Source organism: Narcine bancroftii, chromosome 3 (assembly GCF_036971445.1).
Source record: "Narcine bancroftii isolate sNarBan1 chromosome 3, sNarBan1.hap1, whole genome shotgun sequence".
Lineage (NCBI taxonomy): Eukaryota > Metazoa > Chordata > Chondrichthyes > Torpediniformes > Narcinidae > Narcine > Narcine bancroftii.
In genome coordinates this window covers 281717774-281789862 of record NC_091471.1, presented here as the reverse complement: position 1 = coordinate 281789862, position 72089 = coordinate 281717774, and the positions used below count along the sequence as shown (strand labels likewise).

Below are 72089 nucleotides of genomic sequence, written 5' to 3'. Positions count from 1 at the left end.
GAAAAGATTCACAAAACCTTTTACAGGACTGGAGGGTTTGAATTGTGAGTATCTCTTCCCCGATGGGACAGGTTAGGCTTTTTCACTCTGGAGAGTAGGAGGCTGGGGGGGGGGGGGGGGGGGGGGTGGTCTTATGGAGGTTTATAAAATAACGCCGGGCATACATAAGACACACTCTTTTCTTTCCCCAGGGGTGAGAGGGGAAAAGTTTGAGGAGTACTTGGCAGTGGGCATTTGGAACGAGCTGCCAAAGGAAGTAGTAGAACTGGGCACAATTGTGTTTAAAAGGCAGGTTTGTGAATAGGAAAGGTTTGGAGGGATATGGGTTGGACACAGGCAAATGGGATCATCTTGGGTTAAGAACTTGGTCAGCATGGAACATTGAGCCAAAGAATCTGTGCTGCAAAAGTCAATGACTCGAAGAAGAGATTCACTCCCCATCACCTACCTTGTCAACGACACCAGCAGCCACAAACAAACCAGTCCGATTATCCCCTTTGTTCCAGGAAGCTCTTTGACTTCCTCGGGGATCGCACCGGAACACGATCCCCTTGCGAGCATCCAGGCCAACATCCAACAAGCTGCTGCTGGGTTCCCTCTCTCAAAGCTCTACTAACTCACCCAGAGGGAATGCAACAACAGAGCCACATGCCCATTCGGCTGAACTTCAATTCCATTACAGGATGCGGGTATTGCCGGCAAGGCCCACATTTGGGGCCTATCCTTACTTACCCTTGAAACAATAGTGGTGAGCACCCTTCTTGAATGACTGGAGTCCTTCTAGCTGAGTAATTCTTGTATTTTACTTCAGCAGTGATGTAAGATCAGTGGATATCTTTCTGAATTTGGATGGTGTCCATCTGCAGGTGGTGGAGCTGCTGTGCCCCTTGTGTCCTTGACCTTGGGTTTAAACATTGAGGGTTTGAGAAGTGGTGTTGTGGCAGCATGGGCAAGTTACTGCAGTCCATTTTGTAGATGACCCACACTGCTACCACTGGAGGTGGAGGAAATTAATGTTTCAGGTCAAGTCAAGTTTATTGTCACCTGATTGTACAAGTATCACCCGATGAAACAGCGTTCTCCGGTCAAAACATGCAGACACACGACCGAACATAACACGTACATGGCAAAGAATACATATGCAGGACAAGTATTATAGCTATAAAAAATAAATAAATAAATACTGCTTTGTACAAATGAGAGTCTCGGATGGTCAGTGGGAGCAGTTCCTTTGATCGTTCAGCGTTCTCACTGCCCATGGGAAGAAGCTGTTCCTCAGCCTGGTGGTTCTGGCTCTGATCCTCCAGTATCTCTTCCCCGATGGGAGCAGCTGAAAGATGCTGTGGGCAGGGTGGAAGGGATCCTCAATGATTTTGCACACCCTCTTCAGACAATGATCCCAGTGGATCACATCGATGGGGGAGAGGGAGACTCCAGTGATCCTCTCTGCCACTCTTACGGGTCCTGTGCATTGACCTCTGATCTATTTCTCTGCGGCAACATTACTACACCCGTGATGCTCTCAAGAGAGAGCTCCTGTAGAAGCTCCTATGTCATAACGGTGGCCGGTAGCTTCTCCCACTTCAGTCTTCTCAGCAAGTGCAGTCGCCGTTGCACCTTCCTGACAAGTGAGAAGATGTTGAGCATCCACGACAGGTCACTAGTTAAGTGAACAAGGAACTTCATGCCCTCCACTCTCTCTACTACAGAGATGCTGATGCGTAATGGAGGGTGGTCGTTCCTGGTGATTGATGGGACATCAGTCAATCAGGTGGAGAAGGTTATTTCCTGGGAGTCCCTATTTCAGAAGAGCTATTCTGAATCCAGAACATTGGAGCAACCGTGAAGAAGGCACACCATTGTCTCTCTTTCTAAAGGAGACTGAAGAGATTTGACATGTTGTTGATAACTCTTTCAAATTTCTATAGATGTACCATGGAAAGTATACTGACTGGATGAATCACAGCCCGGTTTGGTCTGAGGAAGGGAGCAGAAAACAGCAAACATTGCCAGGTCCATCAATGGCCCTCATCTCTATGCGACCTCAAGAAGGCAGCCAACATCATAAAGGACAATTATCACCCTGATCACAACCTCTTCTCATTGCTACCTTTGGCCAGATGGTACTGAAGCAGGGGGGCAGGGCTGCTGGGGCTCACCGGAGTGCGGCTCCCACACCTCACCAGGCCACTTCGGAACCGCTATGGAAGCGCTCTGACACATCGCAGCGCCCCCCCCCCCCCCCCACTTCTCAGCAGCACCCCCCACAGTAGTTAGCAGGCGTTCTTGGCACGTTCTTGGCAGTCCCCTTCCTCCACCCCCCCCCATAATCGGCAGGTCTCCCACCCCCCATTCTCGGCAGCACCCCCCCTCTCCTCCCCTCCCATTCTCATGTCAAAAAAACCTCTGTCATTGTTTCGATGAGCTCCATCACCTAAAAATTTACCACCGCACCCCTGCACTGAAGCCCGTGCCTTGAGGTTCAGGAACACTTCCTTTCCAACAGCTATCAGGCTCTTGAAACTCCCCTTACTAGGCTTATCTTAACATATTCCAACACCACAAAGAGAACTGTCTGCAATACTGTTACACCATTTTTTTCTTGCAGTGTGATAGCTGTGAATATTTATCCAGCTATTTTTGTATTTCTTTCTCATTGAATTTCATGTACAGTTAGTAGTTTTTATGAAGTCCCTGCTCAGCTGCAACAGGCAAGAATTTCAGACCATAAGTATATGTACAATGTGTATGACAATCAACTCAACCTCATTACTCATTACCCCCAGATATTCAGGGTTGGAGCTTCTGGACTGGAAATACACAAATATTCCAGCCTTGTTCAAAACAAAAGTTCTTGCAGTCAACCTATAAATCAGTTGGATTAACTCGATGTCGGGGAATGTTCTAGAAATAATCATCAGGCTCTGAATTAGAAGTTTAAATGTGAATTGTTAAAGAAAACTTTGGCACTCAACGGAAAATTTTGTATATAATTAATAATTAATTTGTGATTGATTACTGAGTTTGAATTTGAAAATTTATAAAATATTCAAAAATAAAAGGAAAACTTTGGCAAGTCTGACCACCTGGCTGTACTTCTACTCCTGGTGAACAAACAGAGCCTGAAGACCACAGCACCAGTGGTGAAGGTGTGGTCGAGGGAAGCGGAGGAGCTTCTGCAGGGCTGCTTTGAATCGGTGGACTGGAACATATTCAAGAATTCATCCATGGACTTGAACGAATATGCAACAGGTATCACTGACTTCATCAAGACGTGTGTGGATGAATGTGTGCCCACGCACACATACCGGATGTTCCCCAACCACAAGCCCTGGGTGAATTAGAGAACCAGCAACCTGCTGAGGGTGAGAACAAGGGCGTTTAAGGCCGGGGATCGAGATCTTTACAAGAAGTCCAGGAATGACCTGTGGAAGGCCATCTTAGAAGTAGAGTGCCAATTCTGGAGGAGGCTAGAGACAGATACACTCCAGCTATGGCAGGGAGTGCAGGCCATTACAGCCTACAAAGTGAAGGTGAACTGTAGCAGTATAAATGGCTGTGATGCTTCACTACCCGATGAGCTGAACACCTGCTATACCCACCTTGAGAAGAAGAGCCAAACAATGCCCACTAGAATCCCTGAAAAGGTTGAGGACACTGTGATATTTGTCTCTGAGGGTGATGTCAGAACATCATTCAAGAGGGTGAACCCTCGCTAGGTGGCAGACCTTGATGGTGTACTGAAAATCACTGCCAACCAACTAGCCGGAATGTTCACAGACATTTTCAACCTCTCATTGTGTCAGTCAGAGGGTCCCAACAGTTTCAAAGGGCATCAATCATCCCGGTACCCTAGAAGAGTGGTGTGGGATGCTTCAATGGCTACCACCCAGTAGCACTAACTTCTACTGTGATGAAATGCTTCAATAGGCTGGTCAAGGCCAGAAATAACACGTAAAGCTCTGGACCAACTGCAATTCACCTATCTTCACAATCGCTCCAGAGCAAATGTAATATCGCTGGCTTTCCACTCAGCTCTGGGTCACCTCGAAAACAGCATCTCATACATATGGCTGCTCTTCATTAACTACAGCTCGACCTTCAACACCATTATTACCTACAATCTCTAGGCTTCTGTACTCTCCCCCCCACCCCCCCCCCCCCCCACAAATGAATCCTTGACTTTCTCATCAGAAGACCACAGTCCATACAAATTGGAAACAACGTCTCCTCTTCATTGATCACTCACACAGGTGCACCCCAAGGATGCGTGCTTAGCTCACTGTTCTACTCATTATACACCCATGACTGTGTGCCCAGGCACAATTCCAAAACCATCTACAAGTTGGCCAATGACACCACAGCTGTCGGCAATGAGGAAGCATACAGGAAGGAGATAGATCAGCTCGTTGAATGGTGTAACGACAACAACTTAGTGCTTAACACCAGCAAAACAAAGAGATGATTGTGGACTTCAGGAGGAAGTCAAGGAGAACATGACCCAGTCCTCATCGAAGGTTCAGTATTGGAGAGGGTCATGAACTTCAAATTCCTGGATGTCAACATCTCTGAGGATCTGTCCTGGAGCCTCCCCATTGATGCAGTCACAAAGAAGGCTCATCCTGGTGGCTATACTTTGTGAGGTAACTCAGGAGATTCGCTTTGTCACTGAAGACTCTCGTAAACTTCTACAGATATACTGTGGAGAGCATTCTGGCTGGTTGCATCACTGCCTGGTACGGAAGTGCCAATTCTCAAGACAAGAATAAACTCCAGAGGGTTGTTAACCCGGCCTGCAACATCACAGGCACCAGATTTCACTCCATCAAGAACATCTACATGAAGTGGTGTCTTAAAAAAGCAGCCTCTGTCCTCAAAGACCCCCCACCACCCAGGCCACGCCCTCTTCACTCTGCTACCGTCGGGGAAAAGGTACAGGAGCCGAAAGATAAGCACCCAGCGGCACAAGGACAGCTTCTTCCCCACTGCCATCGGATTCCTGAATGATCATTGAACCGAAGACACTGCCTTACTTTTCATCCACTATTATTTTAATTTATGGTTGTAACATGGTTATAATATGAATGTTTACACTATGACGCTACCGCAAAACACTGAATTTCGTGACTTGTTCATGACAATAAATCCTGATTCTGATTCTGATTTATCACCTGTTGCAAAGCACAACCTCTCTGAACAAAACAACATCTGTTTAATATTGCCTCCTGATCCAATTCTCTTTATTTTTACCCCTCACCCCTGACATTGCAATTTTTGCTGCAGTAAACATCTATCCAATTCTCACCAACTATGTAAAAACATTAAAGAGCAATTAAAGTCTTAGTGCATAAAACCTGGCCTTTCACATCAGGTCTGTGCTGACCATCAAGGATCTGCTTTTACACTTATCTTAGCCTACACTGGCGTCACGAGGGAGGTGCGGGGGATGCGGACCACTCTGGGTGACACCCTCAGAGGGGGTGACACCAAAATGTCTGTCGATAAAATTTTTGTGCAGTGCTTCAACAGAAATTTATTATTTTCCTATAAAAATATCCCTGTAGCTAGGTATAACAACAAAAACATTTTTCGCAAGCCCAGCTGACCTGCATCAATGCACCTACAAGGCGAAAACTCGATGCTAATTTACTTTTTGAACCTTCTAATGCGCTCCGGTCAGACCTGTCATTATTAGCCAATGAAAATGGCACTTCGAATAACGTGGTTTCATCTGCACGCGCCTGTGATAGTACAGATCTATTACCAATGTATATAGTGTATATAGTTACAGTATCTAGACTGTGCTTACAGCGATTGGCTGAGAGCTAAGCCACGCCTATTGTCTGGGCCTTAAAGGGTTGTGTCCCTAGCCAGGTTGGATCATTCCGGACTGGTCGGCCACCTGTGAAGAGCTCCTGTCTTTTGCTAATAAAAGCCTTGGTTTGGATCAACAAGTCTTTGATTCTTTCGACGAGCTCTACACCGCCATAAACACGTACTGTTGTTTTCGTGGCTGCTGGTGTTTTTAGCGTCGCTGCTTTTGTCAGATTTGCCGGTGTTTCGGCTACAGTGTTGTGGCCATTAGTATTTGTGAACTGATATCAATAACATTTTTGAGAATGTAGTCGCATGATATTGTAATTGAAAGGTGTCATTTTAATTTTGTTTATCTCACTACGATCGCCGTTACATTCAGCGATCTTCAGGAAGTACGACTTACAGGTAACATTAGTACAATAAACATTACTAAGGATCGTGTATGGTCTGGAACGGGAGGAGGTCCATGGTGGGGGAGGGGGGTTGGGATGGTGACATCAAGAGTTACCGCACTGGGTGACACCAACCCAAGTGACGCCATTATCCCTGTGTTACTATCACCTCCCGTCAAGGAACACACTCGCATACACACAAAGGATTATTTACCCTAGCCAATTAACCTCCCATTCTGCATGTGCTTGGGAAATGGGACAAGTCAGAGCACTGGACAAACCTGAGGAAACCCATGCTGTCACGGGGAGGACCAACCAACCCACAGCACCTGAAGACGGGATCGAACCCAGGGTAACGGAGCAGGGCTGGGGATGGTCACAAAGGAGCCTCTTACATGAGTGGGTGACAAGGCATTACTGGACCACCATAGCACATGATTCTCACTCTCCAAGACTAGATCCCAATTTCTCTAGTCAATGCATGCGCTGCATTCCCCTGTGCTAATTTCTCAATGACAACTGGGCCCATGTCTGTGCCAAGGATGTTTCTTGATGTCACCATCAACTGTTAAGTCTTCATGTCAGTGAAGTGGAATCACAGCAGCTGTTGGGACACACTGTCATCTTGACAAATGACAATGTTGATGCCAGAGGATTAACTGTTGCAATAATAGTTCTTGCAGATTTTTTTCAGGAATAATTTGCAGTTAATTATGAAGCAAACTTCCGTGTCCTTTCAATGCAAACAGATGTAAAGTTTGCAATGCTGCCTTCTGTGTCACAAGACTCTGCAGACTCTTGGAGGAATCTAAATGTCCTTGGACATCTCCTCACTCTATATTTGCTGATATCTTAATTTAAAATAATGTATTGTTCAAATGCACCTTCCACATCATCCCCTTGGACCAGGTTTCAGCCGAATACAAATGGGTGAAAAGTGAACAAGATGGGGTTAGACAGGGGCAGGATGGGGTTAGAGGTGAATAAGGTAGGGTGAGAGGTTAAACAGGTGGGCTGAGAGGTGAACAGTGCAGGTGAGAGGTGAACAAGGTGGGGTTAGACGTGAACAGGTTGGGTTGGATGTGAATGGTGAGGCAAGAATGGAATAGAATGTGGTTAGAGGTGAACAGGCTGGGACGAGGGGTGTACAGTTTGGGGTTAAAGGTGAACAGGGTGGGGTGAGAGGTGAACATCAGGGTGGGGTGAGAGGTGAACAAGGTGGGCTGAGAGGTGAACAGTGCAGGTGAGAGGTGAACAGGGTGGGGTCAGAGGTGAACAGAGTGGGGTAAGAGGAGAACAAGGTGGGCTGAGAGGTGAACAGTGCAGGTGAGAGGTGAACAGAGTGGGGTTAGATGTGAACAGGGCGGGGTGATAGGTGAACAGAATGGGGTGAGAGGTGGACAGGGTGGGGTTAGTGGTGAAAAGTGTAGGTGAGAAGTGGACAGAGTGGGTTGAAAAGTGAACAGTGCGAGTGAGAGGTGAACATCAGGATGAGATGAGAGATGAACAGTGGGGATAGACGAATGAGTGAACAAGTGAGCGGTGATTGAAGGATGGGCTTAACTCTGAAAAGGAGCTGATCATGGAGATAATGACCACTGAGCTGACATCATACTTAGACCATGGCAAGTTTTCATTTGGAAAAGGAGGATCTTGCTGGGATGCAGAGAGAGAGGAGGTGTTATGCTCATTGTGGTGCCCTTCAAAGATACCGTGGTCTACTTGTGCTGCTTCTGGTTTCTGACATCTCCAGGTCAGAACACGTGTCCCCGTTGCCCAGGCTGGGTCCTCGGTGACTTCAGCCTTGAGCTACCAAATGTTCACTTGGCTCGATAACTCCAGATTAGTAAGATATGGTCCAAGATGCCACAGTAATTAATCTGGAGAAAATTATTACAGCGCGAAGCGTTTTCCTTTAGTTCGCTCCGGGCATTTTTTAAAATTTAAGATAATGTTGGAGGTCAAAAAAGTACTGGGGAGATTATGCCAGTTCTTCTTCGAAAGATTAAGCCTTGGTGCTAGAGTGATTCTCTCCAGGATTGATCTGACCAGAGATTGTTCTGAACAAGTGTGGTGGGTTTTAAACCAATTCAATGAAGTGGAGAAATGAGGGGTAAGTTTTTTACAGTGAGTCGTGGGTGCCTGGATTGCTTTGGCAAGGGCAGTGATGCAGGCTGGTACATGGGAACCTGTAAAAGACTCTTAGACAGGCACATGGATACAAGGTGGGTTAGGAGGTAGGGAAGGTTTCGATTTTTGAGTAGGTTTTTATAGGTCAGCACAACATTGTGGGCTGAAGGGACTGAACCATGCTGTAATGTTCTATGACTATGTGCTAGGTTCTATGAAGGGAAATAGTCCTGAGTTTCGTGTTTTCTTTTTGATGTTCACTGATCTGTTCTGCGGCTTTGACTGGGAAGGGAAGGGGGTGGGGGGGGGGGTGGCGGGTGGGTGCTGTTGAGCTGAGAATTTTTTGGGGTTGGTTGCATGCCAGAGTAGAGCTGCCAATAGAGCCATTGTCTCGCAGCTGGGACAATGCAAGTTCAGTCCCGAACTCAGGTGTTGACTGCGTGGAGTTTGCACATTCTACCTGCTACCAGGTGGGTTTCCCCCACCCGGATACCCATTTTCCTTCCACATCCTAAAGCCATCTTAATTGGCCAGTGTGAATTGTTCCTGGTGTGGGGATACTGCTGGTTTTGGTGGATATGTGTGTCGAACCACTCACATTCCAATATCACACAACTGCATCATAAGTCCAGGATGTGCTGAATGACATCTGTCCCTCTGCTCTGTCACTGCCTCTGCTTGGATATTCTGGGATTACCAAGTACTCCCTGTGCAACATTTCCCAGTCATACCAATGTTTTTATTTCTTTGCAAGCCTAAAAAGAAATTTGGCATCTCCCAATGTGTGCAACAAATCTACCGCACAAAGTAACCTGTTTGCATGTATCCCAGCTTCTCAGGTCACTCATCTGAGTGCTGCTGGTACCATGTAACCCAGTACTACCTGTCGCATGGTCGATCACTAAACCGGCTCCCCCACCAGGCTTACCTGGTGGGGGAGGGTGGGCTAGACACCCTGCAGGTTGAAAAACAAGACCTGTCAAAGGAGGGAACAAACCCTCCCGTGGGGTTAACGGCCATCTAGCAAACACGTGCCATGAAGCGCGGAAAGGGCATCCCTTGCATCGGTTTGGTCTGGCCATTCACTGCAACAGAACTTCCCCCAGCCATCATGCCACTGGATCTGGGAGGGGATGTCGAGAGGGTGGGTCTGGACCTGTGAAACCCTCTACTCACCTCAATCTATTCACATACACGTTGTTCCTTTCCAACCCTCTTTGCAGGATTTTGATTTTCATGAATGGTGTCAATTTGATAGAACGTCTCAAGGATCTTTTTTATTGATAACAGCTTTGGAACATTTCAACAGCTTTCTGGAAAGTTCAATCTACCAAATTCCTTTTTAGGTATTTGCAAATGAGGCATTTTCCTCAATCTCAGATACCTGATTTCACTCAGCCACCAGGTGCGAACATGTTGATGTAATTTTTAGATTACAACATCCTGGCAAAGTTTAATATCCACTGTTCATGATAAGTTGGTGGGTATGAGACATGCCCCTCTGGTTAAAATTTAAAATTCCTGCGAACAGGATTTAAATCTTCCTTTATCGGACAAAGTTTGGGATTTAATTTTTAAGCTGGTTAATACCACATACCTAAATGCACATCACAGCTTATTACAATTTAAAGTTGTACATAGAACTCTAAAGTCAAATTATCTCGTATCTATTCAGATGTAAATTCTTGTTGTAAGCGAGGAGAGGCTTCTCTAATTCACATGTCCTGGACGTGTCCTTGCCCTGAAAAATATTGGAGGGATGTGTTTCAAACTTTCTCTTTAATTCTTAATGTAAATCTAGAGCCCAATCCTTTGGTCACTCATTTTGGGACAACCAGAGAGGATGATGCTCTTTTAACTCCAGCTAAACGTTACTCTCTGTCCTTTGCCTCACTTTTGGTGAGACGTGCGATACTATTTAGCTGGGAGGATGCTGCCCGCCCACTCATCTCAGTGGCTGAGGGGCATTATAACCATATAACAATTACAGTAAGGAAACAGGCCATCTCGCCCCCTCTAGCCCGCACTGATTTAAGTGAGCTCCTCTAGTCCCACCTACCTGCTCCCTGCCCATAACCCTCCATTCCCCTCTGTGATGCACTATTGAGCATAAAAGCAGACATAAAACATAAAGTCTGTTCAACAGGCTTTATTCCACACAAACTTCCACAGAGCTGGCTGTGAGATTAGCTGTGCTGGCTCTGAGACTGACCTGGAGGGGCAGGATGTAGCTTATATCCCAGACGGAGGGTGATTGGCAGCTGACTGGGTGGGGCTTGGTCCATTCAGGTCGGGTGATTGACAGCCAGCCTGGTGTTGCCTTGACCTCCAGTGCTCTTCCTGCAGGTGCACAGGTTGCCCCCTGCAGTCGGCTAGTGGTGTGTCACCACACTCTCACATCCATGCACTCATCCAACCTTCTCTTAATTGACACTGAAAGCAGTGTGGCAGGTAAATAGGGTCATAGTGAGAGCTTCTGGCACATTGACCTTCATAAATCAAAATATTTATTGAGTACAGAAAATGGGATGTTATGGTAAAGTTTTATAAGGCATTGATGAGGCCAAATTTGGAGGATTGTGTGCAGTTTGGTCTCCTAACTCCAGGAAGGATATCAATAAGATTGAAAGAGTGTAGAGGAGATTTACAAAGATGTGGCCAGGACTTAAAGAACTGAGTTACAGGGAAAGTTTAAGCAGGTTCGGACTTTATTCCCTGGAGCATAGAAGAATGAAGGGAGATTAGATAAAGGTGAACAAAATCATGAGGGGTATAGATAGAAGTAAATGCAAGGAGGGTTTTTCCACTGAGGTTGGGTGAGATAAAAACTAGAGGACATGGGTTAAGGGTGACATGTGAGAAGTTTAAAGGGAACATTTGAGATAACTTCTTCACTCAGAGAGTGGTGGGAATATGGAACAAGCTGCCAGCTGAATTGGTAAATGTGGGCTCAATTTTAATATTTCAGAAAAATTTGGGCAGGTATGTGGATGGGAGGGGTATGGAGGGATATGGAATGGGTGCATGTCAGTAGGACTAGGCATAAAAATAGTTCAGTAGAGCCAAGAAGGGCAGAAGGGTCTGTTTCTGTGCTGTGCTGTTCTTTGGTTCTAAAGTATGGATCGACTTGCTTCGATAGCACACAAAACAAAGTTGATCTCTGAATCGTTTAATTCAGTTGACCCTGACGATGAGATGAGCGTGGGGACAATGAACCCTTCTAAAGATGGGCCAGGTGACGTTGGTGCCATAGGCAGACTGGCAGTGTGAGATCTGTTGCCTCCCTCGCACTGATTGCACAGGGGTTCCGGGTTTTCCCAGAGGACCTCTCTCCCACCCCTGTGCTCAACAACCCAAGGGGGAAGCCACTTGCCAAGTGAACAATTCCCATTCCGTAGGTACATGGAGGGGGAAGGGTTTGATCAGCCATTTCATTGTTATGCTTAGGAAAGATTATTTTAGGGAAGGATGGAATTTCATCATGAATGCGGTGAGCCTTCTCAGATAAGATTATAAGTTGTGGCACAAAATACAGGCAGTTTGAATCCCTCCTTAAACAAAACAATTTACTTTCCCCTTGGCTATCCAAAACCTGCAGCAAAGGCTTTGATTTGATTGATGGAGGAAGAGAGGTGCTCCCAGTCTAATTTCTCCCTCCAGCCTCACAATCTCGAGAAGGCATTTCCATTTGCCTTTTGCTCAACATAAATTATGACGCAGTGTTGATCTGCCTTAGCTATTCTGCAAGCTGTGCATCTGATAATTCACGGTGATCATTTACCCAGAGTAAAAACATTTCAGCTGTCATTAAAGCATCTGGAGCTGTTCGCTTTCCCAAAAGGATGCACTCATCAGTTTGCAGTGATGACTGCTTTGTACGTTGGGATTCACCAACTGGGTTGATTTTTACAGAAGCTCAATTTAATAAAGCTCTGCTATTAACATTGTTCTGGAAACCTGGACATTTAAAGAATGTAGATCAAGCAAAGGCAAGTCGATACAGTAAAACCAAAATGCTGGTAAAACTCAGGAGGTCAAACTGTGTCCTTTATACAGCAAAGGTAAAATGACATAACTGGCGTTTCTGGCTTGAGCCCTTCATCAAGGTATGGGAAAAATGTCACCAGGCGTCCGAATCAAAAGAATGAGGAGAAGGAATGGTTGGAAGAGTGTGCTGTTTAGTTGCACAACAGGTTCATCTGGATTAGAGGGTACGAGCTACAAGGTGAAGTTGGGCAAACTTGGGTTAATCCCTCCAGAGCGTTAGAGGCTGAGGGGAGACCTGATAGAAGTTTATAAAATGACGTGAGGCGTGGATAGGATTAGCAGTCAGAGTCTTTGTCCCATAGATAACATACCAGAGGACATGCGTTTAAGGCAGATGTGTGGGGCAAATCTTTTATACAGAGAGTTGTAGGTGCCTGGATAGGGTTGCCAGGAGTAGTGGCTAATTTAATTTGAGTTCTACTTTAATTTGGGCAACTGTTGTGTGTGGAGGAGGTGCGGCCTCCCTGCCTATTGCTGGTGGTCACGTGGCCTCCCTGTCTGAAACTCGTTCGGAAGTTACATTCACCTGTCAGTACGTAGTGACCTTTTTCTTCCACTCAGAGTTATAAAGTTATAGACAAAGTTACGGTTTGCAGGTGGAGTGTCAGTTAAGATTGGGCTCAGACCACTGGTCAGTGCACACCTTGCCATTGGCTGGTTCAAATCACCAAGCATCCTTATTGGCTAGAGCCCTGTATTTAGCACCAGCACAGAGGACACTCACTCTCTCTGCCTTGTGGTGATAGCCCCGGACACCACTCCATGACAGGTCGCTACTGCAGACCTCGCAATAGAAGGGTCGTGGGTAAGGAGCCCACTACACTGAAGCTGAGCTATGGTATTGCTATGGCTTAAATTGCTTGAGATCAATACTGGCAGCAGAGCCACCGCTCTCAACTGATCAGGGGTCTGAGAGCAAATGCATACCCCTGTGGGTACAGTGGTACCAGATCCACCTCCCCTTATTCAGGGGTCTGAGAGGGTGTGTATAACCCCTGCTTTTAGGGTGTGAATGACTGCATTGTATGAATTAATAATTGTGTACTGTTTAACATTCTCCCCTGTTTGTTTCCCATTACAATCTCTTCTCACCTTCCCTTATAAATTCTGTATGTTCCCACACTCTCTTATAAATTGTCTCTCTAATGTTATGTTAGTAAAGTTACGTTTGATTGCAAACCCTTGAGTCCAGACTTGTCTCTGAACCCATTGAACCTGAGACTTTCTCAACAAAACAGCGTCATGTTTACCGCGGACATTGTGGGTCGATGGGCCTATGCTGTTCACATTCTATCAATAAAGTGCCAAATCAAACCATTAAAAAATGCCTTCAAGTGGCATCTTAGAACAAATCATTAAATGATATCTCCACAGCCTGCATAATTACAAATCTCCCAATATCATTTCATCATTGATCTCACCCCCGTCCCATAGATGATCCAAGCCATGGTCCCATCAGGTAACCTCTTGGCCAAATCTCATTCCAATCCCAGCTGTTCCTATCCTCTTCAGCAAACTCAAGATTCAAGATTCCTTTATTGTTATGCCATAACATATATCACTCCAAATCATCTTCTGCCTGCCGTGAGGCAGACTCCTGTTCAATCCATCTGCAACCCGAGCTCCAGGTCCAAACCACTGAAACGATCAGGAAGCCTTCAGCACCCGGGAACCCTTCTTTCCCTCAGCACCTTCTTGAATCCCAGTTCTGTTGTCCGGTTCCCACAAGCCAGTCTCCAGCCTGTGCAGGTCCCTTAGCTGCTGAGCCCCTCGCTGGTCCACTGCCGTGGTCAGTGTGCTGTTGGGTCGCCTACTCGGCTCCTCCTTCTCAACGGAAAGTGTTCTCCTCATTTCTGGTGCCCTGCACCGGTCCACTACTCCCTTGGAGTCTGCAACCCCTCATGGCCGCTGCTGACCCCAGGCACCGGCACCTTGGGTACAGACTCTGTGGTTGCATGACTTTGGTTACAAACACCATTGGGGCCTTTAAACAATCTGTTTAAACCCTGTACAGAACCGCCAGCATTAGGATACCTACTTTGTGGATTGTCACCTTGTCGTGGTGAAGTTTGTGTGGTCTTGAGATCCTGAGAGTGATGCCGTCTGGACCTAAGCTCCTGGTAAGGTCGCCCATGATGGTAAGGTCAAGAGTGAGGTCCCTGTTGAAGAACAATCCAACCAAGTCCTCAATAGTGGAAAAGGCAGATGAGGTGACTCTGATGGCAGATGAAGGTTGCAACAAATCTATCAGCTCCAATCATCGTGGTTTTCATGCCATTGGAACTAGTTGGTTGATTTGTGAAGTATCATGTGCTTCTTGGTGTGCAACATCAAGTACACTTGAAACAAATAGACACACTGGCTTGGTGGGTCAATGGAACGAAGGCCACCATCCTCAACCACAAGGGGTGACCATGAGGATGATGACTCTGCGTGAGTGTGTGTGTGTGTGTGTGTGTGTGTGTGTGTGTGTGTGTGTGTGTGTGTGTGTGTGTGTGTGTGTGTGTGTGTGTGTGTGAGAGAGAGAGAGAGAGAGAGAGAGAGAGAGAGAGTACCTGTGTGTATCTATGTGATTCTTATGTGTTTTGGTTTGGAGAAATGCGGTTTTATCTGGCTGAATATGTACAGTCAGATGATAATGAACGAGCAGACAGTGTTGCTGTCCTCACCTTCTTGATGGTACAAGTGACAGCTTTGAGAGATGCAGTCAGCCTAGCTGAATCGCTGCAATGCAGTTAACAAATGATGCATCCTGCACCATGGTGCAGGGAATGACCATTCAGAGTGGCTAGCAAGTGAGCAGCTCCGTCCTGGATGTCACCGAGAGTCATCGGAGCCACACCCATCAAGTGGAGGGTGTCCCATTACACCCCTGGCCAGCAGATGATGGAAGGACATGTATGGAGTATTTGGTGGAGAAGGACAAATAGAACTCTACATTCATCACTCGTTCCTTATTGTAAGGGTGGGTGATCAAGGTGGTTTAGGTGAAATAATAATAAAATCAGGCACTCTTTTCAGTTTTGGGTTGCTTTGCTTGTGAGTTATTAAGTGAAGAGTCCAATTCCTCATTGCTAGTGTCAGCATAGATAAAATCACAATATGTTGGGAGAGGTAGATGCATTTGTTAGCATCTGAAGAACTCAGGATGGGAATAAAGCCACTCATGTTCCTGTACATGCTGCTGTGCTCTGGATCTGTGAGTAAGCACCATCTTCTTCCTTTCTCTGCATCCTGTTCCACAGAAAAGCGATTTCCCTTCAGGCCCAGCTTAATTTCTCCTGAGGTGTGCATGTTTACCCAACTTTGACTGTTACTGTACCAAGCAAACTTTGCAGTTGTAATTGGAGAACAAACCATTACCTGGAACATCATCCGCTCCCCTCTCCACATTGTTACCTCAGTGATGCCAGTCCATTGGTCCCATCTGTAGCCTGTCTCAACCCGCCAAATGCTACCAGAATTTTGGGAATGTGTGTCACCTCTCTCTCAATATCCAATTGCTGTCAACTGATTTGCAGTGTTAGGTTTCACCACTATGTGATCCAGGATTAACGCTAAATGGAGTAAGTGGCACCAGGGATCATTTACGAGGTGAAAGAAAGCCTTAATTGGAGGAGACTAGAATCCATGCTAATTTGCCAATCTTACTGACATCAATCATCATTCACATCTGAAACTTTCCTAATATAAAATGGAACTCCAGGTCCAGAAAACAAAGAAAGAATGCAATCATTGGGTTTATAGTTAAGTGCCATTTAAAAGTCTTCATGGATCACATTGAGGATAATTTCAGTGGAGATGCTCCTCCATCTGTCAAAGTATCCAGATCCTGCTCTAACTCATGGGGTGTCCAGCAGAGACCTTATCCGCTGGGGAACACATTTAATGGGTACCTCTTTGGTCTGCCTGACAATAAGGCAGTTCCTTTCCCCAAGCTCATGGAAGTTGAGCCAGTGGGGTCCTCCTATCCACGCAGCCGCTTCCATTCCTGTGGGTTCTACTTCAAAAGAGAAGATGAGAAAATAGCTTTCAATTGAATGTTGCGAGCTGACAAATGTACGGGAGGTAACTCTCTCTGGAGAAGGGAGTGGGTAGGAGGCAAGGAGGTGTAGCGACTCCCTTTGTAGGAGTCAGTGAACAAATGAACATCGAGTGCTTTAGCTATCTCCTTGACTCGGTCCCTGGCAACGTGGCAACACTTTTCCAATCATTTCTCCATTTAATGTGGTTCCACATTCACCTCCTTCACAGAACTTTGATCCTCCCACCACAAGACCGTAAGGCCAGAATTAGGCCAATCAACTCATTAAGTCTGCCCCATCATTCAAATCATGGCTGATGTATTTCTCAACCCATTTTCCTGCCTTCTCCCCATAACCTTTGACATCCTCGCTAATCAAGAACCAATCAACCTCCACTTTAAAATCTACCCAATGATATGGCCTCCACGGCCATCTGTGGCAAAGAATTCCATAGATCCTGGCTGAAGAATTTCTTCTCATCTATGTTCCAAAGTGACATCTGTTTATTCAGAGTCGCATCCTTTGGTCCCGGACTTTCCCACCACGTCCACTCTATCCAGCCCTTTCAATATTTGTAGGTTTCAATTATCCTCCTCCTAAACTCCACTAACTACACGCTCCTCGCGTGTTAACCCTCTCTATCCCTGTTACACCCTCTCTCTAGGCAGCATATTGATATTGATTCGTTATGTGTTGAGAATGCCTTTAAGGACTGGAACCCTTTTTTTGTTGCTGTGGTAGATTGGAGGTGTTCCAACAGAGACCTGACTTTTTGTTCCAACTCTCTTTGTCTTTGTTGTCTGAACTATTATGTGGCATTTTCTCAAATGTCTTTTGCAAATTACATTTTCCTCATCAACCTTTCTCTCACCTCATCAAAGAAATCTTCATTGGTGGATGTGATCTACATCAACCTTTTTCTTTTCACTCACATACCACTTTAAGTAATCCTTATGCCATAGGTGATTCGTAAGGGATTGCTTAAAGGTGGAATGTGAGTGTGTGGTGATACGACTGCAGGGGGTGATCTCTGTACCTTCAGGAAGACCACCTAAGGGGCTGACTCCACCTGGTCGACTCTCAATCAGCTGTCCCGAATATAGACCTGAGCCGGCCCCTCCTGAGCCAGTCACATGGGAGACACCAAGGCATGAACTGGTGTTCAGACTTTTACTGGTATAAAGCCTGTTGTACAGCCTTTTAAGTTTTGCGCTTGCTCGCTGCTACCTCATTGCACCACAGAGTGGAAAGAAAAAGTTTGTAAACCATCATTTTAAATATGCCTAATTGACTCATTATATGCACGGTTTCAGAACTCCAAAGGAAATGGGCCAATGACAATTTTTCTCAAGCAAAATATTTCAGTAACAATTGGATCTAGCACAGTAATTTTCAACATTCTTTCCACTCACATCCCACCTTAACAAATCCCTTACTAATCATAGAGCATCGAAGGAATAGGTATTACTTAAAGTGATAATGTGAGTGGAAAGAAAAAGGTTGAGAACCATTGATCTACATGAACCTTAGCAAGGCTCTTGACAAGGATCAGAGAAGATGTCACTTAGCTGGAAAGGGTGCAGAGAATGGGGACACAGGCTCGTGGGCTGTAAGTGCCAGTTATGTGCTATATGTCTAAATTTTATTTTACTGAGTCGGAGGGGGGGGGGGGGGCACTTGAATTTTAAGGAGAGGCTGGATCGGCTAAGACTTTTCTATCTGGAATGTAGAGGGCTGAGGGGGAACCTTGGAGAGTCTTATAACATCATGAGGGGCATAGATAAGATGAATAGCCTTTTTTCCCAGAGGAGGGGAATCTAAAACTCCAGGGCATAGATTTGTGATAGGGGAAAGATATAAAAGTGACTTATTGGGGACCTTCTTCACACAGAGGTGGAAGGTAGGTGGAATGAGTTACCAAAGGAAGGGGGTAAAGGCAGGGAGAAATGTAACAGGTACATGGGATAGATAGGAAAGGTTTCGTAGGATATGGGCCAAATGCAGGCAAATGGGATTAGGCATGACAAGTTTGGCTGAAGGGTCTGATTCCATACTGTAGAACTCAATGACTCAATGTGATTTCCTTTCAACAAATTCATGCTGGCTATACCTTATTAATCCACATTTGTCCAAGAAAGTTGGCTCAGAACTAAGCCAAACTGACTCATCAGTCATTGCTGGGTTTATCCATGTCCCCTTTTGAGTAAGTGTGCATTGTCCTCAAGCACCATCTCTATATTTGAAGAGGCAGGAAAGGTACTGGCAGTCTTCGCCATTGCACTCCTCAGCAATGAAGGATGCTTTCCATTCGCACCAGGTAAGCTATCGACTTCAGGTGCTTTCTGGAATCTCTATTCCTACCCCCTGTAGCATCTCAATTCTACCTTATTTTGCTCCTTTCCACTTCCAATTACCGTGCTGAATTGGTGTCTTGGTTAACCATCGCCTGCACTTGGGATAAAGATCATCGCTGGCCGCGAAGCAGTTTGTGACATCGTGGCATGTGAAGGTTGCCAAATGCAAACTAATTTTGTTCTAGAGAAACAAACTGGCACAGGCGAAGTGGGACATAGTAAAACTGGCCAATTTAATCTCCCAATCAAATTGCTTATGCGCGTCATTTAGGATTGTTCAAATCTTTTCAGTAATAGATAAATTAATTAAAAATGTTTAAAAGAAATTTGCAGGAAGAACTTCAGTTATTAACAGGCTCCCCATTGTCCCAAAACTCAATTAATCACATTCCATTCCATGTGACTCAGAAATCGTTCATTTAGTGGGGTTAATGCCACAGTAAAGAGGGAAAAACCTTAGACAAGCCTCATCCTGGGCTGTCAGTGAACTCAGAGACCTGTAGATGCAGAATCAGAGAAGTTGCATGCTCTTAACAGTCAGTTTTTAGTGTCAGATGGGAGGTGAAAGCATTACCAGCAAGCCCAGCATCTCTTCTCCTCTCCTCATTCCCTTTCAAACAGAGGCTGACTGTCTGGTGAAGGTCATTGAATCATAGGGTTACAATGCATGGAAGCAGGCTGTTTGGGCCAACTTGCTCACGCTGAAAGGTTGCCCCCCCCCCCTCACCTGCCTGCATTTGGGTACTGAAGTTAAACCCACTCTGCGCCAGGAGCTCAGTGGGTCACTCAGCATCAGTGTCCAATATTTTGGGTCAAATCCTTGTTCAAGAACCCAATTGTTACCCAGGAACGACCTGTAATGACAACGGTGAACTCCAAGGAAATGAACTAAAACTGGCATGTGGAAATGAGGTATCACTGAGTGTAGATTAAGACTCTTACATTTAAAGAGGATAAAAACCATTTCCAGGAACCTTTTGTTATTCACTGGAACCCAAGAGTTAGTTGCAAAGTGAAAGGAACATCACAGAACAATGTAAACTGTAAGAAATGGATAGGCAGTAGGAACAAAAGTTTTGTGTGAAGATTTGGTTTGCACTAAAAGGACCAGAAGACTTAGGAGCAAAATTCAACAATTCAGACCGAGTTTTTGCTCCACCATTCAAATCATGATTGACGTATTTTCCCTCTCGACCCCATTCTGCTGCCTTCTCCCTGTAACCTTTGATTCCCTTCCAAGCCAAGATCCTACCCACTACCCAAATCTACCCAATGGCTTGGCCTCAACGGATGTCCGCTACGAACGAATTCCGCAGATTCATCACCCTCTGTTGGAGGTCATTGGCGAACTTCTAAAAGGAGTTGGAGCAGTGTTTGGCCATGCAGAGTGACGGAAGCAGAGTAAAGAGTGAAGATGCTCAAGGAGACCATCTCCCAGTTGGCATCCAATCTCTCCGATGTGGAGGAGCCCACAACAGGAGCTCCGGATGCAGTAGGTGGCCCCTTCAAATTCACAAGGGAAGTGCAGCATTTCTTGCAGTTATGATAGGTACCAAGGGGGCGATTTGTGGGAAGTGATGAGTGGGCAAGGGAGTTCCGGAAGGCATCTTCGCTCTATCCACTACAATAACAGGGACTTCACTCTGGCCAACCAATTTCACACTGCACAAAGTAGTGTACAGCTGTATTATGAGATTCGAGCTTTTGTATCTAATCCTGCCCAGCGTGTCAATGGTTTCTTCACCACTTTCAAGGAACTATGGCCCTGCACCCTCCTCCTTCTCTTTTTTATAACACTGCCGAGGACCCCACCATTCATCGTGCAAGCCCTACACTGGTTGGACTTATCAAATTGCAACACCTCACACTTATCCGAATTAAATTAACTTTGCCACTCCTTGAACCACCTTCCCAACTGATCTCAATCTTCTTGTAATCCTTCTTCACTGTCCGCTATCAGCCATTCTTAGCGGGGATCCCACTGTGGGCCACGCCACATTAATTAAAAGCCATATTTTCTTTTAACCTCACATAACATGAATACTTTTAATTTTTTTTTATGTTGGAGAGAAGTACGGACGAAACCAAAACTTGACAGTTTCACAGGGAAGGAGTCGTAGGGGGAGCATAGTTGAAAAAAAGAATGGATGCTCTCTATCATCAATGTTAGTGTCATCTGCAAATTTACTGATCAAGTTAAACGCATGGCCATTCAAATCATTAATGTACTGCAGATGACAAACAGTAGTGGACTCAGTACTGAGCCCTGCTGCTCACCACTGGTCACAGGCCTCCAATCAGTAAAGTGCCCTTCCATTACGAAACCAGTGTTGAATCCAACGTGCCATCACCTTTGATCCCATGTGATGTAACCTTCCAGACTAATCTGCTAAGCAAGACCTTGTCAAAGTCCATACCCACAAGGTGGTGAACTGCTGATTACCTGGTTCTGCCCCGTTCTGAGACTGTACCTGTAACCCCTCCCTCTATGACCTTGAATAAAGCCTCTAACACCTTGACCGTTCCCCAGAAAGCCCGGGTCACAACACAGGACGGTCCCTGTCCGTTGTGAATAAAAGCCTGTAGATCAGTGACTCAGTCTCAGCCCCTCGAGTTATTTACTGCTCATCAATTTTATTCAAAATGGACAGGGACCTCATCCTGTGTCATGGCCCGGGGTTTCTGGGGAAGGGTCAAGGTGTTAAAGGGTTTATACAAGGTCATAGAGGGAGGGGCCACACGTACAGTCACAGAACCAGGTATCAGGAATACAGCAGGTCACCACATTCACCGCTTAATTTTTTTAATTGTCCAGCGGGGTGACAAGGGTTTCAAAGTCTTACAGGTTAAGTCAGTCCGGAGGTTAGATCTTCCGTACTGACCAGCGGAGCGCTGGATGTGGGTTGCAGCCAGGACCGCTGTCTCGTCCCGGACTTCCAGCACTGTGTCGACCTCCTGGGGGTGAGAAGGCTCGGCGAGAGTGACTGGGCCTGGGGGGAGGAGGGTGCAACGATATGTATTGCGTGTCTCTGGAAGGAGGAGGGTGTGCTGCTTGGTGGGTCTCTTCCTCGGGACCCCCCCCCCCCCCCCAGCATGCGCGAGGTCCCAGATGGAGACTGTTTCCTTGCACTCATCCGGGTAGGCCACATCTGCGTATTGGGGGTTTGCATGGAGGAGCTGAAACCTTTCAACCGGGGGGGTTGCCATCACCACACACTGGAGAGCTCAGGTAGTGGTGGTCAAGGGAGGGGGTAAACCCAGAAAGGTGATCGACTATAGTCAAACCATTAACTGCTACACGCAGCTGGATGCATACCCCCTCCCTTACATTGCAGATGTAGACAACCAAATCACCTAGTATTGTGTGTCCTCCACAAAAGACCTGAAATCCGCCTATCACCAACTCCCCATCTGCCCTGAGGATCGCTAGTACACAGTTTTTGAGGTGGATAGTCCCTTAGGGTCCCCTTCGGTGGCACCAGTGGTGTTTGCAGCATCCAACGGGAGATGGACCGGATGGTAGACCAAAACGACCTGCACGCCACCTTCCCATATCTGGATAACGTCATGATCTGTGGCCACGATCTGCAAGACCATGAATCTCCAGAAATTCCTCACCACCGCCAAACACCTGAATCTGACCTACGATAGGGATAAGTGTGTTTTCAGCACTGCCCGACTAGTGATCCCTGGCTGCGTCATGGAGAATGGGGTCATTGGCCCCTAGTGACCTCTTCTAGACTTTCCCCTTCCCCACAGCCTCAAGGCCCTGAAAAGATGCCTGGGGTTCTTTTCTTATTATGCTCAGTGGGTTCCAAATTATGCAGATAAAGCCCACTTCCTTATCAGGTCCTCCTCCTTCCCCATACAAATGAAGCACGGGTGACCTTCTGGTGCATAAAGGAGGAAATTGCAAAAGCCGCAACGTACGTGGTGGATGAATCTGCCCCTTTCCAGGTAGAGACCGATGCATCCGATTTCACCCTGACCACCATTCTTAATCAGGCAGGCTGTCCTGTTGCCTTTTTCTCCCGCACTCTCCAGGGCCCTGAAGTCCGACACCCCTCTATAGAGAAGGAAGCTCAAGCGATAATTGAGGCAGTGTGGCACTGGAGGCATTACCTGGCCGACAGACATTTTACCCTGCTCACAGATCAATGGGCCGTTCAACAATAAACAGCGGAGTAAAATAAAGAACGATGAATTTTGAGGTGGAGGATCGAGCAACTTCAACATCCTGTACCGGCCAGGGAAGCTCAACGAGCCCTCAGATGCCCTGTCATGAGGGACATATGCCAGCGCACAGAAGGATCGCCTCAAAGACCTCCACAATGACTTCTGCCATCCCATTGTCATGAGATTTTTTTCACTTTATCAAATCTCAGAATCCACTGGGGATGTCAGAGACATGACCTGGGACTGCAGGGTCTGTGCAGAGTGCAAGCCACACTTCTATCAACCGGACAGCGCGCACCTAATTAAAGCCACACGCCCCTTCGAGTGCCTGAGTGTGGATTTAAAGGGCCCCTTCTCTCCACCAACCGTAATCATACTTCCTCAAGATTATCAACAAGAATTTGCTGTTCCCCTTTGTCATCCTCTGCCCTTACATGACCACCATCACAGTCATTGGGGCCCTGCACAATGACTTTACTCTGTTGGGTACCCGTCGTACATCCACAGCAACTGGGGGGGGGGGGGTCTTCTTTTATGAGCAATGAGCTGCGCCAATTCATGCTGGCCAGGGGTATCACCACCAGCAGGACCATGAGTTATAACCCCTGGGGGGAATGATCAGGTAGAGAGAGAGAATGGCGCTGTGTGGAAGGCCACCCCTAAAGTCCAGGGGACTACCTGTCACTTACTGGCAGGAGGTCCTTTCAGAGATAGTCCACACCACTCAACTTCTGCTATGTGCTGCCACTAACGCTACCCCTCACAAAAGAATTTTCTCCTTCCCCAGGAAGTCTGCGTCGGGGACCGCCCTACCTTCCTGGCTGTCATCTCCAGGGCCAGTCCTGCTACGAAAATGCATGAGGGTCCATGCGAACCCCCAATACACGTACGTGGCTTACCCAAATAAATGCGAGGAAATGATCTGCGTTCGGATCCTTGCGCAGGTGGGGACCCCCGAGGAGCATTCCCACCAAGCAACACACCCCCCTCCTTCCACGGGCATGCAATACGCACTGTTGGACCCTCCCCCTACCCCAGTCACTCTGGCTAAGCCATCACGCCCCCTGCAGGTCAACATAGCGCTGGAGGTCCGGGATAAGACAGCGGCCCTGGCCGCAACCCACATCCGGAACTCCACTGGTCAGTACGGAAGATCAAGCACGGACTGGTTTAACCTGTAAGACTTTGTGCCCCACGTCACCCCACATCAATAAAAAAGAACAAGGGGTGAATGTGCTGTATTCCTTATTACCTGGTTCCGCCCCGTCTTGTGATTGTACCTGTGGCCTCTCCCTCTTTGACCCTAACACCTTGACCTTTCCCCAGAAAGCCCGGGTCATGGCACAGGACGAGGTCCCTGTCCATTGTGAATCAGCGACTCAGTCTCGAGTTATTTACTGTATCATACAATGTCCACTGCCCTGCCCTCATCAATCCTCTCGATCACCTCTTCAAAACACTCTGTCTGATTCACAGACACGATCTGCCACACACAAATCCACGTTAACTACCTCCAGTCAGTCCCTGGCTATTCAAATGCTGGTGAATACACATAGAGTTCAACTTGTAACATGGAGTGGTCAAGAGCATGGGAAGGACATCGTTGTGTGTCATTTAATCTTTTAAATTCAAATGAAGGTATTTTACTCAGGTATAAGTAATTGAGCCCTTTCATCATTTACTGAAATGTCTCGTCAGGAATTTTAAAAGGTGATGTTTCACTCCCAGCCCATGGGAAGTATAAATGGGGAGGTGAAGACCAAACCTGCCAAGGCTTCTTCCAACCATTCTTAGTATTAGTCTGCTTTCAAATTTCATCAGTTGTGTCTTCAGTGCCAAGGGTATGAAGACCAACACAAACATTCTGTGTCAATTCTCATCCCATTATCAGCAGTTGTGGAGGGCCAAACTCAATGCCAATCACTCAACCAGTTTGCATTGCCTGAACGTCAGGACATTCCTAAGCCCTTTATAGTCAATGAAGTGTCTTTGAAGGACAGTTAATGTTGTCACATAGGAAACAGAGCAGCCAATGGAGACACAGCACGATCCCACAAGTGATGATCTCAGCATTACCATTCCATATTGAAACATCAATATATTGAGCAAAGAATAATTTTATTCCCATCATTATTAAATAAGGTCACCCATTAGCCGAAGTACAAGAGCAGAGATGCCTTGCTTCCATTACACAGGGCCGTGATCAGATAACCCTGTAAACATTGCACATTGCTTACATTTCTCACTTTTTCATACCTATCTTTTCGTGAGTACAGTTTTTTTGTACTACTGCTAAGTATAAATTCTGCCTGGTCTACAGGAAAAAGAAGCTCAGGGTTGTAGGTGATGACAATAGGTACTCGGATTTCAAACTCTGTTTCAGTCTCCCAACCGAAAACATAGATATATATAAATACAGGCAGTCCCCGGGGTTAAAAACGTCCGGCTTATGAACAACTCGTACTGACGAACCAACAAGCCGGCTGGAAGGAGAACGCCGTTAACTTCCGGTTCGAGCGTGGTTGAGTCAGAATCGCGAGAGAGTAGCGTACTGCAAGAGCGGGAACAGATTTGAAATCGACACAGCCCCTGCATCCTCTTCTTTCGTCTTTTTTGCAAGTGACTCGTGAACCAACAGTCTGGTGACTCTTTACTGCCTCCCTGGGTTAAAGGCAGCTGGAAATGAACTTCTTTACAGCTGATTCCACCTCCAAAATTCACATGGAAAAAAATCCTAATACACCTGTACTGTATTGGTACTGTATCAAATCTACCAGGGGAAAAGCCCTGAAACTACTGAACTGGACATACCTCCAAAGCATAAACCCAATGCAAGTGCTGGTGACCCCCCCCCCCCTCTCCAGCAGTGGAATCAAACTCAGACTTTCCAGCACCAGGTGCATCCTCTCCAACCAACATCTCTCCATCATCTTCTCCTCCATCATCCAATGATGTCCTGTGTTATGATGTCTATGATGCTGGAAGTGTATCTTAAATGTTTTACATAGAAAGGTAAAATACATACGATACATATGCTATATACTAAGATAAACATTTGACACTAAATAAGGACCATATGTACTTGTTCAGACTTAAATACAAATTCGAGTTAAAGGCAGACCTAGGTAATGGAACGTTTTTAGCCCAGGAACTGCCTATTCAGTATATATATATTTGCACTTTCAGTGGAGGGATTTAATTGATCCATCACATTGATGGCTGAGATCTCCAATGGAGAATGGTTAAGGAGATTGGACTTAAGGTACAGAGCTTAGAAGAACAGACTGTCATCTCATCAAAGGGTATGAAGTTATTGGTGGTTGGGGGATGGAATTGCTTGGCAAGGTAGATGCTGAGATGTTGTTTCCCCTGACTCAGATTTTATTGAGAATGGCAGAGTAGGCTAAACGTTTGACTCTTGTTTCCGTTTGTTACAGTCTTATGTGTCAGGGACTATATCTTGCCCTTCTGCTCCTAACCAACTTCACACAGTTTCCCATCTTCCTACCCATGTCCCACCACCCAATCGTTCCCTGCCATCCCAATAACTACCCTTATCTCTCCTGGTTTGATCAAATCTGCTCACCCAGTCCATACCCCACTGCCTCAACCTTTCCACCTATATCTCACCTATGTTCCCTCTCCCACCCCCTAACCACATACCATTAACCCCACAAAAGGTTATCTCCCTGGCCATACCCAACTGCCCTATGCATCTCTCACTTCCCACTTAGTGTCCTGCTATTCCAACCTTAACTTACGTCCAATCCCCAATCCCACTGTCCAGACCTGACTGTGTCGGGGGTTCCGATCTGGAGCTCGGGTCAGCAATGATTTGGACTGGGCCCTATGCAGCTGCGGAAGCTCTGGAGGCGAATCTGCAGGCGCTCGGTGACTCTGGGGTGGGCGGGGGGCGGGGGGGGGGGGCCCTCTCTTTTGCTTCTCTCTCTCTCCGACTGTAAGTCTGACTGTAAGAGGAGCTTCGGCAATTCCTGCCGGTGGCGAATCTGTCTGCCTTGCTGCAGGCAAAGAGAAATTTCATGCCATACAACACTTTCTTATTACTATAACAATAAATTGAATCTTGCATTTTTGAATATCACCACCCTATAGTCCAACCTCCTGACCACATACCATCAACCCAAACCTGTTCCAACCATTATTAATCTTCCATTCCAATCTCAACCCCCCTTCTAACCCAGATGTAAAACTGAAAAGTGCAAACGCACCCCACCCCCCCCCCCCCCCACCAAAAATTAAGATGCTCCTTAATGGTATTGACACATCTGCATGAGGTGCTTGGTCTATCCCCAATCAGGAGAGTGATTAATTCTGCATATCCATGCCAACTTGGAAAGTCTGGGCATATCCTCCAGTGTTCGTCTCACCTTCCCTCCTCCCCACCACCCTCCCCACCCACCCCGTGCTCTCCTTGCCATGTGACCTATCACCTGATGAACAATACGACTCAGCCTGCAGCTGCCAGTCCCAAAAATAATGACAAAAACAATTAGTAATCCAAGCAGTAACCTCTTCTTAATTATCTCCTTAGAGTTTAATTAACTAGCTAAATTATCAACAGTAATGCAGGCATTAATTATGTCAAATTACAGTGTAAAAATCATGAAGTGTAGAAAATGTCAATTCAGCTGTGTTCACCTGCAGAGTTGCAGGCGGTGATGTAACAAATAAAGGAGGGCCAGACCAAGTAAAGCTTCTTCCTCTGTCAGCAAGGAAATATTGTGCCGAGGGAACTGAAGAGAGTGGGGAGCACAGGCAGGGAAGGGCAATGAAGTCTTGGTGGGCGAACTAAGCATGGGGAAGTTCAACATGGTGCCACACTGTAGTCCAACCCGGTCTCACCCGGGACAGAGACGCGGACAGAAAGTGGTCAGCATTCTGGAATATTAGCGGCGAGCTAAGGTGTGCTGGGGGGTGGGAACGAAAGGTGTGGCCACTTCCTCAACAGATGGATGCAGATACTGAATTATTAAATAATGAATATTAATACAAATCAGACAAGAACGAGGTAATAATTTTGCTGCCCTACAGAAATAATTAACATAATTTTGATAAATTACATGATGGGAGCCTTTCAAAATTGAGGTAGATTTATCTTAATTAATATCTTGGACCTGTTCAAAAGGTAAATTGTTCCACTGGGGCTCTGCTCGCTCTATGTGCTTCTGTCAGAGAATTTCAGACCTTTCTTCATGTTTTTTTTTTGTCAGACAGGAGTGTAGTTTGCAAAGAGTGGGAGCTCTCCAGATACACAATTAGCTCTCCTGTACTCAGGCAATAGTCATCTGCCAGACAACTCCGGCAGCCAAGACCTCACCTCAGATTATGTTAGACTACTCCTGTCTTAGTCAATATCCCTCCCTCAAATGCCATCACCAGTGATGCCGCAGATTGATTGCTCATTCAACCATACTTATAAACATTGTGGGATCCTTCTGTGCACAGGTTCACCCTTCCACCCCCCCCCCCCCCCAGTGTGGTTAACTATGAGGCAGTTAATGCTGTTAATGCTAACATCTTCTTTCCACAGATCTCTTCTGCCATTTGAACTTCGTAATCCCTTTCAAAAGCAACAAACCCCAGGCCGTGGACTCTGAAGGTCATGTTTTGCTGGGACCCAGAAAAGTGGAAGAAAAAGTGTTTGGATGATGTCGTGGTTCTGACAGTCAAATCTGCAGCATTTGCCATTCCACTAGGGTTTGAATTTGAGCAGAGTTTAAACCATAGGCCTTAAAGCTGTCTCCTATGGAGCCCATGCATCCAATAAGGTTCCTTTTGGAACCTTACTGATTGTTTAGCATTGACCGACATTGTCCTTAGACTGTTACGAGCCCAGAGGACCCCAAAACCCAGCAGCAATAAATCTTCATCACGACAAGTGTTTACTTAAACAAAAGTTGCTTTTAATAATCTTTAAACATGAAAATAGAATCAAGCTTTAGCTTATCTCTATTGACTTACTTAACCCCCTTCTAATTCTAAGTGCACGTGTATGTAATGTGTGTGTAAGTTCAGAAAAGTTCTTTGGTTCACAGTCCAATCTCACTCTCATTGGTTGGTGCAGGCAATTCTTATACTGTGCACAGAATTTAACATTTATAAAGTTCACCAGGCTTTGGTGCTTGAAAGGTAAATGGTTACTGTTCAGAAAGGTTCTTGTCGGTTTTCAGAGAGAGATTTGTTGTTTCTTTTTAATCAACCACTTCAGTGTCTTGATGACAAAACTTGCCCCTTCAGAATTCTCCAGATGATAACCTCTCTCTTTCTGTTTCTCTTATTTCAAGTGAAACATTAGACAGCCCGCCCTTTCCTCTTGCATGAACCACAAGGACTTTGACCAGGCTGTCTCCCAAAATGGGGCTTTCCAAAAGCTTGCCAGCTTGTCCTGTTCCAGTCCCAGCTGTACAAGTGATCTGTGTGTCTGTGAATGTTTCTCTCTCTCTCTGTGTGAGAGAAAGCCTGTTTGACTCTCTCTGCTTGCAAAACCACATGACCCTCTCAGAACTGTGTTTGTATGTGACCTACTCTAACAAACCTTTCCAAATTTATCTCCCAAAAACATATCTATATACTCTGTCACACAGGTCAAGCCTTATCCTCTGTCCCTCCAAGGAAAAAATACAAGTTCACATACATATCTTCATAAGGCATGCTCTCCAATATGGGCAACATCCTTGTAAATCTCCTCTCTGCACCACTCACATCTTTCCTGTAATGAGGTGACCAGAACTGGCCATCATGTTCCAAGTGGGGTCTAACCAAGTTGTGTCCCCAGATCCCCTCTAACCAGCTTAATTGAGGAGTGGCTGGATAGGAATGCTACTTTATCAGCCCAATGACATCACCCGACATCAAGGTAAGTTATTCCCACCGAGTGTTATCTCATCCAAAAGGATATCCCCTTCCCACTCTAAGAGCTGGTTGGTGAGGGCCTAATTACTCTGCAATTTGACCACAAGCACCAAATATTATTTATTTATTACTGCACAATCAATCTACACTCAAACTCATGGATGTTGTCAACAATGCTATTCAATGGCAGAGACTAGCCAGTGAAATCGCAACAATGCCCTGTTCACCAGGAACACACCGCTCAGGTAAAAACACACAATGCTGGAGAAAGTCAGCAGGTCAAACAGGGGTCAAGCCCAAAGCGTCGGTTATGTATTTTCCCCTTTGCTGTATAAAGGACACTGTTTGACCTGCTGAGTTTCTCCAGCTTTCTGTTTTTACTTCAACCACGGTGTCCACAGACCTCCTCATAGCCATGGTCCAAACATGGATGTGCAAGAGATGAATTGTACAGGCGAGGTGAGAGTGATTGCCTTTGACATTAAGGAGTAACTTGGCCAAATGTGGATTCAAGGCATCCTGAGATCAATGGATACAAGGGGAAGATATTGCAGAGGTGGGAATCATACAAGGGTAGATGGTGGTGGCTGTTGAGGGTCAATCGTCGCAGTCTCAGGCATCACTTTTCTTGTATTCATTATGGGAGCCATGGGCTGAGCCATGCCCATCCCTAATTATCGTTGAGAAGGTGGTGGGGAGCTGCCTTCTTGAACTGCTGTAGTCCTTGAGGAGTGGGTGTATCCACCATGCAGTCAGGGAGGGAGTTACAGGACTTTGACCCGGCGAAAGTGAAGGGTCGGCAATATATTTACAAGTCAGGATAGCGGGTGGCTTGGCGGGAAACTTCCAGTGGTGGCATTCCCTTTGCTTTTGCCGCCCTTTCACTTCAAGCTGGTAGAAGTCATGGATTTGGAAGATACTGTTTAAGGACCACTGGGTACTGGCAGAACTCAGCCCATCAGGCTGCATGCATGGAAAGGAATTGGCAGTTGATTTTGGTTTCTTTGTGTCCATTGCTTTCCCCAGATGTTGCCTGCCTCGCTGAATTCCTCCGGCACGTTTTGCACTGTTCCAATTTTCCAGCATCTGTGGACTTGGTGAGTTGATACAGTAGATGGTACCATCCACCTGTTGCAAATGTGCCCCAGTGGAGGGAATGAACGGAGTGGCTATCCCTTAGGGTTACTTGCGGCAATGTCTCAGGGTAGACCTCCTTTAGCATCTTCATCATTGTCTTTCCTTTTGTCATGTGGTCAGAGTGGGGATAATTGCACAATTCCATCTGAACCTCTGAGCAAATGAAACTAGTTATGCAGGCAATATCAACATAACATTTGGGAATGGGCTGATCAACTGTAAATAACCTTCATACCAGGAAGATAATGACCATCTCCAACAAGAGAGAGTCTTACCACCTCTCCTTGACAATCGTGCTGTTACTATCCTACTGTCCCTCCCTATCGACTTCCTGAGGATCACCATGAACCAGAATTCAGCTGGACCAGCCACATAAGTACCGTGCCTGAGAATGTGGGTCAGAAGCTATGACAGAAACACCCTGAGTGGCTCACCTGTGGACACTCAGAATCAATCCACCCAGGCACAATGCATAGGTCAGGACCGTGCCTGGAACATGAACACTCAAGGAGCTCTATTGCATCCAGGACAGAGCATCCCATGTGAATAACCCTCCCAATCCATCCCATCATCAGTACACAGTGGATGCAGTGAGTACCACCTTCAAAACTCACTGGAGTTCTTCACCAACTTTCACCAGCAGGAAGGGTAAGGGTAATAGTTGCAGGGAGGGGACACCACCCACTGCTCGCTCCCCTCCAATCTGCATATAAATCTGGCTTGAAATAGATAGGATGAACAGCTAGCAATTTTTTCCCAGGGTAAGAACAGCAAACACCAGAGTGAAGGGGGGTGGGGGGAAGTTAGGGGATTCATCAGGGGAATTTTTTTTATTTATTTATTTTTTACACAGAGTTATGGGTCCCAGTAATAACTTGCCGGGGACGGTGATGGAGGTTGAATCATTTGGGGCATTTAAGAGACTCTTAGACCAGGCACATGGATGGAAGAAAAATAGAGGGTTTTGGAGTAGGGAGGGTTTAATACATTTTTTTAAGGAATATATGGGTCATCGAGGGCCAGAGTGGATGTACAGTTCTGTATTATTCTATATTCTAAATATGAAAATCAAAAACCTGCAGATGCTGAAGATCTGAAATCAATAACAAATGTTCAGCAAGTCAGGCATCATCTGTGGATTGGGAGCAGTCTTATGTTTTTGACCTGAAACGTTAGTTCTGTCTTCTCTTTCCACAGACGCTACCCAGCCTGCGGGCTTGGAATGGTATCATTGCCCCTTCACCGTCCCTGCGTCTAAGCGCTGGAACCCCCCCCTCCCCGCCAGCACCATGGGAGCATCTTCCCCACAGTGAGGGTTCAAGAAGGCAATTGGGCCACCACCTACTCAAGAGTAGTTAGGGATGGTCCAGGGAGAACCGGCACCTGAAAAAGGCAGGAATAAATCAAGTTTCTTGAGCTAGTTCAAAGTTTAGATTTATTGTCCGAGTACATCCCTGAGATTCTTTTTCCCTGCAAGCCAGGCAGAATCTCTCCTTGGCAGTGCAAAACAAAACTGCACTCGAGAAAAGATACATATACAAAAGAGAGAATGAATGTGCAACACATGAAAAATAAATAAATATTTATTAATAAATAATGCGCAAAGTTCAAGTCCTTCAACGAGTCCCTGATTGAGTTTGTCGTTGAGGAGTCTGATGGTGGAGGGGGAGCAGCTGTTCCTGAACCTGGGGGTACAAGTCTTGAGGCACCTTTCTTGATGGCATCTTTGATGATTGCTGCTCCTCTCCAATGGCAGGGTTGAAAGTAGATTTTCTTGATGGTAGGGGAGAGCTTTATCTGTAAGGCACTGGGTTGTGTCCACTACCTTTTGCAGGCTTTCTGCTCGGAGGTATTGGTGCCCCCAGGCTGAGATGCAGCTGGTCAGTGCACTGTCCACCACACATCTGTAGAGATTTACCAAGATTGACAATGTCATATTGAAGTTCCCTCAACTCCTGAGGAAGTAGAGCCACTGGCGTGCTTTGTTCCATCAAGCACACTTCCCATCTGCCTTCGGCCCTTTCCTCATCACTGGTTTTCAAAGGTTGTCCAAAAACACGAATGCATTAAAATGAACACCTCCACACTCAAGTTCTTCCTTCTCCCTCAATCCCATCTCCCTCCCCCAATCCCTTCTCCCTCCAAACCAATCCCCTCACTCTCCTCCCCAATCCCCTCACCTTCCCCAGTCTCCACCCCATTTTTCAGCTCTCAGCAGGACTGAAGTATCTGACGTCCAATTTCCTGGGCCTTTTGTGAGAAGACGTGTGTTTTTGATATTCACGGCAAGCTACTCCTCCACATATACACTCTGGCCACTCAATATCTCTGTAGCCACCCATCCCCTGTCCCATTCCGCTCCTCTCACCCCTCCAATTTCTTAGCTCTTCACTATCTCGTGCATCCTCTCTCTCTTCATTTCTCCCACCCCTCTCACCCTCCCCTCTTTCATCCCTATCTCCCTCCCTCCCTCCCATCTTTTCCCCTCACCCCTCTCACCCATCCCTATCTCTCCCTCCCTCCCTCCCTCTCATCCTTTCCCCTTACCCCTTTCACCCCTCCCCTCTCATGCTCATATCTCTTCCACATCTCCCTTACCCCTCCTCTCCCTCATTCCTCCTATACCATTGGCTTAGACCCTTCTCTAACCCTTCCCCCCTCTCCTAACTTTCCTCTCTCAACCCTTCCCTTTCAATCCCACCTTCTTTTCTCTCATTCTATCTCTCCTCTTCCTCACCCCCTCATTCTTCCCTTCCTTACCCATTTGCTTTCACCCCTCTCTCAGCTCTCTCCCTCACACCCTACCTCTCACCCTCACAACCTGCCTCTCTCACCCTTCCCTCTGCCATCTCTCCACTCTTCCACACTATCTCTCTACCCATGCACTAATCTCATCTCCTTCCCTCTTCCCAACTCATGATTCCTGCCCCTTCACTCCTCTCTCCATCTTCCCTCCATCTGTGACCCCCTCCTCAGAGCATAGGAGGCTGAGAGAGGGTCTTATAATAAAATCATGAGAGTCATTGATTGCTGAATAATTGTTAGAAAGTCTAAGATGAGAGGACGTGACTCGAAGGGGAGGGGGTGAGATTTACGTGGATTATGAGGGACAGATATTCACTCAGAAGGAAATAGGCACGTGGAATGAGCTGCTAGACCGTAGCACCATATGATCATAAGACCAGGAGCAGAAATAGGCTATTCAGCCCATAAAGTCTACCCCCCGCCTTGAGCAGATCCATTTTCCCACTCAGCCCCACTGCCCGGCCTTCTCCCATAACCTTTGAAGCCCCTGGCTAATCAATAAACCTACCAATCTCTGCTTTAAATACACCCACTGATCTAGTCTCCACAACCGCCTGTAGCAACAAATTCCATAGATTCTCCACCCTCTGGCTGGAGACATTCCTCTGCATTCTCTGTTCCAAGCAGACACTCTTTAATCCTGAAGTTGTGCCCTCTTGTCCTAGGCTCTCCCTCCATGGAAAACAACAACATTTTTTCATCTACTCTGTCCAGGCCTTTCAACATTTGAAATGTTTCAATGTTCCAATAAGATCCCCCCCACCCCCACCCTCATTACCCTAAATTCCAATAAATATAGGCCAAGGTATAACCATTTCATTCCTTTGAACCATCTCCAAAGTCAGCACATCCTGCTCCCAATACTCCAATTGAGGTCTCACCAGTGCCTTATAAAACCTCAACATCACATCCCTGCTCTTATATTCTATTCTTCTTGTAATGAATGCCATTATTGCCTTCTTCACCACTGACTCAACCAAGTTTACCTGCAGGCTGTCCTGCACAAGGACTCTCAGGTCCCTTTGCACTTGAGCATTGTCAGTTTTCTCCCCATTTAGAAAATAGTCTGCCTGTTTGTTTTCGTTTCACCAAAATTGCATGACCAGACACTTTCCGACATTTGCCACTTCTCTGCCTGTTCTCCTAATCTTAGTCCTTCTGCAGACTCCATATTTCCTCAAGACCACCTGCACCTCTACCTACCTTCATATCATCTGCAAACTTGGCCATCCATTCCAGAATCCAAATCATTAATGTGCAACAGAGAAGGAAGTGGCCCCAACCTCGACCCCCGTGGAAAATCACCAGCAACTGGCAGCCAATCAGAATATGATCCTTGTGTTTCAACCCTCTGCTTCCTGCCAGTCAGTGTTCTACCTATGCTAGTATGTTTCCTGCTATACCATGGGCTCTTATCTTGTTCAGTGCTGCACCTTGACAAAGGCTTTTTAAAAATCCAGATACATAAGATCCACAGTATCTCCCTAATCTAGCCTGCTTGTCATCTCCTCAAAGAATTCCAGTAGACATCATGGTGGAGGCAGGGACATTAGATTTCTTTAAGAAACACTTGGATAACTCCATGGATGGGAAGGCACTGGAGAGATGTGAACCTAATGTGGGTAAGTGGGACTACAGTGGGAGGACCTTGAGGACATTGTTTGGTGTGGACTGGCTAGGTTGGTGGGCCTCAAATGACTCCCTTCTCTTTCATTGCCTTTTATACACCCAGCAGGGCCGTGCAGCGAGAAAACCATCAGACCTGCTCCCACCCGTCTCCTATCCTTTCAAGGTCCCTCACTCTCTAACTGAAGTACTCAATCAGCCTTTCCCAGGGTTACGCCACTCTCCCAAGGACCTGTGCTGCTGTTCCAGCCATGAATTCCAATACCCGGACACCAACAGGGGACTCCGTGCCGAACCCACTTGGCTGGACCTCTTCAATAGAGGCTAACCTTCATCTCCATCCAGCTGAGTGTGGTGAAAGTCAGCAGAGGGGGTGCGTTGGTGTAAGGGGGAGGGGTGGGGAGAGAATCTGATAGATTTTTACCTTGCTCAAGCCCCCCAGTCTAGATTCTTGTCCCTTCCTCATTTGTGCCTGTGATAATTTAAGTGTTAATTAAAAATAATTCCTCCCCTTATGCAAAAGCAGCGGGACAAACAGACAAGTGGGACAAAGTTCTAAATTGGTAACATTGATAGAACGTTACAATAATTTTCACTCGAAAGGCACTCCTGGGAAATATACTTGGCATGGAAGAAGGAAACTGCTCACAGTTCCTTAACACCAGCCATTCAGTCAAGTAGAATTTTTAATAACACTGCAATCCAAGAGCACCTTGCCCATATAAATGACATCTCCCCTTTTATGAACATGATGATAATGATGGCACAGCTTAGTGGTAAAAATATACAGTTATAATTATTAGCCAATCCCAAGCCAGTTCACTCTTCCCCTCCCCCAACCACCAAGGAGGGCCATTACAGTGTACTCATTCTCCAGATGCATGACTTGAACTAAACAAAGGCAGAGCAAGCAGATGTAGTGTCGAGGTCTGGCGTTCTGGATCTAAGCATCAGTTCAAACTGCAAACCTTAAAAAAATAGAGAGAACAACCAGATAACAGAACATAGATCAGCATGGCAGGGGCAGGACGATTGGCTTAGCAGTTAGCGCAACGCTGTTTGTAGCGTAGATAAAAGCTCACACTCGACTGGAGGGAGAACTAACACTTTTATTGGCTTACAAGACAGGTAGGGTCCACGAACAGGCTTCAGAGGGCTTCTGGGTTCAGGCGGGAAACCAGGGTTATGTACGGGCCCCTCCCGGGGAAGGAGCCGGGAGGCGGGACCAGTCGTCAGGACAGCACACTTCCAGTGAATCCCAGTTCACTACATTGTTACAGCGCCAGTGATTGGGACTGGGGTTCGAATCCTCCACTATCTGTAAGAAGTTTGTACATTCTCCTCATGTCTGCATGAGTTTTCCCTGGGGCGGGGGGGTGTCCGATTTCCTCCCACCATTTGAAACATACCAGGGGTTGTAGGTTAATGGAGTGGAATTGGGTGGCACGGACCAATTGGACCGAAATGTCCTATTATTGTGCTAGCGGTCTAAATTTAAAATTTAGATTTATGGCACAGGAGCAGGCCCTTCAGCTCTATGCCGACCGATAGGCCAAACCGACCCCTCTGCCTGCACGTGGTCCACATCCCTCCACTCACTGCTCACTCATGCCTGTCGGTATTGCCTTTTAAATGTCCCTGCCTCCCCCACTTAATGTGGCAGCATGTTCCAGGCATCCACCACACTCCCTGCAAAAAATAACAACCTGCCTCATAAACTTCCCTCTCACCTTACATCTATCCTCTCTGGCATTTGGCACTCAAACCGAGGGGAAAAGAACAAAGATCTCTCACAAGGTCAAGATTCTGCAGCCAATTAAATATTTGCAGCGTTGTCTGTGCTGTAATAAGGGAAGTAGCAGGGCCCAATTTATATACACCGAGGTTAAATAAGTAAATCTACAGACCCTGTGATTGTAGTTTAATACACAAAATTACTGCATAAATTCAGTTGATCACGCAACGTTCACAGGAAGCAAAGATACATGTATATAACCAACGTTTCAGGCCGAAGCCCTTTATCAATGTTCAAGCAAAAATCGGGCAGGAAAGGTGGGGGGAGAAGGGAAGGAGCAGGGAGGGGGAGGAGCACAGGCCCACAGGCAAGAGTTAGGTGAATATGGGAGGGAGGGAAGAGAGAAAAAATGCTGAGGAGTGATAAGGGGAGGGGGTAGCTCTGCGAATGGAGAGGGAAGGGGCGGAGAGCTGGAGGAAGGGAGAAGAGAGGAAAGAGTATTGGAAACTACAGAAGTCAATGTGGGAGAGTGCCCAGACAGAATATTAGGTGTCGTTTCTCCAATTTGTGAGTGGCCTCTGTTTGGCATGAGGCCATGGACAGACATAACAGTGTGGGAATGGGGTGTGGGATTGAAATGGTTGGCTACTTGGAGGTCCCCGTTAATAGACCGAGCGAAGGTGCTCAACAAAACAATCTCACAGCTTGCATCTCGTCTCTCCAATGTAGAGGAGGCCACATTGGGAGCACAGGATACAGTAGATGACCCTTACAGATTCACAACTGAAGTATTGCTTCACTCGGAAGGACTTTGTGGGAGTCCCAAATAGTGGTATGGGATGAGGTGTGGCACAAGTTTAGCATTTCTTGCAGTGGACGAGGGAGTCACAAAGGGAGCAGTCCCTGAGGAAGGCAGAGAGGGGAAGATGTGTCTGGTTGTAGGTGGCGGAAATTACGGAGGATAATATTTTGGACGCGGAGGCTGATGTGATGATAGGTAAGGACAAGGGAAGTCCTCTTTGCATCACGGGGCTGAGAGGGGACCAGGGCAGGTGTGTGGGAAATAGAGGAGATGTGGGTGAGGGCTGAGTTAATGGCAGTAGAGGGGAGGCCATGTTTTTTTGGAGAAGGGGAGCATCCCGGATGATCAAAAATGGAAGACCTCTTCCTGGGAGCAGAGATGACGGAGACTGAGGAACACAGAGGACAGGGCTTTGGTGAGGCCACATTTGGAGTATTGAATGCAGTTCTAGTCACCAAAGTATAGGAAAGATATCAACAATTTGCAGAGAAGATTTACTAAAATGTTGCCAGGGTTACAGTATCTAAGCTATAGGGAATAAGTTGAGTTTTTATTCTTTGGAGTGTAGAAGGTTGAGAGGGGATTTGATTGAGGTATTTAAAATTATTAGGGGTATAGATCAAGTTGACATGGAGAGGTTTTTTATTTTAAGAAAGGGGGAGATACAAACGAGAGGACATGAGCTGAGAGTTAGGGGGAAAATGTTCAGTGAAAACATGAGGGGGATTCTTCTTTACTCAGAGAGTGGTGGGTGTGTGGAACGAGCTTCCAGACGAAGTGGCAGAGGCAGGCTGGATATTAGCATTAAAGGAGAAGTTGGATATGGATATGGACGGGAAAGGAATGGAGTGTTACGGGTTGTGTGTAGGTCAGTGGGGTTAGGTTGGAGAAAATGTTCGGCATGGCCTAGAAGGGCTAAGTTGGCCTGTTTCTGTACTGTAATTGTTATATGGTTATATAGGGTGTGAAGAGGTGTAGGTGACGTTTCTGCATCTGGCCACCCTCCAACCAGATGGCATTAAAATCAACTCCTCCGGTTTCCATAAGGACACTCCCATCTTCCTCTCTCTCTCTCTTTCTTTCTCTCTCTCTCTCTCGCTCTCTCTCTAACCCCTTCCCTCTCCATTCAGTGAGCTCACACCTCCACTATCATTTTCTTGCTTTTCTGCCCTTCCACCTATCCACCTCTTGCCTGTTCTCCTCCTCCTGCCCCTTCTTCCCCCCAACCATTTTATTCAGGCACCAGCCTGCCTTTTGCTCATACCTTAACTAAGGTCTCAAGCCCAAAACATTAGTTATTTTCCTTTACTTCCTAAGAACGCTGTGTGTCCAGCTGAGTTTCCCAGCATTTTTGTGTATTTCACAGGAAACAAGCTGGCAGTGATCAGATAATTAAGTTCCTTGATTTATTTTTCTTCTGCTGCTTTGTGGAGTGGGGAAAGTTCATCTTGGACAGGACAGGGAGTTTGAACATAGCTGTGAATTTTATGGCTTTCTCAGGAAGAGGGTGGAGGAGCATCAGAATTACGACTGCCAGGCTGCTGATCGTCGACTTGAGCTCGGCCTTTAATTCCATCATTCCCCAGAGGCTAGTGGAGAAGATGTCCTCACTGGAACTCGATAGCCTTCTCTGTAACTGGATTCTGAACTTCCTAACGGAAAGTCTGTCCTGAACGTCAAGCAATGGCACACCTCAGGGCTGCGTGCTCAGCCCACTCCCATTCACGCTACTGGACTGATGACTGCATCGCCAGATCCACCTCCAGTGTTGACGGGTTTGCAGACGGCAAAACGGTCATCAGCCTCATCAGCGACAATGATGAGCCTCGCTACAGGGAAGAGGTGGAAAATCTCGTGAACTGGTGCGAGAGGAACAACCTGAGTCTCAACGGGGACCAGGTGAAAGAGATGACTGTGGACTTCAGGAGAACCAGGAACGACCACCCTCCACAAAACATCAATAACTCTGTAGTGGAGAGAGTGGAGAGCACTAAATTCCTTGGATTTCACTTAACTAGTGACCTATCGGGTCACACAACATCTCATCACATGTCAGGAAGGCGCAACAGCGACTGGACTTTCTGAGAAGACTGAAGTGGGCAAGGCTACCGGCCACCATCATGTCAACCTTCTGCAGGAGCTCTCTCTCGAGAGTGCCCTGCCTAGTTGCATCAAGGTGTGATAAAGTTGCAGCAGCGAAATGGATCAGAGGTCAATCCACAGAACCATAAGAGTGGTAGAGAGGATACTGGAGTCTCTCTACCACCCCCCTCGATGTGATTTACTGGGATTGTTCCCTGCACAAAATCATTGAGGACCCTTTCCGCCCCACACACAGCATCTTTCAGCTGCTCCTGTCAGGGAAGAGATACAGGAGTATCGGAGTCAACATCACAGGGTGAGGAACAGCTTCTTCCCATGGCCAGTGAGAATGCTGAACATCCAAAGGAACTGCTCCCACTAACCATCCAAGATTCATATTTGTATCGATGAATACTAGCCTGTATTTAAGGCTGGGGATTGAGATCTTTACGAGAAGTTGAGGTTCAACCTGCGGAAGGCCATCTCCGAACCAAAGTGGTAATTCCAGGAGATACTCACCAGCTATGGCAGAGAGTACAGGCCATTACGACCTACAAAGCGAGGGCGAACACTATAGATGTTTCACTACCCGCTGAGCTGAACACCTTTTGAACACCTGAGAAGAAGAACCAAACAGTGGCCACTAGAATCCCTGAAAAGGCTGAGGAACCGGTGATATCTGCCTCTGAGGGTAACGTCAGAACATCGTTCAAAGGGGTGAATCCTCACAAAGTGTCAGGCCCTGATGGCATACCTGGCTCCGAAAATCTGCTCCAACCAATGAACTGGAGTGTTCTCAGACTTTTTCAACCTCTTGTTGCTGCAGTCAGAAGTTCCCACCCATTTCAAAAGGGGATCAATCATCTCAGTGCCCAGGAAGAGTAGTGTGGGCTGCCTCAATGACAACCACCCAGTAGCCCTGACTTCTACTGTGATAAATGCTTTGAAGGTTGGTCATGGCCAGAATTAACACGTACCTAAGTAATGATCTGGACCCACTGAAATTTGTCTATCGTCACAAAAGCTCCACCGCAGATGCAATATCACTGCCTCTCTACTCAGCTTTGGAACACCTCAGAAACAGCAATTTATACACATGGCTGCTCTTCATCGACAACAGCTCGGCCTTCATTAGTCCCTCAGTGCTGGTCAAGAAACAACAAACTCTAGCCCTCTGTACCCCACCTCTGCAACTGGATCCTTGACTTTCTCATTGGAAGACCACAATCAGTACGAATTGGAAACAATGTCTCCACCTCACTGATCATCAACACAGGCGCACCCTCAAGGATGCATGCTTAGCCCACTGCTCTACTCATTATACACCCATGACTATGTGGCCAGACACAATTCCAGTACCATCTACAAGTTTGCTGATGACACCACAGTTATTGGCAGAATCACAAACGGCAATGAGGAAGTGTATGGGAGGGAAGTAGATCAGCTCATTGAATGGTGTAATGACAACAACCTTGCGTTCAACGTTAGCAAAGCCAAGGGGATGATTTTGGACTTCAGGAAGAAGTCAGGGGAACACGACCCAGTCCTCATTGATGCTCAGTAATGGAGAGGGTCAAGAACTTCAAATTCCTGGGCGTCAACGTCTCCGAGGATCTGTCCTGGAGCCTCCATGTTGATGCAATCACAAAGAAGGCTCGCCAGCGGCTATACTCTGTGAGTGTCTGAGGAGTTACCAAAGACTCTTGAAAACTCAACAGCTGTACCGTGGAGAGCATTCTGACTGGTTGCATCACTGCCTAGTATGGAGGTGCCAACTTTCAAGACAAGAATAAACTCCAGACAGTTAACTGGGCCTGCGACGTCACAGGATGGTTATAATCTGAATGTTTGCCCTATGAAGCTAATGCAAACCCCGAATTTCATGACTTGCTCATGACAATGAATCCTGATTGTGAGTCAGATTAAGTATTGTCTGTCTGTACATGTGTAATGTCTGGTTGTGTATCTGCATATTTTGCGCTGAGGACTGGAGAACGCTGTTTCATTGGTTGCACTTGTGCTATCAGCGAACAAAAAAACTTGACTTGGGAAATAGCATTTGCCACAGGATGTGAGATTGATAAAATCATCCAGGAACTGTAAATGAGTAAAATTATCCCAAAATATTTATGTATATTCATTGAAAATTATATCTTTGTATATATATATATATAGGATTATTATCTGCTGGACTTTGTGTGTGTATCGTAGTCTGGAGAAACTCTGTTTCATTTGGTTCTACATGATTCAAGATTCCTTTATTGTCATGTAATAGTACAAAACATGTAATATTACAAGACAGTGCCTTCTGCCTTCCGTAAGGCAGATGAAGAGTTGCCACTAGTGCCATTCAATGCCCCTTAGTATGTACAGTCAGCTGATAATTATTTTATTTTCCTAAATAAAAGCTGATTCCGACCATTGAGACTAGTGCTGCCCAATAGGTTTTGGAGGGTGGGAGGAAGCCAGAACACTCAGAGGAAACTCACAGAGGTCACGGGGAGGACTTACTAACACTTTACAGACAGTAGGGGACTTGAACCCGGGTCACTGGCGCTGCAATAGTGTCGTACTAAGCATGACACTAACCGTGTTGCCCGTGTGAACCAACCTGATTTCCTCTGTGGCTGCATACCTTCATCTCCCCCAGCCAGGCTATCAACCCAGGACCTGCATCCTGAAACCTTCTTCTCTGGTGGTGGCCAAAGAGGTCAAAACGAACCACTGCACTCAACACGTGTGCGTCTAGGGCCAAGCGCTATGAAGAAAACAACAGCAAATTGGGTGAACACGAGTCAGGAGATTGCACCCTCAAATTAAACTTACTTCCAGAGAACCTCAGAAGGAATTGACATGGTAGCCACTCCTTGCAGAGGCCTGTGCACTCAAAAGATAAAAAAAATCAAGTTGTGAGCAATCATGAAAGATTTCAACTGATTATATGTTTAAATGAAAGACAGAATGCTAACAGCTCAAAACAGAATTGCTTTGTTAAACCTGTCTCATGGAATCCTGAAACACTAACTCTGCTTGTCTCACCACAGATGCTTCTTTTATTTCAATAGAATATTTTATTTATAAGTTTTAAACCTCAATATTAATTACATTTCATTAAATTCAAAAATTATATCAATGTTATATTTTTTAAAAAACCCTCTCTCTCTCTCTCTCTCTCTCCTGTGCCCCCCCCCCCCCAGACCTCCCTCCCCTCCTCCCAAAACCCCTAGAAAAGAAAAGAAAAAGAGATTAAAGAAAAAAGGTGTGGTGGTACTCCATTAGGGAGGCGAACTGGCCCCGCTTGTCATGCACCTGGCGGGGCAGCGGCCAAAATGGCGCCTTCGGGGGGTTTCCTCCTGATCTCATCACCGGACTCAGAAGCCCATGCTTGGGGACCCACGTGACGCCCTGGTGATGTTGGAGCCCCCCAGCGCAGTTCTCAGCCAGGTCCAGGCTGGGAGTATAAGGCCAGCCAGGCAGCCTGCAATAAATCAGTTTTTGTTCACTGAACTCAACCCATCTGGTTGTGCGATCCTTCAGTTAGCAGTGTAGCCACAGCTACAATGGATTGGAAAATGCCAAGAGAATAAAGCATTTAGAACATAAAGTCTAATATTAGAGATTACCAAGGTCTTCAGACAGTTTATCAAATGTGAAAACCTACATTTTGTAAATATAGGCGCCAGATTTTCCAAAACAAATGGTATTTATTTTGTAAACTATAATTAATCTTCTCTAGTGGGATACATCTACAAAATTCTGAGTGGCATCTTTCCATTCTTAAATCTATATCTGATTTCCATGAAATTGCTATACATTTCCGAGAAACTGCTAAAGCAATTTGTACAAATTCAATTTGATGAAAGCCTGAAACTTTGGCTATGTATCTTTATCTTCGTTTATATAAAGTTTGACCTGCTGAGTTTCTCCAGCATTGTGTTTTTACTTCAATCACAGTATCTGCAGACTTTTATGTTATACTTCTTAGAATTAAGTCCAGACCCCTCCTGGCAAAGGGACCAAATTGGGCTGTAACTGGAACCTGATTCCAGCCAACTATTTAATTCCATTTGATCACAGCCCTCTGTAGTCAGAACTTACAAACTGGCTCCATTCAGTTCCTTGGAGGCAGGTGGTATTTCTTCTCCTGCAGGCTGGACCATGCTGAGGTTAGGAAATAGGAAGTACTTGGATAGATAATACCCGGGACCAGACGAGATATACCCCAGGTTACTACAGGAAGTGAGGAAAGAGATTTCTGGTGCTTTGGCAATTATCTTTGCATCCTCCCTGGCCACAGGGGAGGAACCGGAGGATTGTTTAAGAAATGTCAGATGGGGAATTACAGACTGGCGAGTCTTAAATCAGTAGTGGGCAAACTATTGGAGAGGATTCTTAATGGCAGGATTTACAAGCATTTAGAGAAGCATGGTCTTCTCAGGGATAGTCAGCTTGGCTTTTTTTAGACATACAGCACATTAAAAGGCTATTTCAGCCCACGAGTCTGTGCCGCCCAATTTACACCCCATTAACCTACACCCCTGGTACGTTTTGAATAGTTGGAGGAAACCGGAGCCCCTGGGGAAAACCCATGGAGACACGGGAGAGCATACAAATTCCTTACAGACAGCGCGGGATTTCAACCCAAGTCCCAATCGTCGGTGCTGTAAAGATGTTGCGCTAACCTCTTCTCCAACCGTTTGTGAGGGGCAATTCTTGCCTCATGTGCCTAATTGAGATTTTTGAGGAGGTAACAAAACAAGTTGATGGAGGTAGGGCTTACATGGATTTTAGTGAGACATTGGGCAAGGTCCCCTATGGTAGACTCATTCAGATGGTCACGAAGCATGAAGAGGATGCTGGCACAACATCGTGGGCTGAAAGGCCTGCACTGTGCCGTGATGGTCTGTGTTCTGGGCCAGTATTAAACAGAGTCATGCCTCAGATTTGACGTGAAATCACTGCGGGACCAGAAGCAACAGGCTGAAGTCCCACCTTGCCTCACCTCCACCACCCACTGCATCCACGGTAACTGATCACTTAATATCCTAATCCCTCACCTTCCCACAGCCAGTGGAAAATAACCCCACACTTCATCTGCTGTCATTGTGGAAGCTCATCGCCAATAGATTTTATAAAAGTTTGTAGCACACTACAGGCCCTTTGGCCCCCAGTAAAGCTCACTGGTTCTATAATTCCCAGCATTCTCCTTCGTACTATGCAAATCCTCTCCACAACACTCTATCCCTTCCCTTCTTCACACCCATAACCCTCTATTTTTTGTACTTTCATGTCCCTCTCCAAGAGTCTTTTTAAATTGTATCAGCCTCCACAGGCAATGCATTTGAGGCACCCACCACTCTCTGGGTAAAAAAAAACCTCTGACAACTCCCCTAAGCTTTTCTCCACTCAACCTAAACCGATGTCCCCTGGTCATTGCAATTGTTGCCCCAGGGGAAAGGAGCTGGCTGCTCACCCTGTCTAAGCCCCTCATGATCTTGTACACCTCTATTAAGTCACCTCTCATTCTTCAGGACACGTCTCATTTCCTTTTATGAAGGAAATAGGAAAGGGAGCACACCATGGAACATACGTAGAACGTAGAGTCTCTCAGAGACAGGCCGTCCAGCCCATTACGTCTATGCTGAACACAATACCAACCAAACATCCCATCTGCCTGCTCGTGGTCCATGCCCCTCTATCCCTGACTTGATCAAGTGCCTGCTCAAATGCCTCTTTAACATTGCCACCGTATCTGCCTCCTCCACCTTCCCTGACACCCACCACCTTTCTCTATGAAATAATATTTGTCTTGCACATCTCCTTGAAACTTTCTCCCCTTAAACTCATTCCCTCCAGCATTTAACACTTCCACCCTGGGTAACAAAAAAAAATTCCTCTTCATCGCTGTACAGTACCCTTATCCATGGTTTCAGTTACCCGCAGTCAACCATGGTCCGAAAATATTAAGAGGAAAACTCCAGAAATAAACGTTTAAAATTTTGCAGCTTTGTGAGTAGCGCGATGAACTCTCCCGTCGATTCCCCCCTTCCCCCCCGGGACATGAATCATCCTTTTGTCCAGTGTATCCACATTGTACACACTACACGCCCATTGGTCACTTAGTAGCCATCTTGGTTATCAGATTGACGTAGTGTATACAGGGTTCAGTACTATCTGCGGTTTCAGGCATCTGCTGGGGGTCTTGGAACATATCCCCTACAGATAAGGGGGGTCTGACTACAATTTCAAAGCCCTCCAAGATCATGCTCGCAAATGATATCTTGGAGATCAATGTGCAATCTGTGAGAAATGGAGCAGGATAATCGGTCAAAAAAAAACCTTTCCCCTTCAGAATGAGCTTCTTATCATAGACAAAGGAGGCAGCACAGATGCGTCAAAATTCTTACCTGCTGCAGTATGGTGGTACACCACCAGCCTACTGCAGGGGGAAACCTGTGTACCTGCAGGAGAGTAAAGGGGACAGGACAACATCTGGCCGGCTGTCAATCAGCCGACCTGAATGGATCAAGCCCCATCCGGTCGGGTGTCAATCACCCTCCAGGATATGAGCCTGAGCCAGCCTCCCGAAGACTCTCTCAAGAGTTACTGCAGCTACAGCCAGCCCTGCTCTGTGGATGTCTTTGCCGATTAAAGTACAGTCTCTTCAGTTTTGCGTGTTCGCTTCTGGCTAACAGCGCACCACATGCAGCCAAACTTTGTAAAAATAAAACAGCTGAAATAACTATGCATTAAATGACCCCAGTGCACTCCTTTTATTCAGGATTACATAGAATTTGGGCAGCACAGCAGGTGAGGTAGTTATTGCACTGCGGTCACTGTGCCGGTGACCCGGGCTTGAATCTGGCTCTGTCTTTAAGGAGTGTATACCTGCTCCACGTGCCCGTGTGCATTTCCTCTAGGTGCTCAAGTTTTCTGTCATGTACCAAAGACATTGGGGGTTAATAAGTTAATTGGTCACATGGAAGGGCCTGTTACCATGCTGTATCTTTCCGGACAGGATTTACCTTTCTCCAGATGTTCCACTGCCATGTTTATGGCCCATAAGTCTCCCACCTCAGCCTTCTTACATGTTACCCCTAAAACATGTTGATGCCAATCATTTGGGTCACTCACCATGAAAGTGGGATCTGCACACTTCATTGTTCTCTGGTGTTACTAGTGGCACCTTATGTGTGTGTCAGATTCCACTGCACACTCCTTCCCAGACCCTAGTCCTCTGGATAGCAAGAAACGGAGTTGAGCATCTTATGCAGTGCGTTGCTTCCGTGATACCGATGAGGGAGACCCCCTTCACTGGCACACAATCCAATAAAGTTCACCAATGCCACCAAGATCCGGAAGGGACACCAAACAATTTAACAGGGAGAGTCTGCCCGAAGTCTCACTGACCGGTTGTCGACAACTTTTTGCATCAAAATGGAACTGGAGAGGTCTGCATTAGACAAAGCATCTTAGTAAATAAGTTTGATCATGTTAACTCTATTACTAATCATTAGTGCCTCATCTGCTTTATTTCCCTGAGGTAGTTTTTGAAGCTAACAAATTGCTAACGAGATTGACAAAATTTTGCCTAATTACCCGGAGCAGTAAAAGCAAACAGTCAAATGGATAACTGTTAAATTACACAGAACATCTTGAAATTCATCTCAGTGAGGGAAATCAATCTGTAATACACCCCTCTCAAGAGGAAATGGCAGAGAAATGGTTTAAACATTTAATAATCCCACCTTGAAGGAATAACAAGGAGCTCATTTCTATAATAATTTGACTACAGCTGGTTTGTATTCCTCTTATCAAATATATTCATATTCTGATCCATAAATAACAATAATGTCCCTGTTGCAAGATTTGAATCAGTAAGTCGTAACTGAATTAATAATCTGCCGCCTGTCTGTATTTATTTGCCTCCATTGGCTGCCTTGTCTCCAGCCTCTTGACTTTCCAGGTGAATCGTCATTCCTCCTTCAGAGTTTGCCAGATGAAGACAAGACAAAGTGACCACCACAGGCCTCCTGATAAGGACAGTATCTTCATTGTAAAGTGAGGGAAGATATCACAGAATGGGAGGACCTTATGGCCACAGAGTTGGCCATTCAGCCATCTCATCCACACCAGGCCAAAGAGGATGTCAATCCAAATCCAAAGCTCTTGCTCTGTAACCTCCAATTCTATTAAAGTCCTCCTTCAATGTTCTTGCTGATCTGACTCCATTTTCCCGAAACCTCCCTGACCCTCTTTACAACTCGTTCTGATACACAATAGCTTCATATCATCAGGGAGCATGGGTATATTATACTTGATCCTTTCAATCAAATCATGTGATCGACTAAGAGCCTCCATCACTCATCCCTGCAACACGCGACCGGTCATAGCCTCCCGGCTCAAAACAATAACCTATTTATTCCTAATGTGGTCCATTCACCTGGAGGCTGGGTACCTCTCACACCCATTGGCTCTTCTTGTGTTCAATCACCTCTTTATCGAAGGCTTTCTTTGTGTCTAAATATGCCATACCTACTGGGTGCCCTTTATCCATTTTCCCCACATAATATCCTTCTCATGAATCCATTCTGTTTTTGCTCAATCCTAGAACATGGAATGGTACATAACAGGAGCAGATTCTTTTGCACATATTGTCTGTGCTGAACATAATGCCCTGAACATATTCCTCCATCGCCTGTGTATTTATGTGTCTATCTAGGAGCCTATTAAATGCCACGATTTTATCGGCTTCCATGAACCTGCTCTAAGCACCTCTGTAAAAAGAAACTTGCCCCGCTTGCCTTTTTTAACCTCAACCTCACTCTTATCATGTCTTCAAGTGTGTTTCCTCTTCACCCTGGTGGAAAAAAGAATGCGCCTCTCCATTGTATCGATGCCTCTCAGAATTTTATGAAGTTCTATCACCTCTCCCCTCAGCCTCTGATGCTTCAGAGAAAATAGGCTCCCCATAGCTCCCACCCTCTAATCCAGACAGCGTCCTGATAAACCTTTGCTGTACCCTTTCCAAACCCTTCACATTTTCTGGAATGGGATTGTACAGTACTACAAGCTCTGCCTAACCTAAGTTTTATGTATCTCCAACATGATTTCCTTACTCTTTTACTCAATACCCTGCCCAATATAGACAAGGCATTAAAAGTGGCCCAGATGAACACAAATTAAGTCTATTCGCAGATGATTTAACTGATCTGGAAGAATCAGTTGGCTAATTTACAAGTAAGACAAGCATATCAAAGGCCTTCGTTACCACCCAATCTCCTTGCATGGCTGTGGTGTGCTGAGGGAGCAGCGAGCAAGCACAAAACTCAAAAGACTGAACAACAGGCTTTATTCCAGTCAAAGTCTGAACACTAGTTCATACCTTGGTGGCTCCGCGTGTGACTGGCTCAGGAAGGGGCCGGCTCATGTCTATATTCGGGTCGGCTGATTGACAGCCGGCCGGGTGGAGTCAGCCCCTTAGGTGGTCTTCCTGCAGGTACAGAGATCGCTCCCTGCAGTCGGCTGGTGGCCGTATCACCACAATGGCCACTTTCAAGGATCTATAAACCTGAACCCCCAGATTCCCTGCACACACTATTGAGAATCTAAGTTCTCTGCTGAGAACTATTCATGATAGGAACATAAAGGGGAATATGAGGTGGGCGTGGTGGAGAAAAAGGGGCAAAGAGGCTTCAGAGGGTACCGATGAGCTGATCAAATGGGTGAAAACCTGGCTGTGGTTCCATGATGCAGAAAATCGTGGTTGTCCTCCATATGGAGAAACAAGTTTATCTTTAACTGGGGAGCGATCGTTTAAGGCCAATGTTCAAAGGGAGCTAGGTATTCTTGTGCCCTAACCACTGAAAGGAAAATTGTGGATGCAGGAAGGAAAATGAGATGCTGACCTCTCTTGTGAGAGGATTTAAGATGGCGAACTGCAATTATGTAGAGCCTTGGTGAGATTTCACCAGGAGTTTGGTCTCTATGAGAAAGGTATATACTTGCCATGGACAGAGCCCAGGAAGGAGGCACCATATAAATTGTAGTTCGCCACATGAAGAGAGATTGAGTAGAGCAGTCTGGTATCCTCAGGAATTTAGCAGAATGAGACATTTCATTGAAATGTTCAAGATACAGTACATCCCCTGGTATCCAGGATTGGTAGATGCCGGATAAATGTATTTTCCGGTTGCTTGATACTTATTTTTACAATGCCCAACTAATTAAGAATAAACACTTTAAAAGACAAAGGGCAAAAATACTATCCTGTACTTACACTGAACAAACTTCACTTGCATGAATATATAAACCTTAAAGCATTTTACTTATTTTTCTTTGAAAACGTTTAACCATTGCTGCATCTGCAGGTTCCTCCCCCTCTATGGAGCCACCCAAAAGGTTAGATAATTAATTCCCCCCTCCCCCAAGTTTACAGATAAAGCCTCTGACTGGGATGTCTCTTACTAAGCAGGGATAAGGAGACACTTTAAGAGAGTCACCCCAAAGGCAAGCGGCATCAACCAGCTCTTCATCCTGAGTGACGCCATTGCTGTTTCATACAACTTTATTCAAACAGCTGCTACGAGCAAAGCCCAACCAAGGCTGAATATTTGCTCCCATCTTCACCAAAGGTTAATGTGTTACTTCAGAGAACATTTACTTTTATAACTTTTAAACATGTGTTTTTTTTCCTATCATTTTATCCTTATTGATTTTAATTTTTTGGTTTATTTTCCTTGGGGTTTTTTTTTGCAGTTGCTTGAGGCTGCCAGTGGCTTGGATTCCGGATACCAAGGGCTTCACTGTACTTACCAGGCTCAACAGGATAAATGCAAGGAGGATGTCTCCCCGGATGAAGGGTTCTGGCCTGAAACATTGACCATCCTTTTCTCTCATTGAGGCTTCTCGACCCATTGAGTTCCTCCAGCATTCTCAGTCCCCTATGCGTCCTGTTTCCCATAAAACCAGGGCTCTCAATCTCTGGATGATATTAATAACTGAGAGAAGGAGAAGGGAGGTGAATCTCTGCCCAGGGGGAGAGTGGAAACACTCCAACAGCTGTCAGGCTCTTGAACTTCCCTTGTTGCACTGCTCCCACATCACAGAAGGACTGTCTACACTATTGAATCACTTTTATACCAGGATTACTGTGAATATTTATTACCTATATATCTTATATATCCATTGTCTCTTAAATTTAATTCAATTTTTTTGCGATTATAATTTTTCTTCACAAGAACCTTTTGACTGCAGCAGGTAAGAATTTTGGTCCATATGTATATTGTGCAATGTGTATGACAATCAATTCATTATCATTAATATTAAACTCTGCCACTGAGACTATAGATTTCTGGATATTAATGGAGTCCAGGGATATGGGGAAGAGTGAGGATGGTGGTTACATAGGATGGTGGTGACTGGTAGGGTCAGCGGAAAGCTGTGTAACCAGCCGCTGCTCCCATTCCTTATGTTCTTAGATGGATCACAACCATCTTTCCAAAGCATCGTTTGTCACCCTGTCTGCTTATTACTTCGAACATGGTAGGCTGGAATCATTCAGAGGAAAGATTTAATTAACATGAATCTCAAGACAATTAACTGAAAGGGAAACTTACTTACCATGGAATGATCTTAGCTAATCACCCCTGTGATTTCCCCTCAGGTGACAGCCTTCCAACTTGGCTTGTCAGTCCCCTTAACTCTACTGAGTATGCCCAACATTTTCTCCTAGACAGGAGGAAGGTGCTCCCTTGCAGATGGTTGTGACAGATAGCACTGAGTACCTCAGCATCTGGCTAATGATAACGCCTGCTTTTTTATTCATTTAAGGGATGTGAGCTTTGAAGCTGAGCCATTGCTAAATTACCCATTCCTAATTGTTTAAGTTTCTTTGTCACAAAATGCCTTGTACAATGAGAAGGGCCCCTCTACAAACAGACTAACAGGTTATCTCTAACATTCATGCACCCACATTAAGAGCACAATTTGCAGAGCAAATGAAAAAAACAATGAAAAAGATGATCAATTAGTGCGAGGCAAGGTTATGGGGCTCATTCAGTAGAAACTGGGTAGAAACTGTCCTTAAACCTGTCGATGCTTTCACACACTTAAGCCTTCTCCCTAATGGGAGGATGGAGATGAGTGCGTGTCCAGAGTCTGAAGGGTTCTCAGTAATGTTGACTGCCTTTCCCGGGCAGTCAGAGATTAGGTGGAGACCATGAAGGGGTGGAATGATTGTGCCATGTTCAGAGCTGTATTCACCACCTTCTACAGCTACTTCTGATCTTGAGCGGAGCAACTCCCATGCTGTGATAAGTTGTTGAGGTAAGTGTGGTGGGGGAGAGGGAGAGCATGCCAAACTTTCTCGGTCTTCTAAGAAAGCAGAAGCATTGGTGTTTTCTTGACCATTGTGTCCATGTGCTTGTCCCAAGTCAAGTTGTTGGAAATATTTATTCCGAACATGAAACTACCTATTCTTTTGACTTCAGTGTCATTGATGTGGACAGAGGATGTGGACTTTGTCTCATCTCCTAAAGTCAATGATCAATATTCATCTTATTGACAGTGAGGTTGTTTTCTTGGCACTTCTTTCCATCTCTTTCCTGAATTCCATTTCATTTGATACCTGGCCCATGTTTATGGTGTCCATGGCAAATCTGAAGATGGAGTTGGAATGGAATTTAGCTGTAGGGGCAGGGCAGGGGTGTATTGTAGGGGGCTGAGTACTCATTGATGCAGAGTGCCAGTGTTGAGTGTGATCGTGGAGGAGATGTTGTTACTCACCTTCACTGATTGTGCCCTGGAGAAGGGAGTGGAGAACTGCCTTCCTGAACCCCTACAGTATTTGGGGATTGTGACCGCGATGGTGAAGAAACTGTGATATGTTACCAAGTCAGGGTCCTGAGTGGTTTTGAGGACAACTTCCAGGTGGTAATGTTTCAAAGATGTTACCCTTGTCCTTCGAGCTGGCGGAGGTGGTAGGCTTGGTAGGTGATGTCTAACGAGTCCTGGTGAGTGGATGCAGTGTCTTGTAGACAGTACAAACTGGTCTTCTCTATAGGTCAGTGGTGGAGTGAGTGACTGTCTATCGAGCAGGCTGCTGTGTCCTGGGTGGTGTTGAGCTTCTTGAGTGCTGTTGACACTGCCCTCATCCAGGTGAGTGGACAGCATTCCACCGCCCTCCTGACTCGAGCCTTATGGATGGTGGAGAGGCTTCGGGGAGTGAAGATGTGAGTTACTGGTTGCTGGATTCCGGGTCACTGACCTGCTCTTTTAGCCACATTGTGTTTCAGGCAAAAGGAATGTGGCCTGGACTGGATGGACTGAGCAATCTTCAAAGGCATCCCCACATGACCAGTGGTAGGCAGAGATTGCTGATGCCAAGATGATACAACATTTTTGACCCCCATAGTGCCTCTGCACTCCCGGGTAGTTTATTGTGTGTTGCCCAGATGACACATCTGCTCTCGACGTCCATCCATATCCCCACCAACGCTCGTTCAACATTTGAGAGCTGGCCATATTTCAAATATACGAAGTTCCAAGGGAGCTTGACAAGGTGGACAGTAAGATATCTTCATTTGAGAGAACATCATGAACTAGGAGACGCAGCTACAAAATTAGAAGCCAGTCATTTACGACTGAAGTGCGCACAGGATGATGGAAAATAGAAAGTAAAACACAGGAAAGTACCTCACAGTACAGGCTCTTCAGCCATCCCATATAAACCTGCTCCACATCAATCCAACCATTCCTTCCTTCACAGCTCACAACTTTCCATTTTTATTCCTGAATAGAATCTCTAGATTGTCTGGACAGTGGTGGAGGCTGAATCATCAGGTATAATTAAGATGTTTGAAAGATCGATGGATCTGGGACAGAAAGAAGCTGCATTCAGCACTGATTGTGGACATTCTGAATGTCAGGGTGGGCTTGAAGGTCCTTACTCCTGCATCTGGTGCTCCCAATGTGGCATCCCCAACATCGGGGAGACTGGACTCAGGCTAGGAGATTGCTTCATTCAGTATCTTTGCTCCATCTACTGCAACATTCAGAATATTCCAGATGCCAACCACTTAAATTTCATACACCATTGCCACTCTGACATGTCTATCCTTGGCGTGTGCTGCCAAACCGAGAGCCCTTCTTACCTTCAGCACCCTTTTGAATCCAAGTTCTGATACCTGGTTCCCTGGAGCCAGTTTCCAGCAGCCTGCAGCCCATATGGGTCCCCTCGACCACAAGTTGCCCTCATCCTGTGGGGGTCCCTCAGCCACTGAGTCCCTCACTAGTCCGCTGTTGTGGCCACTGTCCTGAGTGGGGCGTCTCCTGTTTCTCCTTCTCAACGGGTTGCAAGGGTTTTTCTCCATTTGTGCTGCCCCGAGCCGGTCTGCTGCTCCCCAAGATTCTGCAACCCCTTGTGACCGCTGCTGAGCCCAGGTGTCACCGTCTTGGAGTCAGACCTCGCCGTAGGGCAACACGGTTAGCATAGGGCAGCACAGTCGCAGCGCCTTTACAGCTCCAGTGATTGGGACCAGACCGGAGTTCAAATCCCATGTCGTCTGTAAGGAGTTGGTACCTTTTCCCCATGCCTGCATGGGTTTTCTCTGAGGGCTCTAGTTTCCTCTGACCATTCCAAACATACTGGGGGCTATAGGTTAATTGGTGTAAATTGGGCGGCACGGACTCATGAACTGAAATGGCCTGCTATATAGCTAAATTTAAAATTAAAATTAGCCTTAAAACACTGTCAACTCTTCTAACAAGCCGATTAAAACCTGTGCAGAGTCACCAGGCAGATGAACCATTTAAATGAGAAAAGGTTCAACTGTTTATAAAATCATGAAGAGATTGAGTGAACACACTTAGTTGTTTGCCCAGAGTAGGGGAATCAGTAATCAGATTTCAGAGAACATACATGACATCACATAGAACCCTGAGATTCATTTTCTTGTGGGCCAGGCAGAATTACTACTTATTTTGGCAGGGCAAGCAAAAACTGTGCACAATGTACACATGTCAACAAATAAGAAATGTGAACAAATTGACTGCTCAATATAGAGAGAAAAAAACATAATAAAGTGAGAGACCTTAAATGGGTCCCTGATTGAGTTTGTTGTTGAGGAGTCTGATGGGTGAGAGATTTAACAGGAACTTGAGGAGTGCATTTTTTAAACACAGAGGGTGGTGGGTATGTGGAACGGGCTGCCAGAGGAGGTGGTTGAGGCAGGTCTTATTACAATGTTGAAGGACAAATTGGATGAATCCATGGGTTTAGAGGGATATGGGTCAAATGCAGACAGGAACGACTGATGTGGGAGGAACATACTGGGCAGCATGGGCAAGTTGGGCCGAGGGACCTTTTCCCTGCTCTATGACTCTCTAATATTACACATTGTTTGTAAGTGTGTATACAGTTCCATCTGAAACCCAGGGAGAAGAGACTTAAAGGTCAAGCAGCAGGGTAGCAAGGTGTAGGCTGGGACACTGAATTTAAGGGGATGACAAATGGGTGACAACGACCAGCATTGGTGCAGATGAATTAGTTGGGACGAGAGCATTGGAAACAGCCGCAGTGGTGGTGGTGGGGAATCAGAAATCGCAGATGTAGGAGGGACGGAACTGAGCCAGGTTGGAGTCGAAGTAAAAAAGAACATGTTAAAATACAATACTGGGGGTGGTGGTGGGATTACGTTGCAGGTGATCCAAATTGTGGAGGATAATATGTTGAATGCGGAGTCTGGTGGGGGACGGGGGGTTAGGTGAGGATGAGGAATCCTGCTTTTGTTGCACCTAGGGGCAGAGGGGCCAGGGCAGATGTGTGTGAAATGTAAGAGGTGTTGGTGAGAGCTGAGTTGATGTTGGTAGAGGGAAAGCTGCATTTTTTAATCACCACCGTCACCTGACCTATTGGGTGTTTCCAGCATTTTCTGCCTTTATGTTAGGCGATACTGCCTGCCTGTCCTGGCCCACAAAGGTTTACTGATCCGCAGAAGAATTGGAGAAGGAGAAAAGACATAATAAATGGGAGAGAGGGTTGGCCATCTGACCCATCAAGCCTGCTCTACCATGTAGTGAGACCATGGCAGTTCTGGCTGTGGACTCAGCTTCGGTCCCCTGTCCGTTCTGCATAACTCTCAAGTCCATAACTATTTAAAAATCTTCATCTTACATAATTTCAATGAGGCAGCCTCGACTGTTTCCTTGGGCAGATAATTCCGCAGTTTCAATCCACTCTGGAAAAAGCAGCTCTTCCTCATCTCCACCCGAAAGTTAATTTTTTACATTTAAATTTTAGACATGCAGCACGGTATCAGGTCATTTCCCCATGAGTCTGTGCCGTCTAATTTACACCAAATTAACCTACACCGCCGGTATGCTTCAAACGGTGGAGGAAACCAGAGCCCTGGGGGAAAAACCCACGCAGACACGGGGAGAACGTACAAACTCCTTACAGACAGCATGGGAAAGCATTGTGCCAACCGTGCCATCCAAATCTACTTCCCTAAATCTCGAGTCTATGCCCCTTTGGTTCTGGTCTCACCTGCCAGTGGAAACAACTTTCCTACCTCTATCTTATCTATTGCTCTCTAAACTGTGTATGTTTCTACAAGAGGTTCAAAAAACATACTGAGTTAAGTCGATCAATTGGGTGTAAATGGGCAGCACAAACTCAAAAGGGCCTGTTACCATGTTACAAGCTTCATGAGCACTTAGCTGTCGAGGAAAGAGGTCCCCATTTCTGCAAAGAACAGTTCAGCCAGAATTATAAATTGTGGCCAGTGAGACGAGGAAGCAAGAGGGTTAACTGCTCAGAGGTCCAGATTTATTCTTCCCCAGAGACTGAAGATCCACCAAAAGCTATACAATAGGGTGTTTAAAGTCTTGGTGCATTGTCTGGCCTGAAAGGATGGTCAATGAGGTTTGGAGACATGTCCAACCACTCAATGGCACACATTTGCCAACCTCCAGTCTTGTGACACCTAACTTGCATTAATTATGAGTCATTAAATCTTGGCAAGTGCACCTGCAATTTTTCCAAGTTCTCTCCAAAGCCTCCAATAACATTTTGGCTAGAACTGCATAGAATTCTCCATATGTCGCCTTACCGAGGTTTAATTGCTGCATAATGACTAACCCATGCCCCAGCTGATGAAGTTAAGCATGCACTTGTATTGCCACTTTCAGCGAGCTATGGACATGCACCCTAAGACCCCTCTGTACATCATAACCCTCAGGGTCCTGGCATTTGCTCTACGCTTTTTTCTTCCATGTGACTTCCCAAAATACAACACCTCTCACCTGTCAGGCTTTAGCTTTGCCAGCCATTCCTCTACCCAAATTTATACCTGATCGTACCCTGCAGCAACCTTCACCATTATCTGCAAGTCTGCCAATTTTTTGTGGTGTCTGCAAACATTCGATCACCTACATTCACATCCAAATCTTATTAAAATGCATCAGATTCTGAGGTGGGTCTGCAGGTTTCTTGCTGTGAGGATAATTCCCTGGATGGGAATGTCTATAATTTTGGGTTAAAAGAGGGATTTTCTATTGCAGAGAGCTGGTGGAGATGGAACCATTGAATATTTTCAGAGATTGACAAATCTTGGATTATAGAGACATCAAAATCACAGGCATTGTGCTGGAGAGCAGAGCTGAGCCCAAGGATTATCTGAGCAATGAGCAGGATGGAGGGACCATTCAGTTTATGTCTACTCCTATATTTTCTGTTATTATTTCAGCGGATTGTGTGTATGCCTCCAGTGGTGCTCTAGGATAGCAGAAAGATGCCATGAAAGGCCAGAGACCCTACATCATCGGTTCACGTGTATGCGGTTGTCAACCACTGACATCGTTGCATCAGCAAATGAAATAAAGCATTTAACATTCCTGATCCTTTTCTACTCGAACCGTGATTGAATATTGTGTGCAACTGACTCCATCATCAATAGGGACCAGTTAACGCACACATTTATGGATAGTATTTTGGAACAGCCTTTCAGATAGTCACGGGAGTACAGTGAATTTCAAGTTCAACTTGATTCTCATCTGATTGTATATACACAACCAGATGAAACAGTGTTTCTTCACACCTACATACACAGTACACATCACATAATAATCAAATTATACAGTACCCTTCATAATGTTTGGGACAAAGACAGTTTTTTTTCTTTATTTGCCCCTTTGCTCCAAAAGCTTTAAATTTGTAATCAAATAATTCTCATGTGATTAAAGTCCACATTCCAGATTTCAGTCAAGGTTATTTGTATACATTGTGGTTTGACCATGTAGAAATTACAGCACTTTTTATATTTCAGGGCACCCTAATGTTTGGGACAGGTGTTTGTGATTACTCAGGGATGTTTAATGCTTCATTGGTGCAGGTCTAAGAGAGCTAGGCTTGCTCTAAGCTTTGAATCACCTTTAGAGCCTGTAGTTGCCATTTTTCAACATGAAAACCAAAGCCGTGCCAATAAAAGCCAAATAAGTCATTATGAAACTGAAAAACTAGAATAAAACAGTAAGGGACATCGCCCAAACCCTTAGGATTGCCATAACAGCTGTTTGGAACACCTTTTAGCGTATACCTGTAGGTAAAGGAAGACCTCCATTGTTGATGGCAGAAGAATTCTCATCAGAAAGTCCCCAAAACGCCTGACCGACAGATCAGAAACACTCTTCAGGAGATAGGTAGGGATGTGTCAATGACAACTGTCCGCAGAAAACTTCATGAACAGAAATACAGAGGCTACGTTTCAAGATGCAAACTATTCGTCCACCACAGAAGCAGGATGGCCAGTTTGCCAAGAAGTATTTAAAAGAGCCTGCAGAATTCTGGATAGAGATTTTGTGGACAGATGAGACCAAAATTACCCTATGTCAGAGCAAAGTGTGGAGGCGTAAAGGAACTTCCCAAAATCCAAAGCATACCACCTCATCTGTGAAACATGGGTAATATGGCCTGGGCATGTCTGCCTGCCACAGATACTGGTGTATTTTTCTTCATCGATGATGTAACTACTGATGGGAGGAGCAAAATGAATTCTGAGGTGTACAGAAACATCTGCTCAAGTTTGAGCAAATGCCCCCAAACTCATTGGACAGCACTTTATCCTACAGCAAGGCAATGATCCCAAATCATTGCCAAAGCACAGATGTTTTTCAAAGCTAAAAACAGGAAAATTCTTTTTCTTTTTCAATATTTTTATTAACATTGAAATTTCACATCCAAAAATACATATTGAAATTCAAAAAGGTACATTACACATAAATTGTATCATTTCATCCAAGGTTCTCCACATTTTAATCAAAGATTATATTGTATTGATATTTTATTATTTAAAAAAAAGGAAAATCTAAACCCACGACCAAGAAAGAAGCTGTTTGGCTAAAAAAAAAGAACAGAAAGACAGAATTTTTATCAGAGAGATAAATTACCTCATTAGTCAACATTTTTGCCTTCATAACAAATCAAAGATTATAAAAATAATTAGTCAATATTTCTACCATCATAACAAAGCAAAGATTATAAAAGTTGTTCAAAAAAGGTCCCCACAGTGTTTGATAATTTATATTTAAATCAGAAATTAAGCGTCTAATCTTCTCTAAGTTTAAATATGACTTGGTGTCATGTAGCAATTGAGTGTGATTAGGCAGGGTAAAGTCCCTCCATCTGAGCAATGCTGCCCGTCTAGCCATAAAAGCAAATACATGCAGCTCAGATGCCATTAGCGTAATGTCACTCTCTCCAACAATTCCAAATAAAGCAGGTAAGGAATTTGGTTTAAAATTAACTTTAAAAAGTGCCGAGAAAGTTTGAAATACTTCAATCCAATATTTCTCAAGTCCAAAACATGTGAATCAATGTTGCATTTATCACAATGAGGAGATACATCCACATAAAAATGAGAGAGTTTTACTTGGACATGTGGCCCCTATGGAATATTTTAAATTGCAGGAGAGAGTGGCGAGCACATAAAGAAGGGGTATAAACCAATTTGAAAATTACATTCCAAGTTTCTTCAGGAATTTAAAGCTATAGGTCCTGTTCCTAGGTTTTTTCAAATTTTATCTGAGGGAGCCTCTCTTATTCCCAGCAACATGTCATAAATGTTAGATATTGAACCATTATAGAAAGGTTGCAAATTAAAAATTACATCAATTTGACAGTCCTCTTAGGAAATGTATGTAATTGAGATCTTTAAAAAAAATCTCTAATCTGTAGATAACAGAAAAAAAATGAATATTTGGTAGACCGTGTTTAACTGAAAGTTGTTCAAAGGAAGCAAGGCTCCCCTCTACAAATAAATCTTTAAAACATTGAATGCTCAATCTAAACCATTCTTTAAAAGTTACATCAATCATGTTAGATTTAAAAATAATTATAAAAACTGGAAAATTCTTGAATGGCCAAGTCAGGCACCCGATCTAAATCCAATTGAGAATGCCTTCCATATGTTGAAGAGAAAACTTAAGGGGACAAGCCACCGAAACAAGTAGGAGCTGAATATGGCAGCAGCAGAGACCTGGCAGAGAAGATGCTCAGCCCCTGGAAATGTTTATGAATCACAGGCTTCAAGCAGTCATGGCGAGCAAGGGATATGCAACAAAGTGCTACATACAACTACTTTAATATACACGCTGTTGCTACATCCCAAAAATCCCATGAGGGGATGATGTATAAAGAGTGCTGTACTTTCTACATGGTCAAAATCTGGAATGTGCGCTTTTATCACGTGAATTGCTTGATTTCAAATTTAAAACTGTGGAGCACAGAGCCAAATAAAGGCAACTAGATGTCTTTTTTTCCCAGTCATCATGGAGGGCACTGTATACATAAAAATATAATATAAAATAAATAGAGAAAAATGTAATATTTGATGAGTTGTGCCCTAGTTTTCCACCTCTATTAAGGGCATTGGAGCACTCTCCACCTCTTATTGTTAGCAATTAAAGCTGGCAGGTCACTTGCTCTGTAGGGGGTGGTATCACACATTCCCTGTTGAAATCCACCCCATTTAATGGAATAATTAAGAACTGAAAATTGGTTTTCAGTAATGCATAATGAAATATTATTATCTCAACTGTCATTCATTGGGAAGAGGCGGGAAGGTGGGGAAACAAGGGAGGGAAGAGAAGGTGTAAGGGGAATTGGAAGAAGGGGCTCAGAGGATGAAAAAGAGGAGGTGAAAGAGGAAGGCAGATGGAATCGTGGGGGAATAAAGGAAGTTGAAGCAGCAACAGTAAAGAGAAGGGTGTGGGAGGAGAAGTAGGGATGGGGTAGGTAAAAGGCAAGATGTAGAGGAGGGAGGGGTAAGAGGTGATGACAGGAAGGGGGTAGAAGGAAAGAAAAACTGGAAATGGAGTGCAAGAAAAAGCAGGGGTTGGAAGGATGAGGAAGGGAAGGGGAGTGGTGAATGATGAAGGGAAGGTGGGGAAGAGAAGAAAGGGGAGAGAGCAGAAGATGAGGAAAGTGGAAGTGAATAGGAAGGAGAAAGGGGTGATTGGGGAGGGTGGGATGAGGGACGGACAGGAGGAAACGTAGGGATGGGGAAGACGGTAGGGTGGGGATGGGGAGAAGGAAGGGTGGGTGGGGAAGGGGAAGGTGGGGTGAGGAAGAAGGGTGGAAGTGGGAGGGTGAGAAAGAAGGTTAGGGTAGGGAAGGAGATAGGATGAGGATGGGGAGGGGAAGAAGGAAGAGTGGGGGTTGAGGGTGACGAAGAGCTCTGTCTGGACAGTTAGTCCAGATAATGCAGTCACAGCTATGCTGTAACGTGACCATCCTCTGATGTGGTCGGGAGTATTGGATGTCGTGCTGTCGGCCACTCAGACCCCCTCCAACCAGCCCCCAGTGTCTGAGACCCCCTGCAATTAGTCCCCGCTGAGACCCCTGACAATCAGTGTCTGAGACCCCCTGCAATCGTTCGCGAGTGTCTCAGACCCCCTGGAATCAGCCCCCAGTATGAGACCCCTGTATTCAGTACCCGTTTTTGAGACCCCCCCCCCCCTCCTATCCGTCCCCAGTGGCTGAAAGCCCCATTGCCGAGAGCTGCGACCCGGACGCTGCACCTCGCCTGAACTCGGGTGCGTTCGCGACGGCAGCCGCTGCCAGCCCGGTCCGTGCTCTGCCTCGCTGATCAGCGGGATGGGCGTCGGGCAGCGACGGCAGAGGTGAGTGTGTGTGTGTGAGAGAGAGAGAGGGTGGAGGGGGTCGGGACACCGTGGTCTCACTTCTGCCCGAGCCCCTGGCTGGGAGGAGCGTGTTCACCAGTGGGCGCAGTTCTCCGTGGACGTGCAGGGAGAACCGGGGCTCCACTCCCAAGGCTGAGGTCAAGCGGCTCTGTGCGCAGACACCACGGTCACCGGCCGCACCAGCATCGAACCCACCCAGCGAGCCTGTCCCAGGGAGCGCTCCTGCTGTGGTGCGAACTATAAGGATGCGTGGCCGGCGCCCCGGTCTCTCCCTCTCCACCCCGCCTGTCCTTTCCCCTATCACCCCCCCCCCCCCCCCCACCCCGATCAAGGGTCCAAAACGTGCACTGACCATGAAAGCCGGCTGCTGAGCTCCTCCAGGCGATTGTCAACCCTGATGCCCGGATAGGAGGCGACTTCCCCCGAGTTCAATCAAGTTTCTGCGCACGAAGATTGGCAGAGTCGCTGAGATTCTGTTCCCCTCTGATGGCTGACGAGGAAGCAATAGTTTATTCGTTCGAGAATTCGTGGTTGCACAAGTCCATGGCGAGACCTGTCTCTTCCAGTGCAACACTGAGAGAGGACCACAACTTGCTGACGGTGGGATATTGGCTTCTGTTTACTCGGTGTTGCAAACATCAGTATTGATGCCCAACTCGAGATTTACTGGAATTAATAGTGGAGCGTGGAATAATCGGCCCTCTGAGCCATGAAAATACGATTAATCCACAGGGATGGTACCAGGACTGGAGGGCTTGAGTTAAGAGACTGGATAGGTTGGAGTTTCATCTCCTGGAGCAGAGAGACTGAGGGGGTGAGTTCATAGCGGTGCCTAAAATCACGAGGGTCCGGTGATACACCACTAGCCCACTGCAGGGGTGACCTGTGTACCTGCAGGAAGATCACAGGACACACCACATCTGGCCGGCTGGACCTGAATGGACCAAGCAAATCACCCGCCGCCATATCCGGGCCCCTCTCGAGGTCAGTCGCACGGTGTTACAAGCGAACTGCAGCAGAGGACTTTAAGTCGAACAAAGCCTGTTGCTCAGTCTGCTTACTCCCACCCCAGAGGGGTATTGATAATATAACATCGTTTTCCCAGAAGAGTGTAAAACTAGCAGGCAGAGGTTTCAGGTGAGAGGGCAAAGGTTTAAAACCGCTTCACCTGGAGGGTGGTGAGTGCAGAGAGTGGCTGCCAGAGGAAGCTTTAGGGCCAGTTACACTATTTAAAGGACATTTAAACAGGTACCTGCTTTGGAAAGGATAAGAAGGATGTGGTCAATTTGGTCAGAATGGACACAATGGGCTGAAGGTCTTATTTCCACGTTGCAAAACTCCATGACAAGAACGTTGTAGCTCGAGACCTGGTGAACATCCAATGGGTTCAGTGGCTGTACCTCGGAGTCAAGTACCCCATGCCTGAATTTACCATCGTACTGGGACTCCACATATCTTTCTGTACACAGTGTGTATGGTTTGAAACATCTCCTCTCCAGGTCCTCATTGATGTATATATCTCGGGCCATCTGGCCATTGCTGGCAAGGCCAGCATCTATTGCTCATCCCCTCTGAAGGGATGAACCACAACCTTCAACATATTGCAGCCCTTCTGAAAGTGCTGCCAACCACAGTGCAAGGAGGGAGTTCCAGGGTATGAAATCAAAATCCTCGAAATTCCCTCAAAGAACAAGCAAATCCATGTCAGTGTCCATTCCTTGGGTGAATGTCCTCAGCAATCAGCTTCTTTGGAAGTCATGTGCACCATACCAGCTCTGTCCTGGAAGCAGATGACCAGCAGACTAAGCAAAGCATTCAAGCCTCCTTGAAGAACTGCAAGATTCCCACTGGCTCCTGGGAGTCCTTGGCTTCAACTGGGATCATTGAGACATAGAGCATGGAAACAGCCCAATGTGCTCATGCCAATGAAAATATCCCAACCATACTCATCCCACCTGCCCATATCCCGCTAAACCCATGGATCCAACCAAATGTTTCTCAAACAGTACAAGCCTCAACTAATTGTTCCAGTGGAATGTTCCATACTCCCACCACACTCTTTGGGATGGTTAAGCACAACCTGGTGGAGGAACTCAATGGGTCGAGCAGCATCTGTGGGAGAAAAAGAGTAGTCAGCATTGTGGGCTGTAACCCTTCACCAGAACTGAGAGTGTGGAAGGGAGTAAGAGCTGGTAATGAGGTCAGGGTGGAGGGCTGGGTTATTACTGGGGCCAGTCGGGGATTGGTGAACCAGAGAGAGGAGAGCGATGACAACAGTTGAGTGCTAGATGCCGGATAGAGAAGCAAAGGGGTGAGGGGGGAGTGGGACACGTCATACGAGGTGGGGTGGGTGAAAGGTGCCAGTGCATTGGGGTGTGTGTTTGGGATGGCATTGGGAAGTTCAGGTCCATGCAATGCAAACACTCACAGTTCCTGTGGCAGGAGGAGGGCGCCACCTCACAAACGACTCACTCTCTCACCCAATCACGCACCGCCGCCCTCCCCAGCCCCACTGTCTCAACAGCCATTCAATGGCAAGTATCCACAATCCCAACAAACTACCTCAGAAAAAAAAATGTTCGTGAATACATTTAATATGTGGCATTAAAGCTCAGAATTCAATGTATTTGAGCTCAGACCAATGCTAGCAAAGTCCACAAAACAAAGCAGCAGTGAACATCCATGTGACCTATCACAATATTATGTGTTTAGTCCCTACACACAATGTTGTAATTCTAAACCCTGTTTGACAGTCTGAATACGATGTTTCAACTCAGAAACATGAGTGTTAATGACTTGTACTTAATGCCAATATAGAATATCATAACTCATGGTTGTCTGTGTTCAAGGCCTGTATAAAATGGTTTGCCCGTGATAAATGCAGAGTTAAAGCTTGGAGTCTTATGAATTCAATACAGGTCGCAGTACTGCAAGTCAGAGGATTGCATGTTTGCTACCTGTATATTGAGCTTTGCATGGTCATCTATGGAAGGTCTGTGTACACTGTTAGGGTTTGAAGACATTGTTCCTCAGTGCTTGTGTCAAGTGCATGAGCACAGGCCTGAGGTACTTCACTCCCTGTACACAGCATCATTGCTCAGAAGCCAGGGTGTTCAGTGCCTGTACACAGGGTTATAGGTCAGGTCTGTGTGTCAACCCAGAGGTATTCATGTTCAATGCTGGATAAAATTACACCCATAGTCAATGTTTATTTACAGTACTGAAGCTCAGATTCAAGTCCTGTAGATGGTGTTAAAGTTTTGACACAGAGCCACAAGTGTTCACTCTTTGTGTGCAGTGTTACCTCCCAGAACCTTGTGCGTTTGCTGACTTCATTCAGGGCTATTGCTGCAATTCAATGCCAGAGCATGCAAGAAGTACTCTGCAAACCAGGTGGCATCTCTTGTTGCTCTTCTGGCACAGTGAGGTAGGTGTCCATGAGGCAAAGTTGCCAATTGACACAGGAGGATGTGGTGAGGAATGCACTAAGGTTCTATAGAGAAAGACCACAGTCCAGGGCCCTTCCAGCACTTGGCATTGAAGTGTCGCCAGGGTGGGAAGCTCCTCCAACAACAGAAGGGAGGAGTAACTCTGGGAGAGAGGGGGAGGGGGGGGGGCTCTCTCTCAATGGGGGGCACCCTCTATAAATAGTTAATGCTGAAATCACTATCTTTAAATTCCTAAAAGGCAAACGAATCTGATTTTAGGTCAATAAGAACCCTGGACCTGATGGTTTGTAGCTATGACCCCAAAAAGAAATGGCTGCAGTGACAATACATGAAACGGTTAAAATCTTCCAAAAATACTTAGATTATAGAGAGAAAAATTGCAAATGAACAAAGCCTCTGATTATGAGAGTTTAGAGACATACAACCATTACAGTACGTGGCCTCTCTAGTCCGTATCGATCCAAGTGATCTCCTCTAGTCCCACCTACCTGCATTTTGCCCATAACCCTCCAATCCCCTCTCATCCATGCACCCATCCAACTTTTCCCTAAATGACAAAATTGACTTTGCTGCGACCACCTCTTTCGGAAGGTCATTCCACACAGCCACCACTCTCTGAGTGAAGAAGTTCCCCTCATGTTACTTCTAAACTTTTGCCCCCTAACTCTTAACTCGTGACGTCTTGTTCCAATCTCACCTACCCTCAAGGGAAAGAGTCATAATTTTAAATACCTCGATCAAATCCCCCCCTCAACTTTTTACACTCCAATGAATAAAGATCTAATCTTTCTTTGTAATCTAGATTCTGAAATCCAGGCAGCATTTTAATGAATCTTCTCTGCACCCTCTCTACCTATTGATACCCTTCCTATAATTCGGTGACCAGTACTCTAAATTTGGCCTCACCAATGCCTTGAACAGTCTCGACATCACTTCCCAACTCCTATATTCTATAATTTATAAAGGCCAGCATACTAAAGGCCTTCTTCATCACTCTATCCACATGAGATTCCACCTTCAAAGAACATGAGTGCAATGTTTAGAATTCAATGAGATCTTTTCCCACTGCTCCTACACAGGTATGCAAAATGCACTAACAAACGTGGTTCTGGGATGACATAAAAAGAACATAGAACATTGCAGCACAGTGCAGGCCTTTCAGCCACATGTTTTGTTGATCTAAATAAACTTGCTGCACCCTTCCCAACCTCATACGTAGAACCCTCTATTTTTTTAGTTTTAGACATAGAGCACAGTAACAAGCCCGTGCAGCCCAATTTCGCCCATTGACCTCATCTCTGGTACGTTTTGAATGGTGGGAAGAAACCAGAACATCCGGAGGAAACCCACACCGACGTGGGGAGAACGCACATACTCCTTATGGACAGTGCGGGATTCGGACTCTGGTCGCTGCCAATGGAAAAGTGTTGCACTAACCGCTATACTAACCGTACCCTAAACTTTCCTCCCATCACCTTAGACAGACAGAAAACAAAATAATGCTTAAAAGGATGGTTCACAATGACAGTTGTGCAAAATAATGCACTGTTCCAAAGTACAGGCAGACCACGAGTAAAGGGTGGTTTAAGAGCCAGACAGTTATTGGAGAAAAATATTCTTGAACCCAGAAGACTTCAGGCTTCTACCATTAACCTGTAATTTGCTTGTAAGTGCGTAACCAATGGTCAGTTTGTCTAATGTCTATTGTCTGAAAAATGTTAAAATCGATTATTCAGGAAGTAAATCATCATCTGATCAAGAAGGGTCATGATGGCTTTATCATGAAGAAATTTTAACTTTCAAATTTATTCCAGTTCTTCGAGGAAGCATGAGCCACAGTAGATAGAGGGGAACCAGTAGGTTTATTATGTTTGGATTTTCAAAAGGCATTTGACAATTAGCCGCATAAGAGCTTATGTTTGTGAAGGGTAAATATATTAGCATTGATAGAGGATTTGCCACAGGAATCTGTTCTGGGACCCCTGCTCTTTGTGGGTTTTATAAATTACCTGGATGAAGAGGCAGAGCTATTGGGTCAGTAAGTTTGCGGATGACACAAAGGTTGTGGAGGTAGCTGAAGGTTGTCGAAGGTTACAGGAGAATATAGACAGGATGCAGAGTTGGGCAGAAAAGTGGCAGATAGAATTCAATCTGGATAAGTGTGAGGTGATGCATTTTGGAAGGACACACCGGAAGGCTGAGTACAGGGTTAATGGTCGGTTACTTAAGAATGTGGATGAACAGAGGGACCTTGGGGTTCAAATCCATATATTCCTCAAGGTGGCCGTGCAGGTTGATAGGCCTATGGAATGCTGGGCTTCATTAGTAGGGGGTTTGAATTCAGGAGTAGAGAGGTCATGCTGCAACTCTACAAATCTCTAATAAGACCACACTTAAGAGTATTGTGTTTAGTTCTGGTCACCTCATTGTAAGAAGGATGTGGAAGCTATGGAGAGGAGATTTACCTGGATGTTTCCTGGATTGGACTTTTCTCTTTTGAGCACAGAGGGATGAGAGGAGACTTGATAGAGGTCTACAAGATGATGAGAGGCATAGATAGGGTGGACAGCCAGCACCTGTTTTCTAGGGTAGGATCAGCAAACATCAGAGGACATATGTACAAAGTGAAGGGAGGGAAGTGTAGGGGAGACATCAGGGGTAAGTTTATTACACAGAGAATTGTGGGGGCCTGGAATGCCTTGCCAGGGATGGGGGTGGAATTTGAAACACTGGGGGCATTTAAGAGACTCTTAGACATATGGATGAAAGAAAAATAGAGAGCTATGGGGTAGGGAGGGTACACTATTTTTTAGGAAGGAATAGAAAGATTGGCACAACATTGAGGGCTGAAGGACCTGTACTGTGCTGTGTTCATGTTCTAGCAAGGATCCACCAAAAGGGATGAGGGATTGTTTCCAGCCTCACGACTTTAACCATGGGCCCTGGCCTCGATTGCATTTTCATTGGTGTGTGAAACGGTCCTCATTCCAAACCTTCTCTGGCAGCCCTCCTTTGTGACCAACTGCAACCTTGGCCTCAAATTCATAGAATATTTCAACACAGAACAGGCCCTTCAGCCCACAATGTTGTGCCCAACAGTGTGAACCTATTCCACAACAATCACCTCATCTCAGTTTTAAATGGGTACCTTCTAATTCTAAGACCATACCCCGAAGGGATGTAATAATATGGGAAAGAAGATTTACCAGAATGGTTTCTGGAATGCAGGGGCTAACATGAGGAATGTTTAAAGGTTCTTGGACTGTATTCGTTGGAATATAGAAGAATGAGAGGGGATCTCATAGAAAGAAACTGACTGCTGAAAGGATTGGACAGAGTAGATGTGGACAGGACGTTTCCCTTGGTGGGTGAATCCAGGACAAGAGGGCACGGTTTTAGAATCAGAAGGTACCCATTTAAAACAGAGATGAGGAGAAATTTCTTTAGCCAAAGTGGTCATGGATTTGTTGCCACACACAGCTAATCATTGGGGGAGTTTAAAGGGGAGGTATCTAATTAGTCAGGGTATCAAGGGATATGGGAAAAGGCCGGAACTTGGAACTAGATGCGAGAACAGTTGAGCTCAGGATAGTTTTGCTGAGCAAACTATCTGTTCTTTTATCTTGTGATTATGATATCTTCTGGCCTGGTTTATCTTCTCAAAATGCATAATTTCATATGTCTGGGTTAAATGTCATCAGCCATTTTCCTTGAGTTGACCTAGATTTCTGTTGTAACTTTAGATAGCACTCTACTATTTCACTAATTTTGGTGGCTTCTGCAAAGTCGCTGACCAGAATCAGAACTTATTGACACGAGCAAGTCATGAAATTCGGTGCTTCATGTCACCGATATTCTCTTCCAAATCATATATATATAGAAAGCAAACATCAGGGGACCGAGAATGGTGTCAGGCCTCCAATCTGGAATGCAGACCTGCACTAATCAATCTCTACACACCAACCACCCCCACCCTCCCCAGCCACCAAAGATAATAACATAGCCATTTTCCTATCTCACCCTGGATCCCGTGCACTCTAATCTTCTGGACTGGACTACCATGCAGAAACTGGACAAAGGCTTGCTAAACTTCATGCAGACACCCAGCCCTCATCAATCTTCTTGATACCTTCTCAAAAACTTGGCCAAATCCATGACACGTGATCTCGCAGACACAAAATCTTGATGACTTTCCCTATTCAGTCCTTGCCTTTCCAGTCCCTCAGAATTCTTTCCACTAATTTTCCCTTGTCAGAGGTTAAGCTTTGCCGGACTGTAGTTCCCAGCTTGTCTTTGCAGTCCTTCTTAAATAAACACACAGCATCAGCCACTCTCCAGTCTTCAGATACCTCACCCTTGGTTAACAAAGATCTCTGCCCAAGCAATTTCTTTCCTTGCTTCCCACACCAGAGATTTTCACCTCCTCTTTTGTATAATCAACATGCTCATGTGTACAAAGTCATGAGAGGATTAGGTTGGGTGAACGCAGGGTGTCTTTTGCCCAGAGTAGGGGAATTGGTAACCATAAGTTTGGGGGGGTGATTTAACAGGAGCCTGAGGGGCATCTTAATTTTAATTACACAGAGGGAACAGGCTGCCAGAGGAGGTGGTTGAGGCAGGTCTTATTGCAATGTTTAAGAAATAATCTGGTAAGAAGCATGGATGGGATGGGTTTAGAGGGATACGGGCCCAATGCAAGCTGATGGGACTAGTCCAGGAGGGGCATTTTGATCAGCGTGGGCATTGGGCGAAGGGCCTGTTTCCATGCTGTATAAATCTATGCCACTATGATTACATTTCCCTGAATGCGCTGGCATTCTCCATAGACATAGGCATAGACATGGCATTAATTCAATGCCTCTGTACAGAGTTTTCCATCTCGTGTTGGGTGTCTTCAAGATCACTATATACAGTGTCCACAGAGCCATAGAGGTACAGTATATAATGGGCCTTTCAGCCCATCACATTCAAAATTACCATCAACAACCCATTTACACGAATACTTCATTGGTTACATTTTAATCCCCCCCTCACCAGTTTCCTTCCACCATTCAAAACATACCAGGGGTGTAAATTTGGCAGCACGGACTCGTGGGCCGAAATGGCCTGTCGTTGTGCTGTATATCTAAATTTTTTTTTAAATCCCATCACTTCCCTCCAAATGTTACCCCTCACCCACGCACTTTGTAACAGCCAATTAACCCATCGGCCTGTGTACCTTTGGGATGTGGGTGGAAACCGGGGAATCCCAGGGAAATCCATCCAGCCACAGGTGGGTCATGCAAACTCCACACAGGCAGCCAGTGTGAACCCCAAGTCTCTGCTGCCGTGAGCCGGTGACGTTGCCAGACACCGCATGGCGTTCTAGCTCTGTGGCAGGTGCTTTCTCTGCAGACAGATACCATGTTCTAGCCTCGAGGCAAGCTTGCGCTGCATGTGCACGCGGTATTCCCGTTCAGGAACGTGGGCACCTGCACCGCACATTTACACAATCTTCAAGCTCTATGGCCGTGGGCTTTCAGAGCACGTACACACAATGTTATCGCCGAGAGATGTTCATTATTCTCTTGGTCTCTCAACTCTACATTTACCCTCAGCAGCATATAACAGATTGCTCAGTGGTGTGTACACTGTAGTGCAGTACATTAAATCCTTGAAGCTCACATCTGTTCACTAGAACACCAGACTCCCATTTACTGGTGCTTTTATCAAGCATTTGAAAATTGATATACTTAATTATCATTATTTATTTTTTACTCTTTTATTGTTTGCTTTCACTGGCAGACAACTGTTGACACCAATTTCATTACTCGTATACCACCCCCCCCCCCCCCAAACCTCCTCTTGAACACCAGGAAGCTGCGGATTTGTTCGAGGACTGTCTTATGCCTGGCTAGTCAATAATTAAAAACAGGCAGCTTGTTTACCAGACAGGTGTTAATGAGCATACAGAATTTCTACTGGGATCATAATTACAGTAAGTGACTGTCACAGTTGTTCCACACTCTGACTGCAAACTGAGGTCACTCCTGCTTATTTTAACTCTCTGTTTAAATGAGAGAAGATAACCATTAGAAAAGCCGAAGTCAAAATGAAATTAAAAAAAATTAAAGACCAGTTATCTTCTCGACTTTGTTCCAGCTTCTAACAGTCACGCACTTCACGAAAATTAACATCAGCTTGCACCTTTATCCTCTCCCCTCCAGTCAGCGAGACTCCCACAACCCCACCCTCCGTTCTATTTTGAGATTTGAGTTCGTACCTCTCCTTTTAAAAAAAGAGATGATCTGTCAGACGATTTTTATCAGTCGGCTCAGATTAGAAAAAAAAAACTCTTTGCAAATCTCTCTAGACTTCAACGCAGCGCTGGAGAAACCATTTCTCTTGGATTCAGAGCTTGAAGACATCAGCTCCCTCTGCTGCTGGCTGTTCAATTGTT

At 45.7% G+C, this 72089-nt stretch overlaps 1 long non-coding RNA gene across 1 annotated transcript; it reads right to left on the bottom strand.

Moving 5' to 3' along the window:
* Positions 1-35958: 35958 nt before the first annotated feature.
* On the bottom strand, positions 35959-63087 carry LOC138756506 (uncharacterized). The gene is made up of 3 exons (XR_011353118.1): positions 62554-63087; positions 42637-42759; positions 35959-36350 (listed from the first exon to the last, which is right to left on the bottom strand). It is a non-coding gene; the product is annotated as an uncharacterized lncRNA (long non-coding RNA).
* Positions 63088-72089: the final 9002 nt, after the last annotated feature.